Source organism: Lepus europaeus, chromosome 17, assembly GCF_033115175.1.
Source record: "Lepus europaeus isolate LE1 chromosome 17, mLepTim1.pri, whole genome shotgun sequence".
Classification (NCBI taxonomy): Eukaryota; Metazoa; Chordata; class Mammalia; order Lagomorpha; family Leporidae; genus Lepus; species Lepus europaeus.
In genome coordinates this window covers 84,596,847-84,668,935 of record NC_084843.1, presented here as the reverse complement: position 1 = coordinate 84,668,935, position 72,089 = coordinate 84,596,847, and the positions used below count along the sequence as shown (strand labels likewise).

Below are 72,089 nucleotides of genomic sequence, written 5' to 3'. Positions count from 1 at the left end.
GATTAACAGAATGTTGCAATAAACATGGCTCCATTGCTATAACGATATTATAGCAAGAGAGTCCACTGATCCCTGTAGGGAGGGCCTGAGGCTGGCCCCGCTTCCAGTTTTCCCGAACTCTGTTTTTTAGTGAATTACCTTTTTTATCAGTTTTGGGGTGACATTAATTGGCCCAATGCCTTTCCCTTTAGCACTGGGGGAAAATCCCAGGAGGAGCCTTATTTTGATTTTTGACTTTTGGACAATTTTTGTACATGTCCCTGCAGAGCGGCAGGTCCTGAATGTCCTGTTTTTAAGTGAATCCATTTTGTTAATCCCTTATCAAAGGGACTGTTACAGAACACCTCAGCCATAGTAGCCAATCGATCCATGTTTACATTGTACTTATGTTTAGCAGAATTTATAGTACTGTGGGCATCACTAGGCAATCTTCACAAAGCACCGGAAAAGGATCCATACTGAGAATCAGACATTATCAGTAATCATTACAGGCATGTTTAACATTCAGCTTGACTATGTATTCCCCTGGGATGAAACAGCAGCAGCAGAGGCTTGCTCCAGCTCCCTCTTAAAGCCCCCAAGGACAAGGGTGGCTCATTGCTAAGATTTTAGGCAAGCAGTGCGTCCCATCTCGGATCTTGGCCAGAGAGCCAAGACACGAAGCATGCCCACCTGTTTATCAGAAACATTCCTTTATCCTCCTCCCCGGGAACTGGCCAGGCTCCCAAGGAGCAGGAGAAGGTCATCCGGCAGCAAAGTTACTTGTCTACCAGAGCTGAACCTAGATGCAAGCCTCTCCATCCCAAAAATCTGTCCTTACATTTGGCCCTAAGGTTGCATTGAGAGGTGGACATAATTAACACATTATAAGAATGCAATACAAATTTTTTATACAAGTATACATTTAGCAAACACAATAATATTTAAGGCATTTTAAGGATAAATTGAAACATATCTGAGGGGGAATTAGCTTCTTGGGCACCCATGTCAGGGACATAAAAAAACAGTACCATTTCAATACAACAACTCAAGCTGCTGCAGATAGCCTAAGAACTGGCTAGACAATCTCATGGCATGGAGATCTGAGGCATTGTTACTTGTTAAACAGACATGTTGAGGCACACACAGTCCAATTAACAAATGCACTAACATTTTGCATTACTCTGAAATTAGTGATTCGGGTTTCATTAAATATTTGTAACATCTCTTTTTGATAAGACAACAAATTTTTTAGCGGATGGAACACGGTGGGTAACCATTTAGCCATAATGATAGTAGCCTCTTACTATCTGTAATTGTTACATTCTTGTAGGTTTGTGCAATCTTAACTATTTGCAGCATATTTTGATTTACAATTTTTTGTAAAGCAAACCAAGCATAATCTGTTCAAGCATTCCTATTAATAATAGGGTAGAGTTAACACATAATACAAAAATAGAATGGGTAGTCCAGACACTTTGTTACCACAATTTCTCATTTTACATAGTAATATTAATTTTACAACAGGTAACATTTACTTTAAGTAAAATATTTAAATACAGGGTGAGGGCTGTCCAGTGTACACTGATTTATATTTTTTTTACTCCCAGTGTTTCTTATTTACAACACCCTCTTCAGCAAACCAAGGACAAATTTTTTTAACAGCACTGATAAATTGCTCTACGGTTTGTTTCTTTAACCCTATCCTCTACATCTGCAATAAAGTTTTTCCAGCCTTTGTCACGGCTTGTTTTGTTTCTTTAAATGCACATTTAAATCTTTTTTTGAGTACATTTTAATGTTGCTCATCCACAACTCCTTCTGCGAACCAAGGACTGACTATTCCTATGGCATCAATGAACTGTTCTATGGCTCACCTTTTTTAACCCTATTTCCTGCATCTGTAATGGAGTCTTTATAGCCTTTATTAGGGGAGGGTCTTGGGTCAGGTCTTCCCACACGGTAATATAGGGAACCTGGTCAGGGTGTCCGTGGGGTCCTGGTTGAAAGACTCATGCCTTGACCTGTGGGATAATATCAGCATTAAAGGTCCTGTCCCTCAGCCAGACCAGCCGACCTCAAAGGTCGACCATTCTGAGGAACAGAAAGTCACCCACTTTTTACTTTTGACGTCGATCGACTAATTGTGTGCGCAGTTTTGAACTTCTTTTCAGTGGCCTAAAGTAAGGCTTAAAGGGGTGGTTAGTTGTTGCCCCATGGGGACGGAGAGAGTAAAACGAACGAGGAGGGGAACAAGAAAACAGACAGACGCATACAACACACAGGACGAGCCGCGGCACCAAATCAGTAGCAAACCGAAAGTACAAGTTCAAATGGGAGCGGCCAGACGGCCAGGCTCTCCCTGGGAAGGAGAGAGGCACTTTCTCTCTCATTTCCCCCAAACCACCGCTGGAGCATCCCCCAGGGTGGGACCAGGGGTCTCAGGGCACGTCTGCCTCCCCCACTGGTCCGATACAAATTCAAGTCCCGTATGGGCACCAAGTGCAGACTTAAACACTGACCAGACGACGAGAAGGACGCAACCAATAAAACAAGTAGCTTACCTCCAACTGGTCACAGAATTGGGTCTGGGGGCATCCAAATCCCGGATGGGCCCCCAATGAAGGACCACAAATCTGGGAATCCAACGCGCTCGGGTGGTCGCCCAAAGACCCAAAACTCCAGCCCAGTAGATGCAAAAGCAAGAGGATATTTATTAATACGTTTGCGCAAACGGGCTCCCCAGTACCTCAGGCAGTCGAGAGAGCGAGAGAGCCCTGAGCAGGGGTTACAGCAGTTTTTAAAGACAATAGCCACCTGATTAACATATGTATGCGGGGCGTTTGGTGGTTGGCTATTTTGAAGGGCAAACTCTTGTTGCAATTTTAGTGAGGGAAGGGGTAAGTTTATACAATGGTCACAGAACCTTATTGCAACTCTTTTCCGGACTCCTGCAAGTGTTATCGCGTGAGACAGTTACACAGAGCAGTTTCACAAGGCAGTTTCCCAAGGTTATTCTGTAGGCAGGTGGAGACACAGTTATCTTAAGGAATGGCTACTGTCAGCAGCCAAACTTTTTAACCCTTGCTAAAATTATTTTAATATTTACTTTTAGCAGGGGTCTTATACATAAAATGTCATCTGTAGAAACGGAAATGTCATGTTTGTTTGCCGCAGTTCCTCTTGCTTTCTCCCTAGAAAATACAAATGTGTAGAGCTGGTGTCTCCATATTGAACCAATTAGTGTTTCTACGTTACAAAATTAAATGTTCCCTGATAAAAAACATTGAAAACAATAAAGTTTGTTGATAATATCTAGGAAACACAAACACAGAAGCTTTCACAATATCAGGGATTGAGTTAAGCAAAACACAACCGGATATTTCTGGTTTCATCCAGTCATTTCCGGACAAAGTGGTGTGGAATTCGTATGCAATGGACCGAGAAAATCACAGTAAAAATGGGTTTCGAGTAAAGCAAAGTCTTTTCGTTAGGCAAGTGCATAAAATGTCATCTATACAAACAGAAATATCATGTTTCTTTGCCACAGTTCCTCTAGCTTTCTCCCTAAAAATACGAATGTGTAGAGCTGGTGTCTCCATGTGGAACCAATTATTGTTTCTACGGATGCAAAATTAAATGTTCCCTATTAAAACATTCAAAACAATAAATTTCGCTGATAATATCCAAAAACACAAACACAGAGGCTTAGCAATATCTGGGATTGAGTTAAGCAAAACACAACCAGATATTTCTGGTTTCATCCAGTCATATTCAGACAAAGTCGTGTGGAATTCATATGCAATGGACCGAGAAAATCACAGTAAAAATGGTTGTGGAGAAAAGCAAAGTCTTTTCGTTAGGCAAGTGCATAAAATGTCATCTATACAAACAGAAATATCATGTTTGATTGCTGCAGTTCCTCTAGCTTTCTCCCTAGAAAATACGAATGTGTAGAGCTGGTGATTCCATATGGAACCAATTAGTGTTTCACAGCACAAAATTAAATGTTCCATGAAAAAAAAACATTCAAAACAATAAAGTCTGTTGATAATATCTGGAAAACACAAACACAGAGGCTGTAGCAATATCTGGGAATGAGTTAGCCAAAACACAACAGGATATTTCTGGTTTCATCCAGTCATATCCGGACAAAGTGGGGTGGAATTCGTATGCAATGGACCGAGAAAGTCAGAGTAAAAATGGTTTTGGAGAAAAGCAAAGTCTTTTCGTTAGGCAAGTGCATAAAATGTCATCTGTACAAACAGAAATATCATGTTTGTTTGCCACAGTTCCTCCAGCTTTCTCCCTAGAAAATACGAATGTGTAGAACTTGTGTCTCCATGTGGAACAAATTAGTGTTTCCAAGCACAAAATTAAATGTTCACTGACAAAAACATTCAAAACAATAAAGTCCATCGATAATATCCAGAAAACACAAGCACAGAGGCTTTCACAATTTTTCAGATTGAGTTAGCCAAAACACAACCGGAGAGTTCTGGTTTCATCCAGTCATATCCGGACAAAGTGGTTTGGAATTCGTATGCAATGGACCCAGAAAATCACAGTAAAAATTGTTTTGGAGAAAAGCAAAGTTTTTTCGTTATACAAGTGGATTAAATGTCATCTATACAAACAGAAATATCACGTTTGTTTGCCGCAGTTCCTCCAGCTTTCTCCCTAGAAAATAGGAATCTTTAGAGCTGGTGTCTCCATGTGGAACCAATAGTGTTTCCAAGCACAAAATTAAATGTTCCCTGATAAAAAACATTCAAAACAATAAAGTCCATCGATAATATCCAGAAAACACAAACACAGGTTTCGCCGACTTTTATCTTATTCCGATAGGGTCATAGTCAAAGTGGAAGTTCTCTCCTCCCTTCGGAGAATGGTACCTCCTTCTTTGATGGCCCTGTTCTTCCCACTGGGATCACACTCAAAGAGATTTTTCAGTTAGGTCTTCTTTCTTTTTTCTTTTCCATGGTGTCTTGGCTTTCCATGCCTACAATACTCTCATGGGCTCTTCAGTCAGATCCGAATGCATTAAGGGCTGATTCTGAAGCTAGAGTACTGTTTAGGACATCTACCATTCTATGAGTCTGCTGTGTATCCCGCTTCCCATGTTGGATCTTTCTCTCCCTTTTTGATTCTATCAGTTAGTATTAGCAGACACTAGTCTTGTTTGTGTGATCCCTTTGACTCTTAGACCTATAAGAGCCATCAACTGTGAACTGAAATTGATCACTTGGACTAGTGAGATGGCATTGGTACATGCCATCTTGAAGGGATTGTGTTGGAATCCCCTGGCACATTTCTAACTCCACCATTTGCAGCAAGTCCGATTGAGCATGTCCCAAATTGTACATCTCCTCCATTTTTCCACTCTTAAATTTAAGAGGGATCACTTTTCAGTTAAAATTTAAACACCTAAGAATAATTGTGTGTTATTTACAGAGTTCAACCACTAGTACTAGAACAACAACAACAACAACAAATACTAAAAAGGATAAAGTATTACATTGTACATCTAGAGTCAGGACAAGAGCTGATCAGGTCATTGTTTCTTATAGTGTCCATTTCACTTCAACAGGTTTCCCCTTTGGTGCTCAGTTGTCACCGATCAGGGAAAACAAATGATATTTGTCTCTTTGGGACTGGCTTAATTCACTCAGCATGATGTTTTCCAGATCCCTCCATCTTGTTGCAAATGACTGGGTTTCGTTGTTTCTTACTGCTGTATAGTATTCTATGGAGTACATGTCCCATAATTTCTTTATCCAGTCTACTGTTGATGGGCATTTGGGTTGGTTCCAGGTCTTAGCTATTGTGAATTGAGCTGCAATAAACATTAATGTGCAGACAGCTTTTTTGTTTGCCAAATTAATTTCCTTTGGGTAAATTCCAAGGAGTGGGATGGCTGGGTTGTATGGTAGGGTTATGTTCAGGTTTCTGAGGAATCTCCAGACTGACTTCCATAGTGGCTTAACTAGTTTGCATTCCCACCAACAGTGGGTTAGTGTCCCTTTTTCCCCACATCCTCTCCAGCATCTATTGTTGGTAGATTTCTGTATGTGAGCCATTCTCACCGGGGTGAGGTGAAACCTCATTGTGGTTTTGATTTGCATTTCTCTGATTGCTAGTGATCTTGAACATTTTTTCATGTGTCTGTTGGCCATTTGGATTTCCTCTTTCGAAAAATGTCTATTGAGGTCCTTGGCCCATCTCTTAAGTGGGTTGTTTGTTCTGTTGTGGATCTTCTTGATTTTTTGTAGATTCTGGTTATCAACCCTTTATCTGTAGTATAGTTTGCAAATAATTTTTCCCATTCTGTCGGGTGCCTCTTCACTTTCCTGACTGTTTCTTTTGAAGTACAGAAACTTCTCAATTTGATGCAATCCCAAATGTTAATTTTGGTTTTGACTGCCTGTGCTCCTGGGGTCTTTTCCAAGAAGTCTTTGCCTGTACCTATATCTTGCAGGGTTTCTCCAATGCTCTCTAATAATTTGATGGTTTTGGGTCTTAGATTTAAGTCTTTAATCCACGTTGAGTGAATTTTTGTGTAAGGTGAAAGATATGGGTCTTGCTTCAAGCTTCTGCACATGGAAATCCAATTTTCCCAGCACCATTTATTGAATAGGCTGTCCTTATTCCAGGGATTAGTTTTGGATCTTTGATCAAATATAAGTTGGCTGTAGATGTTTGGACTGATTTCTGGTGTTTCTATTTTGTTCCATTGGTCTATCCATCTGTTTCTGTACCAGTACCATGCTGTTTTGATAACAACTGCCCTGTATTATGTCCTGAAATCTGGTATTGTGATGCCTCCTGCTTTGTTTTTGTTGTACAAGATTGCTTTGGCTATTCGAGGTCTTCTGTGTCTCCATATGAATTTCAGCATTATTTTTTCCAGATCTGAGAAGAATGTCTTCGGTATCTTGATTGGTATTGCATTGAATGTATAAATTGCTTTTGGGAGAATAGACATTTTGATGATATTGATTCTTCCAGTCCATGAGCATGGAATATTTCTCCATTTCTTGCTATCCTCTTCTATTTCTTTCTGTAAGGTTTTGTAGTTTTCATCGTAGAGATCTTTAACGTCTTTGGTTAAGTTTATTCCAAGGTATTTGATTGTTTTTGTAGCTATTGTGAATGGGATTGATCTTAGAAGTTCTTCCTCAGCCGTGGCATTGCCTGTGTATACAAAGGCTCTTGATTTTTGTGGATTGATTTTATATCCTGCTACTTTGCCAAACTCTTCAATGAGTTCCAGTAGTCTCTTAGTAGTGATCTTTGGGTTCCCTAAATAAAGAATCATATCATCTGCAAAGAGGGATAGTTTGAGTTCTTCCTTCCCGATTTGTATCCCTTTAATTTCTTTTTCTTGCCTAATAGCTCTGGCTAAAACTTCCAGAACTATATTGAAGAGCAGTGGTGAGAGTGGGCATCCCTGTCTGGTACCAGATCTCAGCGGAAATGCTTCCAACTTTTCCACATTCAAAGGATGCTGGCCGTGGGTTTTTCATATATTGCTTTGATTGTTTTGAGGAATGTTCCTTCCATACCCAGTTTGCTTAGAGTTTTCATCATGAAAGGGTGTTGTATTTTATCAAATGCTTTCTCTGCGTCTATTGAGAGAATCATATGGTTTTTCTTCTGCAGTCTGTTAATGTAGTGTATTACGTTGATTGTTTTGTGAATGTTCAACCATCCCTGCATACCAGGGATAAATCCCACTTGGTCTGGGTGGATGATCTTTCTGATGTGTTGTTGCATTCTATTGGCCAGAATTTTATTGAGGATTTTTGCATCTATGTTCATCAGGGTTATTGGTCTGTAATTCTCTTTCAATGCTGCATCTTTTTCCAGCTTAGGAATTAAGGTGATGCTGGCTTCAAAGAAAGAATTTGGGAGGATTCCCTCTTTTTCGATTGTTCTGAATAGTTTGAGAAGAATTGGAGTTAGTTCTTCTCTAAATGTCTGGTAGAACTCAGCAGTGAATCCATCTGGTCCTGGGCTTTTCTTTGTTGGGAGGGCCTTTATTACTGTTTCAATTTCTGTCTCACTTATGGGTCTGTTTAGGTTTTCTATGTCTTCCTGGCTCAATTTAGGTAGGTTCTATGTGTCCAAGAATCTGTCCATTTCTGATAGAATTCCCTGTTTGCTGGCATACAAGTCCTTGTAGTAATTTCTGATGATTCTTTTTATTTCTGTGGTGTCTGTTATGTTTCCTTTTTCATCTCTGATCCTATTGATTTGGGTCTTTTCTCTTCTTTTTGTAGTTAGTTGGGCCAATGGGGTGTCCATTTTGTTTATTTTTTCAAAAAACCAGCTCCTCGTTTGGCTGATTTTTTGTAATTTTTTTTATTCAATCCTGTTGATTTCTTCTTTGATTTTAATTATTTCTCTTCTCCTACTGGGTTTGGGTTTGGTTTGCTGCAGATTTTCTAGATCCTTGAGATGACTTGAAAGCTCATCTATTTGGTGCCTCTCCAATTTCTTGATGTAGGCACCTATTGATATAAACTTTCCTCTTAACACTGCTTTTGTTGTATCCCATAGGTTTTGGTATGTTCTGCTGTTATCCTCATTTACTTCCAGAAAATTTTTGATTTCTCTTTTAATTTCTTCTATGACCCATTGTTCATTCAGGAGCATGTTGTTCAATCTCCATGTGTTTGCACGTGCTCTGGGGATTTCCGAGTTGCTAATTTCCAATTTCATTCCTTTGTGGTCTGAGAAGCTGCATGGTATGATTCTAATTCTTTTGAATTTGCTGAGACTTGCTTTATGGCCTAGTATGTGGTCAATCCTAGAGAAGGTTCCATGGACTGCTGAGAAGAATGTAAAGTCCTTAGATGTACGATGAAATGTTCTGTAGATATCTGTTAGATGCATTTGGGCTATAGTGTCATTTAAATCTACTGTCTCCTTGTTGATCTTCTGTCCTGTTGATCTGTCTATCTCTGAGAGTGGAGTATTGAAGTCCCCCAGTACTATTGTATTGGGGTCTAAGTCTCCCTTTAAGTCCCTTAACAAGTCTTTTAAATAAGCTGGTGCCCTGTGATTAGGTGCATATACATTGATAATTGTTATATCTTCCTGTTGAATGGATCCCTTAATCATTAAATAGTGCCCCTCTTTGTCTCTCCTGACAGTTTTTGTGGTAAAGTTTATGTAGTCCGATATTAAGATGGCTACGCCCGCTCTTTTTTCATTTCTGTTGGCATGGTATATCTTTTTCCAGCCTTTCACTTTCAGTCTACAACCGGATATTTCTGGTTTCATCCAGTCATATCCGGACAAAGTGGTGTGGAATTCATAAGCAATGGACCGAGAAACTCACAATAAAAATGGTTTTGGAGAAAAGCAAAGTCTTTTCATTAGGCAAGTGCATAAAATGTCATCTATACAAACAGAAATATCATGTTTGTTTGCCGCAGTTCCTCTAGCTTTCTCCCTAGAAAATACGAATGTGTACAGCTGGTGTCCCCATGTGGAACCAATTAGTGTTTCTACAGTACAAAATTAAATGTTCCCTGATAAAAACATTCAAAACAATAAAGTCCATCGCTAATATCCAGAAAACACAAACAAAGAGGCTGTAGCAATCTCTGGGATATAGTTATCCAAAACACAACCGGAAATTTATGTTTTCATCCAGTCATATTCGGACAAAGTGGGGTGGAATTCGTATGCAATGGACCAAGAAAATCACAGTAAAAATGGTTTGGGAGAAAAGCAAAGTCTTTTCGTTAGGCAAGTGCATAAAATATCATCTATACAAACAGAAATATCATGTTTGTTTTCCACAGATTCTCTAGCTTTCTCCCTAGAAAATACGAATGCGTAGAGCTGGTGTTTCCATGGGGAACCAATTAGTGTTTCGAAGAAGAAAATTAAATGTTCCCTGATAAAAAACACTCAAAACAATAAAGTCCGTTGACAATATATACAAAACGCAAACACAGAGGCTGTAGCAATATCTGGAATAGAGTTAGCCAAACACAACCGCATATTTCTGGTTTCATCCAGTCATATCCAGACACAGTGGTGTGGAATTCGTATGCAATGGACAGAGAAAATCACAAAGAAAATGGTTTTTGGAAGAAAACAAAGTCTTTTCTTTTCGCAAGTGTATAAAATGTCATCTATACAAACAGAAATATCATGTTTGTTTGCCACAGTTCCTCCAGCATACTCCGTAGAAAATACGAATGCGTAGAGCTGGTGTCTCCAGGTGGAACTGATTAGTGTTTCTATGGTGCAAATTTAAATGTTCCCTGATAAAAACATTCAAATCAATAAAGTCCATCGATAATATCCAGAAAACACAAACACAGAGGCTTTCACAATATTTCGGATTGAGTTAGCCAAAACACAACCGGATATTTTGGTTACATCCAGTCATATTCGGCCAAAGTGGGGTGGAATTCGTATGCAATGGACGGAGAAAATCACAGTAAAAATGGGTTTGGAGAAAAGCAAAGTCTTTTCTTTAGGCAAGTGCATAAAATGCCATCTATACAAACAGATATATCATGTTTGTTTGCCGCAGTTCCTCCAGCTTTCTCCCTAGAAAATACGAATGTGTAGAGCTGGTGTCTCCATGTCCAACCATATTAGTGTTTCCAAGCACAAAATTAAATGTTCCCTGATAAAAAACATTCAAAACAATAAAGTCCGTTGATAATATCCGGAAAACACAAACACAGAGGCTGTAGTAATATCAGGGATTGAGTTAGCCAAAACAAAACCGGATATTTCTGGTTACATGCAGTCATATCTGGAAAAAGTGGGGTGGAATTCGTATGCATTGGACGGAGAAAATCACAATGAAAATGGTTTTTGGAACACAGCAAAGTCTTTTCTATAGGCAAGTGTATAAAATGTCATCGATACAAACAGAAATATCATGTTTGTTTGCCACAGTTCCTCTAGCTTTCTCCCTAGAATATACAAATGTGTAGAGCTGGTGTCTACATGTCAAACCATATTAGTGTTTCCCAGCACAAAATTACATGTTCCCTGATAAAAAACATTCAAAACAAGAAAGTCCATTGATAATATCCGGAAAACACAAACACAGAGCTGAAGCAATATCTGGGATGGAGTTAGCCAAAACACAACCGGATATTTCTGCTTTCATCCAGCCATATCCGGAAAAAGTGGTGTGGAATTCATATGCAATGGACTGAGAAAATCACAGTAAAAATGGGTTTGGAGAAAAGCAAAGTCTTTTCGTTAGGCAAGTGCTTAAAATGTCATCTGTACAGGAATATCATGTTTGTTTGCTGCAGTTCTTCTAGCTTTCTCCCTAGAAAATATGAATGTGTAGAGCTGGTGTCTCCATGTCCAACCATATTAGTGTTTCCAAGCACAAAATTAAATGTTCCCTGATAAAAAACATTCAAAACAATAAAGTCCGTTGATAATGTCCGGAGAACACAAACACACAGCTGAAGCAATATCAGGGATTGAGTTAGCCAAAACACAACCGGATATTTCTGGTTTCATCCAGTCATATCCGGACAAAGTGGGGTGGAATTCGTATGCAATGGACCGAGAAAATCACAGTGAAAATAGTTTTGGAGGAAAGCAAAGTCTTTTCTTTAGGCAAGTGTATAAAATGTCATCCATACAAACAGAAATATCATGTTTGTTTGCCACAGTTCCTCTAGCTTTCTCCCTAGAAAATACGAATGTGTAGAGCTGATGTCTCCCTGTGCAACCATATTAGTGTTTCTAAGGACGAAATTAAATGTTCCCTGATAAAAAATATTCAAAACAATAAAGTCCGTTGATAATATCCAGAGAACACAAACACAGAGGCTGTAGCAATATCTGGGATTCAGTCAGCCAAAACACACCCAGATATTTCTGGTTTCATCCAGTCATATCCGGACAAAGTGGTGTGGAATTCATATGCAATGGACCGAGAAAATCACAGTAAAAATGGTTTCTGAGTAAAGCAAAATCTTTTCATTAGGCAAGTGCATAAAATGTCATGTACACAAACAGAAATATCATGTTTGTTTGCCACAGTTCCTCTAGCTTTCTCCCTAGAAAATACGAGTGTGTAGAGCTGGTGTCTCAATGTCAAACGCTATTAATGTTTCCAAGCAAAAAATTAAATGTTCCCTGATAAAAACACTCAAAACAATAATGTCCGTTGATAATATCCACAAAACACAAACACAGAGGCTGTAGCAATATCTGGGATTGAGTTAGCCAAAACACAACCGGATATTTCTGGTTTCATCGAGTCATATGCAGACAAAGTCGGGTGGAATTCGTATGCAATGGACAGAGAAAATCACAGTAAAAATGGTTTTACAAGAAAAGCAAAGTCTTTTCGTTAGGCAAGTGCATAAAATGTCATCTATACAAACAGAAATATCATGTTTGTTTGCCGCAGTTCCTCTAGATTTCTCCCTAGAATATACGAATGTGTAGAGCTGGTGTCTCCAGGTGGAACCAAATAGTGTTGCTACGGTACAAAATTAAATGTTCCCTGATAAAAATATTCAAAACAATAAAGTCCATCGATAATATCCAGAAAACACAAACACAGAGGTTTTCACAATATTTCGGATTGAGTTAGCCAAAACACAACCGGATATTTCTGGTTACATCCAGTCATATCCGGACAAAGTGGGGTGGAATTCATATGCAAAGGATGGAGAAAATCACAGTAAAAATGGGTTTGGAGAAAAGCAAAGTCTTTTCGTTAGGCAAGTGCTTAAAATGTCATCGATACAAGCAGAAATATCATGTTTGTTTGCCGCAGTTCCTCTAGCTTTCTCCCTAGAAAATACGAATGTGTAGAGCTGGTGTATCCATGTGGAACCAATTAGAGTTTTCAGCTAAAATTAAATGTTCACTGATAAAAAACATTCAAAACAAGAAAGTCCGTTGATAATAACCGGAAAAACCAAAGACAGAGCTGAAGCAATATCTGGGATTGAGTTAGCTAAAACACAACCAGATATTTCTGCTTGCATCCAGCCATACCCGGACAAAGTGGTGTGGAATTCATATGCAATGGACTGAGAAAATCACAGTAAAAATGGTTTCTGAGAAAAGCAAAGTCTTTTCGTTAGGCAAGTGCATAAAATGTCATCGGTAGAAAGAGAAATATCATGTTTGTTTGCCGCAGTTCCTCCAGCTTTCTCCCTAGAAAATACGAATGTGTAGAGCTGATGTCTCCATGTCCAACCATATTAGTGTTTCCAAGCACAAAATTAAAGGTTCCCTGATAAAAAACATTCAAAACAAGAAAGTCCGTTGATAATATCCGGAAAACAGAAACACAGAGCTGAAGCAATATCAGGATTTGAGTTAGCCAAAACACAACCAGATATTTCTGCTTTCATCCAGCCATATCCGGACAAAGTGGTGTGGAATTCGTATGCAATGGACCGAGAAAATCACAGTAAAAATGGTTTCTGAGAAAAGCAAAGTCTTTTCGTTAGGCAAGTGCATAAAATGTCATCTGTAGAAACAGAAATATCATGTTTGTTTGCCACAGTTCCTCTAGCTTTCTACCTAGAAAATACGAATGTGTAGAGCTGGTGTCTCCATGGGGAACCAATTAGTGTTTCGAAGCAGAAAATTACATGTTCCCTGATAAAAAACATTCAAAAAATAAAGTCCGTAGATAATATCCAGAAAACACAAACACACAGCCTGTAGCAATATCTGGGATTGAGTTAGCCAAAACACAACCGGATATTTCTGGTTTCATCCAGTCATAAGCAGACAAAGTGGTGTGGAATTCATATGCAATAAGCAGAGAAAATCACAGTAAAAAAATGGTTTTGGAGAAAAGCAATCTTTTCGTTAGGCAAGTGCATAAAATGTCATCTATACAAACACAAATATCATGTTTCGTTCCGGAGTTCTTCTGGATTTTTCCCTAGAAAATACGAATGTGTAGAGCTGGTATCTCCATTTTGAACCAATTAGTGTTTCTACGGTACAAAATTAAATGTTCCCTGATAAAAACATTCAAATCAATAAAGTCCATCGATAATATCCAGAAAACACAAACACAGAGGCTTTCACAATATTACAGATTGAGTTAGCCAAAACACAACCGGATATTTCTGGTTTCATCCATTTATATCCGGACAAAGTGGGGTGGAATTCATATGCAATGGACAGAGAAAATCACAGTACAAATGGTTTTGGAGAAAAGCAAAGTCTTTTCTTTAGGCAAGTGCATAAAATGTCATCTATACCAACAGAAATATCATGTTTGTTTGCCGCAGTTCCTCTAGCTTTCTCCCTAGAATATACGAATGTGTAGAGCTGGTGTCTCCATGTGCAACCATATTAGTGTTTCTAAGCACAAAATTACATATTCCCTGATAAAAAACATTCAAAACAAGAAAGTCCGTTGATAATATCAGGAAAAAACAAACAGAGCTGAGGCAATATCTGGGATTGAGTTAGCCAAAGCACAACCGGATATTTCTGCTTTCATCCAGCCATATCCAGACAAAGTGGTGTGGAATTCGTATGCAATGGACGGAGAAAATCACAGTAAAAATGGTTTTGGAGAAAAGCAAAGTCTTTTCGTTAGGCAAGTGCATAAAATGTCATCTATACAAACAGAAATATCATGTTTGTTTGCCGCAGTTCCTCTAGCTTTCTCCCTAGAAAATACGAATGTGTAGAGCTGGTGTCTCCAATTCCAACCATATTAGTGTTTCCAAGCACATATTTCTGGTTTCATCCAGTCATATCCAGACAAAGTGGGGGGGAATTCGTATGCAATGGACTGAGAAAATCACAGTACAAATGGTTTTGGAGAAAAGCAAAGTCTTTTCGTTAGGCAAGTGCATAAAATGTCATCTATACAAACAGAAATATCATGTTTCTTTGCCGCAGTTCCTCTAGCTTTCTCCCTAGAAAATACGAATGTGTAGAGCTGGTGTCTCCATGGGGAACCAATTAGTGTTTCGAAGCAGAAAATTACATGTTCCCTGATAAAAAACATTCAAAAAATAAAGTCCGTAGATAATATCCAGAAAACACAAACACACAGCCTGTAGCAATATCTGGGATTGAGTTAGCCAAAACACAACCGGATATTTCTGGTTTCATCCAGTCATATGCAGACAAAGTGGTGTGGAATTCATATGCAATAAGCAGAGAAAATCACAGTAAAAATGGTTTTGGAGAAAAGCAATCTTTTCGTTAGGCAAGTGCATAAAATGTCATCTATACAAACACAAATATCATGTTTCGTTCCGGAGTTCTTCTGGATTCTTCCCTAGAAAATACGAATGTGTAGAGCTGGTATCTCCATTTTGAACCAATTAGTGTTTCTACGGTACAAAATTAAATGTTCCCTGATAAAAACATTCAAATCAATAAAGTCCATCGATAATATCCAGAAAACACAAACACAGAGGCTTTCACAATATTACAGGTTGAGTTAGCCAAAACACAACCGGATATTTCTGGTTTCATCCATTTATATCCGGACAAAGTGGTGTGGAATTCGTATGCAATGGACGGAGAAAATCACAGTAAAAATGGGTTTCGAGAAAAGCAAAGTCTTTTCATTAGGCAAGTGCTTAAAATGTCATCTGTAGAAACAGAAATATCATGTTTGTTTGCCGCAGTTCCTCTAGCTTTCTCCCTAGAAAATACGAATGTGTAGAGCTGGTGTCTCCATGGGGAACCAATTAGTGTTTCGAAGCAGAAAATTACATGTTCCCTGATAAAAAACATTCAAAAAATAAAGTCCGTAGATAATATCCAGAAAACACAAACACACAGCCTGTAGCAATATCTGGGATTGAGTTAGCCAAAACACAACCGGATATTTTTGGTTTTATGCAGTCATACCCGTACAAAGTGGTGAGGAATTCACATGCAATAAGCAGAGAAAATCACAGTAAAAATGGTTTTGGAAAAAGCAAAGTATTTTTGTTAGGCAAGTGCATAAAACGTCATCTATACAAACACAAATATCATGTTTCGTTCCGGAGTTCTTCTGGATTTTTCCCTAGAAAATACGAATGTGTAGAGCTGGTATCTCCATGTTGAACCAATTAGTATTTCTACGGTACAAAATTAAATGTTCCCTGATAAAAAACATTCAAAACAATAAAGTCCATAGATAATATCCAGAAAACACAAACACAGAGGTTTTCACAATATTTCAGATTGAGTTAGCCAAAACACAACCGGATATTTCTGGTTACATCCAGTCATATCCGGACAAAGTGGGGTGGAATTCATATGCAAAGGATGGAGAAAATCACAGTAAAAATGAGTTTGGAGAAAAGCAAAGTCTTTTCGTTAGGCAAGTGCATAAAATGTCATCTATACAAACAGAAATATCATGTTTGTTTGCCGCAGTTCCTCTAGCTTTCTCCCTAGAAAATACGAATGTGTAGAGCTGGTGTCTCCATGGGGAACCAATTAGTGTTTCGAAGCAGAAAATTACATGTTCCCTGATAAAAAACATTCAAAAAATAAAGTCCGTTGATAATATCCAGAAAACACAAACACACAGCCTGTAGCAATATCTGGGATTGAGTTAGCCAAAACACAACCGGATATTTCTGGTTTCATCCAGTCATATGCAGACAAAGTGGTGTGGAATTCATATGCAATAAGCAGAGAAAATCACAGTAAAAATGGTTTTGGAGAAAAGCAATCTTTTCGTTAGGCAAGTGCATAAAATGTCATCTATACAAACACAAATATCATTTTTCGTTCCAGAGTTCTTCCTGATTTTTCCCTAGAAAATACGAATGTGTAGAGCTGGTATCTCCATTTTGAACCAATTAGTGTTTCTACGGTACAAAATTAAATGTTCCCTGATAAAAACATTCAAATCAATAAAGTCCATCGATAATATCCAGAAAACACAAACACAGAGGCTTTCACAATATTACAGGTTGAGTTAGCCAAAACACAACCGGATATTTCTGGTTTCATCCAGCCATATCCGGACAAAGTGGTGTGGAATTCGTATGCAATGGACGGAGAAAATCACAGTAAAAATGGGTTTCGAGAAAAGCAAAGTCTTTTCATTAGGCAAGTGCTTAAAATGTCATCTGTAGAAACAGAAATATCATGTTTGTTTGCCGCAGTTCCTCTAGCTTTCTCCCTAGAAAATACGAATGTGTAGAGCTGGTGTCTCCATGGGGAACCAATTAGTGTTTCGAAGCAGAAAATTACATGTTCCCTGATAAAAAACATTCAAAAAATAAAGTCCGTAGATAATATCCAGAAAACACAAACACACAGCCTGTAGCAATATCTGGGATTGAGTTAGCCAAAACACAACCGGATATTTTTGGTTTTATGCAGTCATACCCGTACAAAGTGGTGAGGAATTCACATGCAATAAGCAGAGAAAATCACAGTAAAAATGGTTTTGGAAAAAGCAAAGTATTTTTGTTAGGCAAGTGCATAAAACGTCATCTATACAAACACAAATATCATGTTTCGTTCCGGAGTTCTTCTGGATTTTTCCCTAGAAAATACGAATGTGTAGAGCTGGTGTCTCCATGTTGAACCAATTACTGTTTCTACGGTACAAAATTAAATGTTCCCTGATAAAAATATTCAAATCAATAAAGTCCATCGATAATATCCAGAAAACACAAACACAGAGGCTTTCACAATATTTCGGATTGAGTTAGCCAAAACACAACCGGATATTTCTGCTTTCATCCAGCCATATCCGGACAAAGTGGTGTGGAATTCATATGCAATGGACTGAGAAAATCATAGTAAAAATGGTTTTGGAGAAAAGCAAAGTCTTTTCATTACGCAAGTGCTTAAAATGTCATCTGTACAAACAGAAATATCATGTTTGTTTGCCGCAGTTCCTCTAGCTTTCTCCCTAGAAAATACGAATGTGTAGAGCTGATGTCTCCATGTCCAACCATATTAGTGTTTCCAAGCACAAAATTAAATGTTCCCTGATAAAAAACAATCAAAACAAGAAAGTCCGTTGATAATATCCGGAAAATACAAAGACAGAGCTGAGGCAATATCTGGGATTGAGTTAGCCAAAACACAACCGGATATTTCTGCTTTCATCCAGCCATATACCGGACAAAGTGGGGGGGAATTCATATGCAATGGACTGAGAAAATCACAGTAAAAATGGGTTTGGAGAAAAGCAAAGTCCTTTCGTTAGGCAAGTGCATAAAATGTCATCGATACAAACAGAAATATCATGTTTGTTTGCCACAGTTCCTCTAGCTTTCTCCCTAGAATAAACGAATGTGTAGAGCTGGTGTCTCCAGGTGGAACCAAATAGTGTTGCTATGGTACAAAATTAAATGTTCCCTGATAAAAATATTCAAAACAATAAAGTCCATCGATAATATCCAGAAAACACAAGCACAGAGGTTTTCACAATATTTTGGATTGAGTTAGCCAAAACACAACCGGATATTTCTGGTTACATCCAGTCATATTCGGCCAAAGTGGGGTGGAATTTGTATGCAACGGACGGAGAAAATCAAGTAAAACTGGGTTTGGAGAAAAGCAAAGTCTTTTCATTAGGCAAGTGCATAAAATGTCATCGATACAAACAGAAATATCATGTTTGTTTGCCGCAGTTCCTCCAGCTTTCTCCCTAGAAAATACGAATGTGTAGAGCTGGTGTCTCCATGTGGAACCAATTAGAGTTTCACAGCACAAAATTAAATGTTCCCTGATAAAAAACATTCAAAACAATAAAGTCCGTTGATAATATCCAGAAAACACAAAAACAGAGCTGAAGCAATATCAGGGATTGAGTTAGCCAAAACACAACTGGATATTTCTGGTTACATCCAGTCATATCCAGACAAAGTGGTGTGGAATTCGTATGCATTGGACTGAGAAAATCACAATGAAAATGGTTTTTGGAAGAAAGCAAAGTCTTTTCTATAGGCAAGTGTATAAAATGTCATCTATACAACCAGAAATATCATGTTTGTTTGCCGCAGTTCCTCTAGCTTTATCCCTAGAAAATACGAATGTATAGAGCTGGTGTCTCCATGTGCAACCATATTAGTGTTTCTAAGCACAAAATTACATGTTCCCTGATAAAAAACATTCAAAACAAGAAAGTCCGTTGATAATATCCGGAAAAAACAAAGACAGAGCTGAGGCAATATCTGGGATTGAGTTAGCCAAAACACAACCAGATATTTCTGCTTTCATCCAGCCACATCCGGACAAAGTGGTGTGGAATTCATATGCAATGGACTGAGAAAATCACAGTAAAAATGGTTTCTGAGAAAAGCAAATTCTTTTCGTTAGGCAAGTGCTTAAAATGTCATCTGTACAAACAGAAATATCATGTTTGTTTGCCGCAGTTCCTCTAGCTTTCTCCCTAGAAAATACGAATGTGTAGAGCTGGTGTCTCCATTTCCAATCATATTAGTGTTTCCCAGCACAAAATTAAATGTTCCCTGATAAAAAACATTCAAAACAAGAAAGTCCGTTGATAATATCCGGAAAACACAAACACAGAGCTGAAGCAATATCAAGGATTGAGTTAGCCAAAACAAAACCGGATATTTCTGGTTTCATACAGCCATATCCGGACAAAGTGGTGTGGAATTCATATGCAATCGACTGAGAAAATCACAGTAAAAATGGTTTTGGAGAAAAGCAAAGTCTTTTCGTTAGGCAAGTGCATAAAATGTCATCTATACAAACAGAAATATCATGTTTGTTTTCCGCAGTTCCTCTAGCTTTCTCCCTAGAAAATACGAATGTGTAGAGCTGATGTCTCCATGTCCAACCATATTAGTGTTTCGAAGCAGAAAATTACATGTTCCCTGATAAAAAACATTCAAAATAATAAAGTCCGTTTATACTATCTGGAAAACACAAACACAGAGGCTGTAGCAATATCTGGGATTCAGTCAGCCAAAACACAACCAGATATTTCTGGTTTCATCCAGTCATATTCGGACAAAGTGGGGTGGAATTCGTATGCAATGGACCGAGAAAATCACAGTAAAAATGGTTTCTGAGAAAAGCAAAATCTTTTCATTAGGCAAGTGCATAAAATGTCATCTATATAAACAGAAATATCATGTTTGTTTGCCGCAGTTCCTCTAGCTTTCTCCCTAGAAAATACAAATGTGTAGAGCTGGTGTCTCCATGTGGAACCAATTAGAGTTTCCCAGCACAAAATTAAATGTTCCCTAAAAAAACATTCAAAATAATAATGTCCGTTGATAATATCCGGAAAACACAAACACAGAGGCTGTAGCAATATCTGGGATTGAGTTCGCCAAAACACAACCGGATATTTCTGCTTTCATCCAGCCATATCCAGACAAAGTGGTGTGGAATTCATATGCAATGGACTGAGAAAATCACAGTAAAAATGGTTTTGGAGAAAAGCAAAGTCTTTTCGTTAGGCAAGTGCATAAAATGTCATCTATACAAACACAAATATCATGTTTGTTTTCCGCAGTTCCTCTAGATTTCTCCCTACAAAATACAAATGTGTAGAGCTGGTGTCTCCGTGTGGAGTCAACTAGTGTTTCCCAGTACAAAATTAAATGTTCCCTGATAAAAAATATTCAAAACAATAAAGTCCATTGATAATATCCAGAATACACAAACACAGAGCCTGTAGCAATATCTGGGTTTGAGTTAGCCAAAGCACAACCGGAGAGTTCTGGTTTCAACCAGTCCTATCCAGACAAAGTGGTGTAGAATTCGTTTGCAATGGACTGAGAAAATCACAGTAAAAATGGTTTTGGAGAAAAGCAAAGTCTTTTCGTTAGGCACTTGCATAAACTTTCATCTATACAAACAGAAATATCATGTTTGTTGCCGCAGTTCCTCTAGCTACCTCCCTAGAAAATACGAATGTGTAGAGCTGGTGTCTCCATGTGGAACCAATTAGAGTTTCCCAGCACAAAATTAAATGTTCCCTAAAAAAACATTCAAAATAATAATGTCCATTGATAATATCCGGAAAACACAAACACAGAGGCTGTAGCAATATCTGGGATTGAGTTAGCCAAAACAAAACCGGATATTTCTGGTTTCATCCAGCCATATCCAGACAAAGTGGTGTGGAATTCATATGCAATGGTCTGAGAAAATCACAGTAAAAATGGTTTTGGAGAAAAGCAAAGTCTTTTCGTTAGGCAAGTGCATAAAATGTCATCTATACAAACAGAAATATCATGTTTGTTTTCTGCAGTTCCTCTAGCTTTCTCCCTAGAAAATACAAATGTGTAGAGCTGGTGTCTCCATGTGGAGTCAACTAGTGTTTCTCAGTACAAAATTAAATGTTCCCTGATAAAAAACATTCAAAACAATAAAGTCCATTGATAATATCCAGAATACACAAACACAGAGCCTGTAGCGATATCTGGGTTTGAGTTAGCCAAAGCACAACCGGAGAGTTCTGGTTTCATCCAGTCATATCCGGACAAAGTGGGGGTGGAATTCATATGCAATGAACAGAGAAAATCACAGTACAAATGGTTTTGGAGAAAAGCAAAGTCTTTTCATTAGACAAGTGCATAATATGTCATCTATACAAACAGAAATATCATGTTTGTTTGCCGCAGTTCCTCCAGCTTTCTCCCTAGAAAATACGAATGTGTAGAGCTGGTGTCTCCATGTGGAACCAATTAGTGTTTCCAAGCACAAAATTAAATGTTCCCTGATAAAAAACATTCAAAACAGTAAAGTCCATTGATAATATCCAGAAAACACAAACACAGGGGTTGTAGCAATATCTGGGATTGAGTTAGCCAAAACACAAGCGGATAGTTGTGGTTTCATCCAGTCAGAAAAGAGAGAGGGATCTTCCATCCACTGGTTCATTCTTCAAATGGCCATAATGGCCAGAGCTGCACTGATTCGAGGCTAGGAGCCATAAGCTTCTTCTAGTTGTCCCACATAGGTGCAGGGGTGCAAGAGGTTGGGCCATCTTTTACTGCTTTTCCAGGCCATAGTAGAGAGCTATGTCAGAAGTGGTGCAGCAGGCACCTATATGGAATGCTGTCACTGCAGTTGGCAACTGGCCCGAAGATTTAATAATGTTTAACACTTTGCAACATGCAGTTCATATGTAGATTTAATACATTCATGTTGCATCACACTTTTTTTAATGATTTATTTTATTTATTTGAAGGAGTTACAGAGAGAGGTAGATACAGAGAGAGAGGTCTTCCATCCACTGGTTCACTCTCCAGATAGCCACGATGGTCAGAGTTGCACCAATCAGAAGCCAGGAGCCAGAAGCCCCTTCTGGGTCTCCCATGCAGGTGCAGGGTCCCAAGGACTTTGTTACAAGCACGTACTGTCATGCAGCTCGACAGTAGCAAGTGCAACGTACAACTTGTCAGTCATGGGGAAGAAAGGAACACACTGACACAAGATTGATTTTCCTATGAATGATTTTTATTGTTTACACACCAGGGACACACCAGGGGTTTATTATATTATTCCACTGCTTAGTTATTAGGATCAATATACTCATCTATATCAATATGCTTATCAATTTTGCCATTTAACATTCTTAATATAACTGCTTAACATAACTACTTTGCCTGCTAACCTAACTTAACATAACTACTTAACACACTTATCAATATCACTAATGTCACTATCAATAATATCAATAATATCACTTAGCATAACGTATAGCTGACTTAACACACTTGCTGAATTACTTAGCTTAATGTAACTACTTATCTTAATATATACCTAACTTAACAATATCACTTATTGGCCAGAAAATCAATATTCTTATATCACAAGTCACAACAAACACTATTAAAGTAATCTCAAGTACTATCACAATGATCAACACAAGCACAGCAAACGATTCAATACATAACATTGGTTTGCTACATATCTAGGCTTGCATCACTGTCATGAATGTGTTTATCCTGTGGGGAGAGTCCAGTGTCCAGAGTTCAACATCCCAGCAGGGATGGACCTCTGATCAGTCACAGGCAGCAGGCCTGGAGTCCTTGGAGGAACAGTGAGGTGTGAGGCGATGGGTAGGCGATGAGATGGTGAGGTGGTGAGGTGAGGCAATTACTCGGGTAATGTGGTGACAGCTCTGCTACTCATGCATGACAAGGAGGCAATGAGGCAATGAGGTGGTGGCTTTGCTGGTCAGGCAGGGTGGCATGGCAGCAATGCAGTAGCTCCACTGGCCTCTTGGTCCTGTCATCACTTTGTGCCATGTAGCAAGAGAGCTAGAAGGCTGGCTCTTCAGCTCCAAGTGTGAGGAGATCCAGAGGTTCACACATACTGAGCCCCCCCCCACACACACACACACAGTGGGGTATTACAGCTCAGGGACAGCTCTGCAGATTGGCTTGTGCCACTACCTGCTCCATGCAGAGTAGTGGGCTGCCTTTTCAGCTCCAAGTCCATGCTTATAAATTAGCTTTTAAATGGTCAGTGATTGAGGTAGTAATCTTAAATCTCCACACACAAGTCCTCCTTTGTAAGGAGGATTCTATGGTTGAACATGACCAAAGTCCCCTGCCTCAGTTTTCTCACCTTCAAGTACACCCATAAGGTGGGAATAGATTCATGCATCTTCCATTTACATGATTCTGTTCATTCAGCCATTCATTATCATGTGCCCTCTGATGTGGCTCTATGGAGGTCTGGTGGCATGAGAGGTTTATGCTAAGAAGACAAGACCAGAAAAAAGCCTTCCTATGAAAGAGGGAATCTCAGGGTTAAAATGATTGTGGCTTCAAATGTGGGGAGCTCCCACAGTCCCCTCAGCCAAAGCCAGAGATGATTTTCTCTTTCTTGGTTATGCCTCTCTGCAAAGACATGGGCACTAGGATAGAAGTTGGGAGATCCCAGCCTTGTCCAGGTTAATGATTGGTTTGATAGCCTCCCAGTTAAGATCCATGTTCTGATCCCAGCTTCAGTTATCAAACTTCTACCTACTATTTTTCTATTTTCATTTCATACAATGGTATCATTTCTGGGCTCTGCTACCTCTGAGATCTGACCCTTTTTTAAAATTAATTTATTTATTTGAAAATCAGAGTTACAGAGAGATAGAAGGAGAGGCAGAGAGAGAAAGAGGTCTTCCATATGCTGGTTCACTCCCCAATTGGCTGCAATGGCTGGAGCTGCACTGCTCAGAACCCAGGAGCCTGGAGATTCTCCAGGTCTTCCCATGGGAGTGCAGGAGCCCAAGGACTTGTGCCATCTCCTTTCCCAGGCCATAGCAAAGAGATGAATCAGAAGTGGAGCTGCTGGGAATTGAACCGGTGTCCATATGGGATGCTGGCACTGCAGAGGGTGGCTTTACCCTTTACACCACAATGCCAGCCTGAGATCTGACCTTAACCTGGTGGTTCCTGCCTGATGGGCATGGCATCCACAAATGATGTAGGTGATTGTATTGTGCATCTACAACTTTTATCACATTGTTTTTAATTATCTATATCCTTGTCATTCGTCCACCAGGACTGAAATTGCCTTTAGGGTAATCATGGTATTCACATTATTCATGTTGCATCAATTATACCCAGGAGAGTACCAGGCATAATGCAGATAAGTCATTCCTGTCTCCTTTCATCCTCTGCTCCTCATTCCCACAGTGCTAGGGGCTCTTGCTCTTCTTCTCCTCCTCCACCCCTCCCTCTGCACAGCTACCACCACCATGAGACTCACACATCATGCTCCTCTACTCCCTCTGACCCCATATGCTCTCCAGTTCCAGTGAATCCTAACAGAATGACACATCAAGTGGAGGTTTAGTTGTGCTCATGAAGCGAAGCTACAGTGCTCCACTATCACTAAGTGAATTGCAGATGTTGGACTTGAAAGTTCTGATTGTTGTGCTCAGTTCTTATGGTCCTATGCCAATTGAGGACATGGCAGAAATTAAAGAGATGCCTGCCTGCATATTACATTCAGTTAGGAGCCACAGAGTTTTGCAGCATTGTTGTTAGAGACCTTTCCATTTATTCACTGCTCAAATCTATTGCTTTCTTTTCTGCTTTGTGTCCATCCACTTGTATCAGAGTAGCCAAGACAAAGTGAGTTTTTAATGACTCATGATGGTGAGCCAGTGGCTAGACATCTTACTTGGACTTTATAATGTGTATTTTGGTTATTCCAAAAAAATTGTATTTTTAAAGATTTGTTCATTTATTTGAAATAGTTACACAGAGAGAGAAGGAGAGGGAAAGGTCCTCCATTCATTGGTTCATTCCCAATTGGCTGCAATGGTCGGAGCTGTGTCAATCTGAAGTCAGGAGCCTGGAGCTCCCATGTGGGTGCAGGGGCCCAAGGCTTTGGACCATCTTCTGCTTTCCCAGGCCATAGCAGAGAGCTGTAGCAGAAGTGGAGCAGCCGGAACATGAACTGATGCCCATATGTGATGCTGGCACTGCAGGTGGCACCTTTACCCAGTACGCCATAGTGTCACCTCCCCCCCACCCAGGAAAATTTTTTCACTTCTTTCCTGCTTAAGTGTGCTTTAGTTACCTAAGGTTGGTGAATATATAAATTGTGAATTAGTGAGGTATTCCAAATTTAGCTTTGAATTATATGATTTTGTGAGTTTTTTAATTTAACTTTTTTATAAATATTGACCATTACTACACTTTTTAAAAAATATCTATTTATTTACTTATTTGAAAATCAGAGTTACACAGAGAGAGGAGAGGCAGAGAGAGAGAGGTCTTCCATCTGAGGTTCACTCCCCAATTGGCCACAATGGCTGGAGCTGTGCTGATCTGAAGCCAGGAGCCAGGAGCCTCCCATGGGTCTCCCATGTGGGTGCAGGGGCCCAAGGACTTGGGCCATCTTCTACTGCTTTCCCAGGCCATAGCAGAGAGATGGATCAGAAGAGGAGCAGCCGGGACTAGAACTGGCACCCAAATGGGATGCCGGCGCTTCAGGCCAGGGCATTAACCTGCTGCACCACAGTGCCGGCCCTGAAGGTATCCTTTTATTACTGATGAGCGTTAATGTACTGAGAACACCTTGTCTATTAAATAATAAAGTCCAAATGAAGATTTACACGAGTTCCCTCCTGCCTCTTCTACTATTGAAATCCTGTTGTTTCTGCCTTTTAGATCTCCCTGTAATCTGTTGCCTCTTCTTCATGCTCACTGCCACCATACCTTGGCTCAGATCCTACTAAATTACCTTTGATATACTTTTTAATTGACCTCTCTGCTTTTTATTTTTCTTACCTTTGTGTCAAAAGCCTTTTAGTTCACCCCAGCCTTTTCCTGATTGCTCAGGATTTCTTATTCCAATATCTAGGAAAATCATATGGCTGGTTCTTTCAACATACCACACACAAGAATGCTCAGTAAATGCTTACTAAATAATGAATGGAATGCCTTACAAAGAAAGGGTGAACATTTAACCTGCTTGATCCTAGATGGTTTCTGTTTATACATTTCAACCCTGTGTCATTATTAATATGTCTCTTTTATTATCAAATTTGTCTCTGAGCAACAAATTATACATTCATCTAATTGTGGCGGTTATCAAATAGATATCTATTTCATTGTCTCTTCAACTAGGTAGTTCTCAGGGATCAGAAATTGTATTTGTTTAATTTTTATAGCCTCATTTATTCATTCAACTAAAAGAATGACTCTATCAAGATGCTGAGCTTTCATGTCAAAGCAAACATGTTTCTTGCCCTCCTGAATTTTCAATCTGGCAAGAAAAAGCAGTCTACACAAAGAATATTGCCTGATATAATAAACATTAGTGTGAAATGAATGAATACATTTAAGCATTCCTAATCCAGCAATTCTAATCCCATGAATTATAATTGACAGAAGTAATCACAAACAGAACTCCATGTCATCCTGCTTACATTTACATCTCTACTTAAAATCTTAAAAATCAAACACCACATATATACCTAAGAATGCATAATATTTATATGCTATCTTGATATTAAACATGAGACAAATAACCATGCATCAATAGCAACTTTGAATCTCCTTTCTTTTTAGATAAGTTGTAATCCTACATGTTTCTCTACATTGAAGATTAGCATTGTAGATACTCTTCCTTTCCCTCACTTTTTATTTTAGAGATGAGAAACCTGGGGTTTTAGAAACTGAGCCCCAAGATAAAAGAAATATTTCCTTCTTTAAAGAAGATTTTTTTTTTATTTGAAAGGTGGAGTTACAGAGAGGCAGAGGCAGAGAGAGAAAGAAGTCTTCCATCCACTAGTTCACTCCCAAAATGGTTGCAATGGCCACAGTTAAACTGATCCAAAGCCAGGAGCCAGGAAATTCTTCTGGGTCTCCAATGTGGATGGAGGGTCCCAGTCATTTGGGCCATCTTCTGCTTTCCCAGGCTAGAGCAGAAAGCTGGATTGAAAGTGGAGCAGCAGGGACTTGAACCAGCACTCGTATGGAATGCCAGTGCTGAAGGCAGAGGCTTAGCCCACTATGCTACAGTACTGGTCCTGAAAGATTTCTTAAATCAGTATTTCACTTTGATTGGCCTTTAACCTAGACTTTTTAACCATATTTCCATGGGCAAATTCAATTCTAAACTCTTTTCACCTCAGCTTTCTCTTTGTAAATTGATAATACTGTCTCCAGAATTAATCTAAGGTATAATTGATACAAAGTAAGGCAAGGCACTTACTCCGTTAATCTAGCCCCTAGAAGATACTTGGCAATGTTAATTCTGTATCCAGTTCTCCTGTTTTTTTGTACTTGTTGAATTAGAGGTGGGGTAAAATGATTTGAAAAGAACAATAAACATCAACAAGACACAAATAAAAATTGTATTCTCAAATCTAGATGTTAAACTATGCCGTCTACACCTGTGCTAAGTTACATTGAAATCATTGTCATTCATTACTTGAGAGAAGCTGTCCAGGAATACAGCAGCAGTAGGATTTTTCTGAGGGAAACAGCGTGTGTGAGGGAACTGGGATTTGGGACTCAGCAGCAGTGGCTGTCACTTCTTAAGATTTTGTTCAAGAAAGGAAGAACAGCAACTGACCCTTGAGATTTGGGGTGGGAAGGAAGGGAAGGAGGGATGTAAACAATAGCAAATGCCCTCTGGTTCTCAGCCTGTCTCCACCCACCCCACACTGAAGCCCTAGGAGAGGGCCAGTAAGACTATCTAGGAATGTCCTGGCCTGGACTCCATTTCCCAGAGTCACCCGGTGCTCTAACGCTTTGCGTGCTCTGAACGCCTGTGCGTGTGAATGTGGGAGAACTGCGCATGTGCGTGCCTTTCCACGTGGCCCGGGGCTGGGAACAGAGGGAGTTCATTTACTCACCAGAGTGTTCCCTGAGAGGCCGTGCTGCTCCTTCTCCCACATTCACTGGGGCGTCTTGCTCTGCAAGTGCAGTTTCAGGCGGTTCGGAAGCACACGCCCCAGACCTGCCGCCCGCTGCTTCTGTGCCTCTGCATCTGCCCCCCCGGGTCCCAAGTTCCAGCGACTTCTCCTGTCCCACACTCCGCTTTGCTCCCAGTGTGTCCTGAAGAAAGGGGACGTGCTCCCGAGATTTTCCACGGTAAGTATGGAGAACAGGAAGGGGCGACTATGCGTGTGTGGGAGAGGGGTGGGTGCGATGGCGGGTGGTGGCTCCCAGACATTGATCACTTGCTTCTCAGTGATCCTGGGAGCTTCTCCGGCAGAGTCAAGGCTAGGCCCAGGTGTGTGTCTCCCACCGCCGCTTCCCAGTCTCCCAACGCTCGGCCAGTCCTACGGGCTGCCTCGCTCAAATTCCTTAAAGTACACTGGACGAGGAACGGCACCAGCAGGGCAGTTGAGGGCACAGCAGAAAGGAGTTCCATTCTCTATATTTAAATGATCCCAGTTCTCACTTTGGGTGGGTCAGAGAATGCCTTCCGGCTGGGCCTCCAGCTATATCCCATGGTGGTTCCAGCTGGGCGGGGCTTGGTGGCCTTCTGCCGGAGCCTGAGGCAGTTAAGAGGTGGGGATGGAGGATCAGAGTAGGATCTGGCTCATGGCCCCCATGCTGGACCCCACGGACACATTTGACAGCTGGGGCGCTATGTGTTTGGATGTATTTCCCAGCGGCAACGTGAAGCTTGTGCAGTAGCTTTGTGGCTTGATTTCTCCTCCGTGTTTAATTAACAGACTCTTTCGATCTGGAGCTTGAGGCCATGGAAACATAGCTGATTTATTTTCCTGCTTTTTGATTTCTGTCTTCAACCCTTCTTTCTTCTCACTATTATTATCTGCTGCTAATCCCATTGCAAAGTGAGAAGTGAACTGAAATTAATGCAAGTCTACCCTGTGAGTTAATAATGAGCTACTTTAATATGGATTTTCATAAAGTGGAGAGCTGTGAAAACATAAATACAGAAAAGTAAATTTTTCTCTTCCCTCACTCAGCACTCTGCTAAACTGATTATCTTACAGTCCACACTGTTTTAATTAAGAGGGCCAGTTACCTTTTTTTTTTTTTAAGATTTTATTTATTTATTTGAAAGGCAGAGTTACAGAGAGGCAAAGACACAGAGAAAGAGAGGTCTCCCATCTGCTGGTTCACTCCCCAGGTGGTCACAATGGCCAGAACTGCATGGATCTGAAGTCAGGAGCCAGGAGCTTCTTCCAGGTCACCCACACAGGTACAGGGGACCGAGCACTTGGACTATCTTCCACTGCTTTCCCAGGCCATAGCAGAGAGCTGGATCAGAAGTGGAGCAGCCAGGTCTCAAACTGGCTCCCATATGGTTTTGTTCCCATATGGCCGCAGCACCAGCTTCAAGTTACTTTTCTTATTCTGGATTCTGTGTTTAACCCCATGACATTGTCAACATGGGAGGATATTAGTGATAGATTTTCCATAATTACTGTGGTCTGTGGAAGCCTTGTACAAGGTGTTAATGTGGGGAGGGGTAAGAAAGAAAGAAAATATGCCCCCCCCACAGAGATGCCCACACAGTGGGGTAAAAGATGTGGCTTTGGGCTGGCACTGTGGCATAGTAGGTTAATCCTCTGCCTGCGGAGCCAGCATCCCATATGAGCACTGGTTCAAGTCCGATCTGCTCCTCTTCTGATCCAGTTCTCTGCTATGGCCTGGGAAGGCAGTAGAAGATGACCCAAGTGCTTGAGACTCTGCACCCATGTGGGAGACCCAGAAGAAGCTCCTGGGTTCTGGCTTAAGAGCAGTGTAGCTCTTCTGGCCATTTTGGCTATCTGGGGAGTGAACCAGCAGAAGGGAGACCTTTCTCTCTGTCTATCGCTCCCACTTACTGTAGCTCTACCTCTCAAATAAATAAATAAAACATCTTTTAAAAAAAAGAGAGATGTGGCCTTGAAAACTATTGCTATAGACTAATATATGCAGTATAATGAAGTTTTCAACTGGATTAACTGAGTGATTCATAGGTTCTGTTAGAGTCCTGTTGTCAACAGATTACTAATCTGTGAAACTCATTTAGCATAGTAAAGTGACCTAGGAAGTAAAAATAGAAAGGGAATCCTGGATAGAGGTTGCTAGGGTAACAGCATTCTTCCTGTCAAACCCAGTGTGTTTTTGACCTTTTCTCCCATGTACTCTCTATCACAGTGCTTGTGAGTGGACAAGCAGTTGTGTGTTTCAGCTGAAAAGAGTTGCTTCACACCCAGAAAACAACTATAAGACCACTTTCTCAGCAACTATGTTGTGTGTACATTAATATGAACTTGAAAACAGCCAAGAACAGACTTTCTAGACTACTCATGCTGACTATCCTTGGCACTGCTCTGCTATAAGTTTCTGGCAAGTTCTTAAAAATTTTTAGGAGACACATGTTTCATATGAGACATAATCTGGTAATGTAGCAGTGATGCCTTTAAGAAAAGGTGCCATGTGAGGAAGCAGTCTGCTGGTGTCCATTCATCTTCCCATTAATAACTCTCATTGATGTCTAGCACAGGATGGCAGAAGGCAATCCTCCTGAATTGCATCAAGCCAGGAGGATTCCTCTACAGTTTATCTGAGCTTTCTTTGTATGAAAGAATAACCAAAATACTACCTTGTATAGGGTTTTTTTATTATTATTATTCATAATATTTACTTGAAAGGCAGATTTACAGAGAAATGGAGAGACAGAGAGAGGTCTTCCATCCATTGGTTCACTCCTCAAATGGCCACAAATGCTTGGGCTGGACCAGGTGAACCCAGGAGCTAGGAGCATCTTCTGGTTCTCATATTTGATTGCAGGGGCTCAAACACTTGGGCCATCATCTTCTGTTTTCTCAGGTGAATTAGCATGGAACTAGATTGGAAATGGAGCAGCCAGGTCTTGAACCAGTGCCCATGTGTGGTGATGGCCCTACAAGGGGCTGCTTAACTTACTACACCAGCCCCATGTGTATTTTCTCAAAGTGGGGGGAGGGGTTAAATTTTTTCTATTATGACTCTCAATATAAAGATAATTTGTAGTAGATGATGATTTTGGTTATATTTTGAGTTTCATTAAATTTCTGTATTTTTGAAGTTGAGTACTAGTAGTTATGTTATCTTGCTTTGATTAACAAACTCCCATCCCTCATTTAAAATGCTGTTTAAGATAGATTTATTTTGGGGACTGGCACTGTGGTGTGGCAGGTGAGGCCACCACCTGCAGTGCTGGCGTCCCATATGGGTGCTGGTTTGAGATCCAGCTTTCTGCTCAGGCCTGGGAAAGCAATGGAAAACGGTCCAGGTTCTTGGGTTCTGCACCTGCATGGGAGACCTGACAGAGGCTTCTGGCTGCTGTCTTTGGATAAATCCAGCTCTGGCCATTGCAGCCATTTGGGGAGTGAATCAGTGCATGAAAGACTTCTCTCTGTGCCTCTGCCTCTCTGTAACTCTGCCTTTTAAATAAATAAATAAATTTTTACATGCTACGCCACGACACTGGCCCCAAGACCTAACGGGTTTTCTGGGTGCTTATCCTGGGGTTCACTTTGAATATTAAGTACGGTTATTCTGTGTGACTGCATATTCCATTTTCCTTCTTATGGAAAAGCTTTTCTCATGTTTCAAGTGTCTGGTTGGGCTACATCTGCCCATAGTGGAAACTAAACCTCCATTTGGCACTTGGAGAAAGAGAGTGCTGAGTCCTGCAATCTTCTGAATGAATTTAATCAGAAAATGTGTTTTGAAACATTTGGTCTGTGGGTAGATAGGGCAGTTTTCCTGGATCTTGGTGAGAAATAATGAACTGATGGTGTGTTTCTACCCCACATTATATTCTAAGATTTATCGCATTTTATTTTCTTAAGAAAACTATATTTGAAATTTGCTCTCGCCTTCTGAAATTTTTATGCTTCTGTCCTTATAACCATGGACATGAGTAGCTGTTTTCTTTCTCTTTATGATACTAGAAGAACAATGGGACATTACAGCTCTCTCCCTTGGCAGCACATCTTCCTCAGTACTTCTCTTTGAATTAGACCCTGGGTTAACTTGGCTGCACAAAAGGCACACATCTAAACCCAGTGTACCTTTTGAATAAAAGTCATCATAAAATCAATATGCCTGGTAAACCTCTCATCTCTTGCTTTGAAATGTGTTGTGAATGTGTCTTTTATGTCAGTGTCTGTAAGCCAGAGACTTCCCACTTAAGGCAGAAGGCTGCTGAGAGACAGCACAACTCTAGCCTTGCTCTGTTACTTTACTGTGGCTACTCTCTCACTCTTTCCCTTTCTTTGTTTTAAGATTGAAAAATTTTATTTTAAAGCAGAGTTACAGAGAAAGAGGCAGAGACAGAAGGATGGGGATCTTGCGTCTGCTGGTTCACTCAAGAGACTGCAATGAATAATGCTGGCCCAGCCTGGAAGTCCAACCCAGTGTCCCATGTTGGTGCAAGGACCCAAGTACTTGTGCCATCTGTTTCTTCTTCCCCAGTTGCATTAGCAGGGAGCTAGATTAGAAGTGGAGCAAATGGGACTTGAACTACTGCCCATATGGGAAGCTGGCATTGCAGATGGTGGCTTTCCCCATTGTGACACTATGCCAGCCTCATGAGTGCCAGTTTGAGTCAAGTCCCTGACTGTGTTCTCAGTCCCTGAGAAAAGTAGCAGAGGATGACTCAAGTGTTCGGGCCATTGTAACCCATGTGGGAGACCCAGATGAAGTGCCTGTCTCTTGATTTCTATGTGGTTCCGCCCTGGTCATTGCAGCCATCTCAGATGGAAGATTTCTTTTTTAGCATTTATTTATTTATTTGCAAGGTAGATATAGATAAAGGCAGAGAATGAGAAAGAGATTTTCCATATGCTGGTGTACTTCCTAGATGGCTGCAATGGCCAGGACTGGGCCAGAACTGGGCCAGGCCCAAGTCAGGCACCAAGAGCTTCATCTAGGTCTCCCACATGGGTGGCAGGGACCCAGGTATTGGACCATCTTCTTTTCCAAGGCCACTAGCAGAGAACTGGATCAGAAGTGGAGCAGCCAGGACATGAACTGTTGCCTATATGGGATACCAGCATTACAGGCAGCAGCTTTTAGCTGATCCACAATGCCACCCCATCTGACTCTCCTCTCCATAACTCTGGTTTTTTAAAGATTTATTTTATTTATTTGACAGAGTTACTGACATAGGTAGAGACAGATAGAGAGGTCTTCAATCCACTGGTTCACTCCCCAAATGGCCACAATGGCCAGATCTGAGCTGATTTGAAGCCAGGAGCCAGTAACTTCTTCCAGGTCTCCCACATGGATATAGGGGACCAAGGACTTGGGCTATACTGTGCCACTTTCCAAAGCACATTAGCAGGCAGCTGGATTGGAAGTGGAGCAGCCAAGACCTGAACCAGTGACCATAAGGGATGCAGGCCAGGGCCTCAACCAACTGTGCCACAGCACCGTTCCCCAAAACTGACTTTCAAATAAATAAATCTTTTTTAAAGGATGGACACACATATTGGATCCCAGCATTTTATTTGGTGGTGGCTTAATCCACTGTGCCAAAGCCAGCCCCACCCTTTATCCTTCTGGTGACTTGTGTGTCAAGATCTTGGTGATACCTGGTGAACAAATGTTGATATTTTTTTTAGACTCTTCTGTTTTGGTTCTTGTTTGTTAAGTTATTTTGGCTGTCACTTTTGGGTAGCAAGCTGTAATGTCATCAGTGGCAAAAACTGCCATGTGTTAGGCTGGCACTGATTCTACCTTTCCATTTCTTCAAATAGAAGTGGAAAATTAAATCCTCTCAAAACTAACATGCTACAAAGTAACAGCTGGAAATCAAGCTTCCTTTCTTCTCACCTAACAGACCCAGTTGGTCTCTGTGTTTCTCATTTTAGCCCAAACCTATATCAGATTCCTAGAGCAGAAGGAAGCTTATTTTTTAAGGCAGAATTCATAGATGTGGTTATCCATTCACCTCTGAGAATTAAAGCCATAAATCTGCTTTTTGTCTGGTTTTCAGTGTGGTGGTGCCATCTCAACAGGAAGACAGATTTCTCACATAAGAATACACCTAGGTGGAGAAAATGGAATTCTGGCCTGGACATTTTTGAGAACGTGATCAGCTGAGTGGGGGAATTCTTAGCTATGTCCATTCATAGCCTTTCCTTTTGTGTTCAGTGTATTCCTCCCTTACATAGTGCTCTGTGCTCTCCTTCTGTTGCACACACACAAGGCATGTCTGTGATTGAGGCTGTTTGTGTACCTCTGCAGTATCTGGAGTTGCCTTTGTCTCCATCTCTAACCAGAAACTCAGATGCAGAGTGAGGAGGGGACTGCCACCCTTCCACACAGGGTTTTGGCCCCTTGCTCCTTTACTTTTCTTCAGTGCAGAGTTGTACTGGGTAGTATTATTTCTTTTGGATTTGAGTGCTTGGATAGCAAAATAAATAAATATTTTTTTCTTATAGAACATATTGAGGAGGCACTACATAAAGTCAGCAGCAACGTTCTTGGCTCTTGTTACATGTCAAGATGAGTCAGAATATTTACGGACATTTGTTAAATTTTTTAAAAAATTAAAAATATTTATTTATTTGAAAGGCAGAGTTACAAAGAGAGAGACAAATCATTTATCCACTGGTTCACACTCCTAATGGCCACAACAGCTGGGGTTGGACTGGATTAAAGTCAGGAGCCAGTACCTTCTTCCACATTTCCCATGTAGGAGCAGGAGCACAAGCCAGCATCCTTTGTAGCTTTGCTAGGCACATGAAGGAGCTGGATCAGAAGTAGAGGACATGGGACATGAACTCATGCACAATATGGAATACCAGCATCACAGGCAATGGCTTACTGTCTGTTTTATTTTTATTTTTATTTGAAAGGCAGAGTAGAGAGAGGCAGAGGCATAGAGAGAGAGAGAGGGAGAAAGGTTTTCCATCTTCTGGTTTACTCCCCAGATGGCTGGAGCTACCCCAAACTGAAGCCAAGAGCTAGGAGCCTCTTCCAGTTATCCCACATGGGTGCAGGGGCCCAAGGACTTGGGCCATCTTCTACTGCTTCCCCAGACCTTAGAAGAGAGCTGGATCAGAAATGGAGCAGCTACAAGACTGCTTCCAAAGGGAGAGAGCTGCAGAGACAGAGAAGGCAGTGATATTGAAAGGGTATGAGGAACAAGGGAAGATGGAAAGGCCAGAAGAAATCTGAAAAGTATTCCAAAGGTTAAAGTAATAGAACACAGATCATTTGTGCAGATTGCCAAAATTAACCATTTCTATTTTAGGGTTTTCTTTTTTTAAAAAAAATACTGTGGCTTTGTACTTTAATCCTCTGCTTGTGGCACTGGCAGCCCATATGGACACCGGTTCTAGTCCCAGCTGCTCCTCTTCTGATCCAGCTCTCAACTATGACTATGACCTGGGAAAACAGTAGAAGATGGCTCAAGTGCTTAGGCCCAGGTACCCAAGGGGAAACAGAAAAGAAGCTCCTGGCTTCTGGCTTCAGATCAGAGCAGCTTCATCTGTTATAGCCATTTGGGGAGTGAACCAGCAGATGAAAGAACTTCCTCTCATCTCTTCCTCCCACTGTCTATAATTCTACCTCTCAAATAAATAAATAAAATCTTAAAAAATTAGATGTAGAGAAGAACTGTAATTAAATGCAATAGTACACTCTTAAATATGCAGTTAACATTAAATTTTTGTTGAGAAAGGGATGAGCTTGGCTTTATGTGTGTCTTGCTTAGAGCAGAATTTTTATGACTGAATTTGAGATAAGTAAATATCAATTTTATAATTGAAACATTGACCATTTTTACTGCTGCAGCCTCCCCCTCACACTCTGTGTCCCTAAGCAGATAGTCCACATGAGGGTACAACAGAAAGAGAGGCCTGTATATCTGGAGTAATGCAAATATGCCTTTTGCTTAAACCAGGAGATTGATCAACTGGAGTTCTTTGTGATTCAGTTTGCATTTTTCTGTAGAGTGAAATATTGTGATTTGGGTTAAGTATCTTGTCTTCTAGTAGATGATTCCAATTGGCTTTCTTATCCATCTACTTCACATCACAGGTGATTCCCAAGACAACTATTGGGCTCTATGGGGGGGGTGGGTGGGGGGGGGAGTAGCCTCTTCAGAGTTGATGTATTTCTCCTGCAAAATTGGAGAAATGTTTTGTAAGAAGCAGTTCATGGAGGATGTATACTTCCTAGAATTGAGACTGAAGTGATTCTCTTTAATTGCCCCTCCCTGAGCTAGTTCCTGAGGCTCATTGATCAGGGAAAGAATGCTAATATTTATAGGCCAATTATGAATGATCCATGTTTGTCTTACACATGAGACGTCTACAGATCTGTTTCTCAAGGCCTTTAAGATAAAGTAAAGAAATTTTACAACAAAAGAAAAGGTTGGCTTTGTCTGTTGCCTTGATCTAGGATCTGTGCATTTATTACCCCCTTAGTACTCTGACTCCTATTGTGTGCATCTCCTGATGGTTCTTTTTTGGCCATTCCTGTGTCCAGATTCCTTAATGGGTGACAATCTTTGGCCAGACTTCCAATCTGATAACTCTGCCCAAATTGGAGTTGACTAGTTTGTGTTCCCACTTCAGGATTAAGGTGGTCCAAAACTGCCAATGACCAATGACTGGGCTGCTTTTATGCTTGCTCAAGAGATAAAACTCTGGGCACAGGTTCCAAGTGGCTTTGCTTGATCCTCTTTCCTAGATCTCCCTGGTGACCAGGCTGATTCTCAGGTAGGCAGGGAACTTGTTGGCTCACAGAAGTCTCCAGAATTCTGTTTTGAACTCATCTGCAAAATATTTGAAAGTTTTCTCTTGGATCTCAAAAGTCCTGAGTAGGGAGTTTTATTTTGTATTGAGCTGTGTCTTTATAAAGACAGGTGTCACTGAAGACTGTGTGTCCTCAGAATTAACTGAACTCACGCAGGCCTGGATGGAGTTCCGGGATCCTGGCTTCAGGCTGAACATTGCCTGCTGTTGTGAGCATTTGGGGATGGACCAGAAAATGGAAGAAATCTCTCTCCCTCTCCATCTCCCCCTGCCTTACAAATAAAATGAAAAACAGATAAAAATTGGGAAAAAAAGTGTTTTTCCTTGTGTTCTAAGCAAAAAGTAAGTACTGTTGTTATAGGTAGAGCTCATCTGTACACTTCATAAATACTCATAAATCTCAGGTTAAAGGCTTGTTGATCACGGCTGGCTGGGCTGCCTACTCAGCTCCCATTCTGTAATGCATCCCCTTCCATCATCTGCAGTTCACTTTGGGTGCTCATAAAACATCAAACTGCCCCCTGACTTTGCAGCCCTGTGTTCTTTATACATAGCTTGGCCATAATCTTATTTTCTTTAGCAGCATGCTAATTTTTATGAGTACTTCATAGGCAAAGAGACAATGGAGTCATTGATTTTCTCTGGGCTTTTGCCCTAAGTGTTTTTTTTTTTTATGAAGTGGATTCTGGGTACTGTATAGAACTTTGCTGGATTAGAATTTGGGGTGCAGAGGTTGATGTTAGAGAAATAGGGCTATCACTGTCACTTCACTGCCACTTCCACTCTGCAACCCATGCCTGCCTTTGGATTCTGTTTTTACAGAGTGTTGGAATGAGGCAGTAGTGATGCAATAAAGGAATGAACTTTCAATTTTTAAGTATTTTTATTTTTATTGATACAAAGAGAACAGATTGCAAAAGAATGTAATTCCATGAGAACATAACCATACTTCTCTATTTCCCCTCCTTTCTTCCTTTCTCTTTTTAAGGATTTAAGAAATTAGATTTTTCCTTTACCTAACTTCACCCCTTCACCTCCAGCCTTCCTGTCCATTTGTTCGTACTTTACAATGTAGTACTTTGAGCTTTTCCCCCCTTCTTTCATGCATGTTTTGCCTGCTCCCCCCTCATAGCCAAAAAAGGAAAAATGAATAAAAATCATGAGATATTGATTCAAAGACAGGAATCCTATCCAGAAATACAGAAAAAAAGTTACCTGCTTTTTCTTTTTATTAAAGATTTATTTATTGATTAACATTTCTGGAAGCAACAGCTGGTCATTCTTTGAGGTCTGTCCTTAGAATGTAAGGGGAGCAGGATGCCAGCACCACAGGTGGAAGATTAACCTACTGTGCCATGACACCAGCTCCAAGTATATAAAAAATTTAGAACAGAAAATCTACCAACATCACGGAGTTTATCTCCCTTTCAAAACTTTTAATAACTTTTGGGATGGAAAATGCTAATTTGAGGTGCTGTAATTAAATTCACACACACAAAAAAAAATGTTTTAGGATGTTTTACTTCATTATTTAAGTTAGATAATATTAGGAAATTCTAAATTATTTTGTGGATAAATTGTAATTTCTTTTCACAAGTGCATTTGAGTAGAAACACAAGCTTTTATAACCAATTATTTATGTTCAAAACATATTCTCATGTATGTTTTGTATTAAAAATAACAAAGTTTATATACATCATGTTCAATACAAGCCTATACTTTTTTTTAAGTTTTATCTAAAAAGAATCTTTTTTAAATATTTATTTTATTTATTTGAAAGACAGAGTTATAGAGAGAGGTAGAAACAGAGAGAGAGAGGTCTTCCATCTGCTGGTTCACTCCCCAGATAGCTACAATAGCCGGAGCTGCACCGAACCGAAGCCAGGAGCCCAGAGCTTCTCCCAGGTCTCCCATGTGGGTGCAGGGGCCCAAGAACTTGTGCCATCTTCTACTGCTTTCCCAGGCCATAGCATAAAACTGGATCAAAGAGGAGCAGCCGGGACTAGAACCAGTGCCAATTTGGGATGCTGGTGCTTCATGCCAGGGCTTTAACCTGGTGTGCCACAGTACCAGTCCCAAGAATCTTTGTATTTTTTTTTTAACAAAGCAAATTCAGATGACATAGTAAGTCCATAATTTCCCACAAAATTCATAAACTTAACATCTTAAATATCTTAAGTCTTACAAGTCTTCTGAATCACAGTTGTGCACTCTATGAACCTCCACAGCAGCTGAGAAGAATCTTAACATAAAAGCACCAAGTCTTCAGGCATCTCTACAGGTCTCTATTTTTCATTCTCTAAGACATGCAGTCAGGCTGCTGATGCAGCAAATACCAATTCTCCCTAAGCTTAATGGATAAGGAAAAGCATTTGGGAAACCAACACTATAAACATTATTAAGTCTGAAAGCATGTCTATCTCTTTACTGAATGACTTTTCCTTCTGTCCACTTTAAACTTTAATGAATAAAAATTGAGTTTTGAACATAATTTTTTTAGTTTAATCTAACACTTTAGGCATTTGTATTTATTTTTTAAGTCTTAATGAAAACAAAAATGTAATCTCTAATCTAAACTTCTGGAATCTTTTATTAGATTTAGAATTTTACAGCAAAGTAATATGATCTGTTTGTCCAAACATTATGGCTTTTAAGAAATTCTCTTCATGTGTGTAAATTAATAAAGCTTGTTTCCAATATATGCTTCCTGCATTTTCATTGCTGAAGCAGTGTTAAAAGGGTGTTTTTAGGATCTTGCCAACATCAGTCCTATGTACCCATAAATTATTGGAGCCATTAAATGGACAATAAAAACTGGTTGTGGGAGGCGGGGCTGTGGCTCGCTTGGTTGATCCTCTGCCTGCGGTACTGACCTCCTATAAGGGCACCAGGTTCTAGTCCCAGTTGCTCCTCTTCCAGTCCAGCTCTCTGCTGTGGCCTGGGAAGGCAGTGGAGGATGGCCCAAGTGCTGCATCCACATGGGAGACCAGGAGGAAGCACCTGGCTCCTGGCTTTGGATTGGTGCAGCATTGGCCATAGCGGCCATTTGGGGGATGAAAAAATGGAGGGAAGACCTTTCTCTCTGTCTCTCTCACTGTCTAACTCTGCCTGTCAAAAAATTTTAAAAAAAAAGATTGCCTTGGCATTTCATGCCAATTTTAACATCATTTTTTCCTAACTCTGAGAAGAATGTTGTTGTTATTTTTATTGAGATCATATTGAATCTGTAAATTGGTTTTGGAGGCTGGCACTGTGGAATAGTAGGTTGAGCCTCTGCCTGTGGCATTGGCATCTCATATGGATGCCACTTTGGGTCCCAGCTCTTCCTCTGATTCAGCTCTCTGCTCATGGCCTGGGAAGGCAGTGGAAGATGGCCCAAATGCTTGAGCCCCTGTATCCACCTGGAAGATTAGGAGGAAGCTCCAAGCTCCTAGGTGCAGATCAGCCCAGCTCCAGCCATTACAGCCATTTGGGGAATTAACCAGCAGATAGAAGACATCTCTTTCTGCCTCTCAAATAAATAAATTATTGTAAAAATAAAATTAAATTAAAAGCAATTTCTTTGGTGACATTAGTTCTTCCAATTTATGAACATGGAAAATTTTTCTTTTTGTGTGTTTTCTCCTATTGTTTTAATATTTTGTAATTTTTCTTGTAGAGCGCTTTCACATCCTTGACTAAATTTATTCCAAGGTAATAACAATGTTATGGCTATCATGAATGGCACTGATCTGATAAGTTCTTTTTCAGCTGTGACATTTTTGTATATAAAATTCTTATTGATTTTTGTGTGTTGATTTTATATCTTACAACTTTACCAAACTCTCTTATAAGTTTCAATAATCTCTTGGTGGAGTCTTTTGGTTTCCCAATATTTAGGGTCATGTCACCTGCAAGCAGGGCAGATGTTTTCCTTTGATTTCTTTTTCTTGCATTATTTCCATTGCTAAAACTTTTAGAAGTGTATTTTTATTTTATTTTATTTTACTTTTATTTATTTATTTTTTTTGACAGGCAGGGTGGACAGTGAGAGAGAGAGACAGGGAGAAAGTTCTTCCTTTACCGTTGGTTCACCCTCCAATGGCCGCTATGGCTGGCGCACTGCACTGATCCAAAGCCAGGAGCCAGGTGCTTCTCCTGGTCTCCCCTGTGGGTGCAGGGCCCAAACACTTGGGCCATCCTCCACTGCCCCCCCACCCCCAGGCCACAGCAGAGAGCTGGACTGGAAGAGGGGCAACCAGGACAGAAGAATCTGATGCCCCAACCAGGACTAGAACCCGGTGTGCCAGCGCCGCAGGTGGAGGATTAGCCTATTGAGCCACAGTGCAGGCCTAGAAGTATTGAACAGCAGTGCTGATGGTGAGCAACTTTGCTTTCAGATCTTAGTGGAAATGCTATATTTCTTTCTTTCTTTTTTTTTTTTTTTTTTACAGGCAGAGTGGACAGTGAGAGAGAGACAGAGAGAAAGGTCTTCCTTGGCCGTTGGTTCACCCTCCAATGGCCGCCGCGGTAGGCACGCTGTGGCCGGCGCACCGCGCTGATCCAATGGCAGGAGCCAGGTGCTTATCCTGGTCTCCCATGGGGTGCAGGGCCCAAGCACGTGGGCCATCCTCCACTGCACTCCCTGGCCACAGCAGAGAGCTGGCCTGGAAGAGGGGCAACCGGGACAGGATCAGTGCCCCAACTGGGACTAGAACCCAGTGTGCCGGCGCCGCAAGGCGGAGGATTAGCCTAGTGAGCCGTGGCACCGGCACTATATTTCTTTAAAATGTATTCACCAAACCAGAAGTTAATGAGGAATTGGGATATTATGTGAGTACTTCATGTGGTTAGGCAAGTTTTGATATACCCCTTCTGTATCCTAAGAGGTTGATTTTCCAGCAGATTTCTTCCTAATGGGGGTGTGCACTGTTTTATGGGGAAGGTAGCTTCATCTGCCCATGATGTCAACAGGGAAAGATGATGGAAAGTCTCCTTTGTTTTCCTTCTTAGTATATGCCATTGCAACCACTCCCACCATCTTTACAGAATTTCTGGCCATGAGGCTGTCCTCCTGTTGCTCAAGAACTGTGTGATTGGTTTCTATGTGAATGTTATTGTGGAGGTAAAAGGAACTTTGGAGAGCAAGACAGGTTCCTGTCTCTTGGTAGCTTAGGTGCAGTTGTAGATCAGAGGTGTTAGAATCTCTTATTCAGGTACACCCTATAGACCTTGGCTGGTTCAGGAAAGGATACCAGTGGTAGATCCTCAGTTCCAAAGCCATAGAAGGGATGAATAATGTTGGATTTTCAAGGAATTTTTTTTTTTTTTTTTTGTCAGAAGATGATGTGTCTGACAGAAGACCAGGTATACAGAAAGGGGTTCTAAAATTTCTGTAGACAACTGGTTTCATACAAGATGGCTGTGGGATGGAGATGGGTGTTCAGACCATTTGAGCTGAATTGTATATGAGCTGAATGTAGGTTGCACCTCTGTTACTGTTTACTCATCTTTAAGATGAGTGTAGCAGCAATACTAGTGAAATGTCCTCACTGTGAGATGTGTGCAGGCTGACTTACACTGTGTTGCAATAGTTTCTGGGAACATGGAAATTTGGGTACTGGAGGACAGTCCCATTTCCTTTGGAAGTGAGTAGTTGTTATGGTATTTGAAGAAGGGAACTCCACAAATAGGAATCATTTCTAACAGAATATAACTTAATGCTCTCTGACACAGCAACTTAAAGCTCAGAGCAGAGACAAGAGTCATTGAAATGTAAAGATCCTAGTTGCATGCTTCAAGCAGTTATGGATCATACTGACCAGAGTGAACAGTGGCCTTAAGTGTACAGCCTGGGGTAGAGGGATAACCTCTCCTATCTGAGAGTCACCATCTGCATTACTTCCTACCATGTGCCCATTACTTCATTCTACTTCCAGGATCTTTAGAAATGGAGGTCTGTGAAACCTAGTCTGTCATATACTTGGTACCTGGGCTATGCTGTTGCTCCCTGTATTCTAATAGTCCTTCCTGGTAGCTCAAGGAGGTTTTGCCAGGATCTCTTAAAAAAGATGAAACAAATTGTATTTCAGGAGAAAAGTGGCTTGAGTAGTGTCACATGATTTGTAAATGCCCAGCACCCTAACTTCTTTCTAATGTTCTCTATCTTGCCACACTTAATTAAAAAACACATTTATTTTTCAGATCCATTTCAGAAACTGTCACCAGTTCAAATAGTACTGCTTGAGAAATCTCCCCTGAGCATGTCTTCCCTTTTGCTCCTAATGCTATGTATGGATTGTGTGTCTTCAAAAAGTATATCATATGGCTGGCGCTGTGGTGCAATGGGGTTAATGCCATGATCTGAAGCGCTGGCATCCCATATAGGTGCCAGTTCAAGACTCACCTGCTCCACTTTTTTTTTTTTTTTTTTTTTTTGACAGGCAGAGTGGAAAGTGAAAGAGAGAGACAAAGAGAAAGGTCTTCCTTTTGCCATTGGTTCACCCTCCAATGGCCACCACGGCTGGTGCACTGCAGCCAGCACACTGCGCTGATCTGATGGCAGGAGCCAGGTGCTTATCCTGGTCTCCCATGGGGTGCAGGGCCCAAGCACTTGGGCCATCCTGCACTGCACTCCTGGGCCACAGCAGAGAGCTGGCCTGGAAGAGGGGCAACCGAGACAGAATCCGGTGCCCTGACCGGGACTACAACCCGGTATGCCAGCTCTGCAAGGTGGAGGATTAGCCTATTGAGCCATGGCACTGGGCTGCTCCACTTCTGATCCAGCTCTCACTATGGCCTGGGAAAGCAGTAGAAGATGGCTCAAGTCCTTGGGCCCCTGCGCCCATGTGGGTAACCCAGAAAAATCTCCTGGCTCCTGGCTTTGGATCAGCACAGCTCCAGCCATTGCAACTAACTGGGGAGTGAACCATTGGATAGAAGACTTTCTCTCTTTCTCTCTCTGCCTCTCCTCTCTCTGTGAAACTTTGACTTTCAAATAAGTAAATAAATCTTTCAAAAAAAAGCATATCAAAAATTTTCTCCCTTTCAGTAATTTCTTTTTGAACAATATACAGTATACATGCAGCTACAGGAAATTACTGTGAACTTTTACCCCATTTTCTGAAATAGTAACATTATACTAAATCAGGTTCATGTGATAACAAGTTCCTTAAAATATAAACCAAAAGAACACAATGACCATATATAAGCAGAAATGTGAAGAATAACTTATGATCTCCAGATAATTTATTTATATGAATCCCAGGACTTATTTTTTGGTGTCAGCAGCTTTCCTAAGGTCTAATTGATAGGCAAAGATTGTGTTTATAAGAGCTTTTTACTAAGATTTTTAAAAATTTATTAGAAAATGTTATATATAAGGAAAGACAGGGAGATCTTCCATCTGCTTTTCTTAGGCCATTAGCAGGAAGCTAAATCAAAAGCAGAACAGCCAAAACATGAACCATTACTCATATGGGGTGCTTGCATTGCAGGTGGCAGGTTTACTTGCTATGTGACAATGCTGGCCCTGTTTTATGGGAACTTCTAAATGAAATTTTGAAGTTGTATGCATTGTAATTTGCATGTAATTCAACTTTCTGCCATACTTAATGGTATGTATCAGCATTTGATGTAGGACAAATCAGAAAACACAGTGGCTTAACCAATAGCCATTTGATTTGCAGTTCTGACTCTGTGTTATGGGCTGCACTCAGCTGGGCAGTTCCTATGATCAGTCCAAGAGCAGAAATGAGAGTTTAGTCATTTGGGGAACTGATTGAGGCTTCACTTAAGTGTCTGGGGTTTGTGGTGAATCTTGGCTACATACTATCTCTTCAACAGGCAGGCCCCAAGATTTTTCAGAATATAACTGTCATAAAAAGAAAATCTGAGAAGGCGAATACTTTACAAATTGTCTATTTCTGGGGCTGGTGCTGTGGCATAGCAGGTAAAGCCACAGCCTGCAGTGTCGGCATCCCATATGGTGCCGGTTCAAGTCCCGGCTGCTCCACTTCTGATCTAGCTCTCTCCTATGGCCTAGAAAAGCAGTGGCAGATGGCCCAAGTCCTTGGGTCCCTGTACCCATGTGGGAGACCCAGAAGATGCAAAATCAAGGGCCAAGAGCTTCTTCTGTGTCACCCATGCAGGTGCAGGGGCCCAAGGACTTGGACCATCTTCCACTGCTTTCCCAGGCCATAGCAGAGAGCTAGATTGTACATTGAGCAGCTGGGACTCAAACCAGCTTCCATATGGAATGCTAGCACTGCAGGTGGCAGCTTTACCCAATATGCCACCATGCTGGCCCCCAGAGTTCTCTTTGAACTCCTTCCATTCACCTTCTGGGTCCTCCACATGTTTCTAAGAGGAGAGAAAATTAATATATCACCTGTAAGTATTTTTTTTTTAATTATTCCCCAGCTTGTTGTCCATTCTAATTTTAGGAGATTAACATTTTATTTATTTTTTTTAGATTTATTCATTTATTTGAAAGTCAGAGTTATAGTGAGGCAGATGAGAGGAGAGAGAGAGAGAGTCTTCCAATGGCTGATTCACTCCCCAATTTGCCACAATGACTGGAGCTGTGCTGATCCAAAGCCAGAAGTGAGGAGCTTCCACATGGGTGCAGGGTCTCAAGGACTTAAGCCATCTTCTACTGCTTTTCCAGGCCATAGCAGAGAGCTGGATTGGAAGCAGAGCAGCTGGGACTTGAATCGACACCAATATGGGATGCCAGCACTGCAGGTGGTGGCTTTACCCACTATACACCACAATGCCAGCCCCAATATACCAGTTAATTAAAATGGAAAAATAAACATACAATTTGTTCTCAAGGAATATACAGAAATAAATGATGAATTTGGCATGATTATGAGACATTACTATTATCTATAATAATGCAATTTGGTCTCTTGTCTTTCTGTTGCCATAGCAAAATATATATTTGTTACATGTATTGAGTTGAAACTAAGAGCACAATATGCTACATTTTTGGGGTCATGATGTATGAAACAGTCTACACATAGATGATGTACTGAGCAGTGTTTTAGTGCTACCTATCAAGTAAACACTTAGCATTCTGCAAGGAGAAGAGTTACCTAGTGCTAAAACACAAATCAGTTAAGTTTGTTTTTGAATTGTTAGAGTAATGGAGTCCTTAATACTTTGGAGAAGCTGAATTGGATTCAGGAATAGGATAAGAGATGTGTGGAGAAAAGAATCTACTGGAGGCTCATTTATTTTTTCAGATTTATTTATTTATTTGAAAGGCAGACTTACAGTGATTGGGAGAGACAGGGAGACAGAAAGATATCTTCCATCTACTGTTTCATTCCCCAAATGCCCACAATGGCTGGGACTGGGCCAGGCCAAAGCCAGGAGCATGGAACTCCATCTAGGTATCCAACATTGGTGAAGAGTCCAAATATTCAGGCCATCTTTCACTGCTCTTTCAGTCACATTGACAGGGAGCTGGATTGGAATTGGAGCAGCCAGGAGTCAAATCCTCTGTTTACATGGGATGCCAGCAGTTATAGTGAAGGCTGAGCCTGCTGCAACACAATTCTGGTGACACTTGCAGGTTCTTAAACAAATCTCTAAGCATTTTTCTCAGTGAGTCACAAGTGCAGATGGTACTGCAGACATTCCCAGGTTCTCTTTTTGGGCAAATAATTCCATTACTTTCACTTTAATTATGTATAATGTTATTTCAAATGTTTATCAGTAGAATAATCATAGACAAGAGCAAAAGCTAATTTCTATTCTTTGTCTTGCCTGTATCTTCTCTCTTACTTAAAATATTTATTAGCTTCATAGCAAAAGAAGTTGATGGACTGAGAGATAGAGAGCTTCCATACACATTAATTCACTCCCTAAATAACCATAGTAAGCAGAGGTGGGGCAGGACTGAAGACATGATTGAGGAATGGAATCTAGGCCTCCTTCATTGGTATCACTGCTTCCCCAGGTCTGCATTATCTGGGAGCTAAAAACTAGAGCTGGCACTGAAAATTCAACATAGGCACTCTGAGTGGCATCATAAACACTAAGCTAAATGCCTGCCCTGTTTTTTAATATATTTTTTCCTTTGACATATTAGAAGTGATGTGCATAGTGTTTTCCTGGAAATTCTTTTCTGTTCATTCCCATCATAGTTTCACTGATGGTTTTTTGCCTTTTTTCCTCAATGCTTCTACATACTTCTCCTTAACATTGCCCATTCAAGAGTCAATATTGCCCCTCTTTTAGCCTGCTGTGCATTTCCCCTTGACAGATGTGGCCTTTATGATTTGAACCTCTTGTTTTCCTCAAACTTGGGCATTTTTCACAGCCTGTAGATCTTTTTTTTTTTCTTTTTTCTTTTTTCTTTTTCTTTTTTTATTTTTGACAGGCAGAGTGGACAGTGAGAAAGAGACAGAGAGAAAGGTCTTCCTTTGCCATTGGTCCACCCTCCAATGGCCACCATGGCTGCCACACTGTGGCTGGTGCACCACGCTGATCCGAAGGCAGGAGCCAGGTGCTTCTCCTGGTCTCCCATGGGGTGCAGGGCCCAAGTACTTGGGCCATCCTCCACTGCACTCCCTGGCCACAGCAGAGAGCTGGCCTAGAGGAGAGGCAACTGGGACAGAATCTGGCACCCCAACCAGGACTAGAACCTGGTGTGCCAGCACCGCTAGGCAGAGGATTAGCCTGTTGAGCCACAGCACCAGCCAGCCTATAGATCATAGATTTGACTCAGTTGAATTCTTTGTGTGGCTTTCTAAACACTCAACAAATCTAATGTGAAACCACATCCTTCCTTTTTTCCTTCATATTTGTACACAACTGTCAGTGTTTGTTTTGTGACAGTTAATATGCTGACTGGAAGTATAATGTTACAGGCGATGATAGCATTTGAAGACCTGGCTGTGTACTTTACCTGGGAGGAATGGCAGAAAATGAACAATGCTCAGAAAACCCTATACAGAGATGTAATGCTGGAGATCTACAGCAGCCTGTTCTCCTTGGGTGAGTGACACCAATCACATGCCCAGGGATAACATTTTCTTGCTATTGGACAAATAAGGGAACACTTTATAAAGTTTAATGATGGGCAGGTATAGAATTTTAGCCCATGAATAATCTGAATATCTACCATCTAACAAAAGATTCAAATTGGAACATTTGTTGCATAGCTCCTGGAGCAAGCTGCTGTCCTTTAAATAACCCAAGATAGTAATTTCACAAAGTCTTACATTGTTTCCATTAATAGGGCCCTGCATTACCAAACCTGACTTGATCTTCAAGTTGGAGCAAGGAGCAGAGCCATGGGTGGTGGAAGAATGCCTGAATCAGAGCCTTTCAGGTCAGTCTGTACATAAGCGACAGGGATGCCAAGACAGAAAGTGTGCAGATGTTGACTGGTGTTCTTTCCATGATTTTTTCTCAAGCCTTACCCCTGATGACAGCTGATTTTGTGCATCAGACACAGGCATTCTAGAGTATTTAGAGATACCAGGATCTTTCTAACTCATTTTTTCTTGGTAAAGATGTTCTTTGCGTTAAAAAATTTCCAATCATTTTCTGATTATATTAAGGCTTTTTACCTAGGTTTGAAACATTCCCCAAATTCTAACTTGTCCTTCTCTACACTTTCATACCTTTTCCTTCATGCACTTATTAGTTCCTTCAGTGCTTGTTAATTAGACAATGTACAGAAACTTATTTCTTTTTTTTTTTAAGATTAATGTGTTTTCTGGTTTTCTTTTTTTTGACAGGCAGAGTGGACAGCAAGAGAGAGACAGAGAAAAGGTCTTCCTTTGCCATTGGTTCACCCTCCAATGGCCACCATGGCTGGCGCACTGTGGCTGGTGCACCACACTGATCCGAAGGCAGGAGCCAGGTGCTTCTCCTGGTCTCCCATGCAGGTGCAGAGCCTAAGCACTTGGGCCATCCTCCACTGCACTCCTGGGCCACAGCAGAGAGCTGGCCTGGAAGAGGGGCAACCGGGACAGAATCCGGCACCCCAACCGGGACTAGAACCTGGTGTGCCGGCGCCACTAGGCAGAGGATTAGCCTGTTGAGCCACAGCGCTGGCCTGTTTTCTGTTTTTTTTAAAGATTTATTTATTTGAAAGTCAGAGAAAGAGAAGAAGCAGAGACAGAGAGAGAGAGCAAGCAAAAGAGGTCTTCCATCCACTGCTTTACTCCCCAATTGGCTGCAACAGCTGGAGCTGTGCCAATCCGAAGCCAGGAGTCAAGAGCTTCTTCTGGGCCTCCCACATTTTCCCAGGTCATAGCAGAGAACTAGATTGGAAGTGGAGCAGCTGGGACTCAAACCAGCACCATATGTGATGCCAGCACTGCAGGTGGTGGCTTTACCCTCTATACCACAGCACCGGCCCCCAGAAACTTATTTCTAACACATTGCTCAGATTGAATTCCCACTCATGATTTTGCCCAGGTACAGAACTTGCTATTTTAAGCATCTCAGGACTGAATCAATAAATGTGAATTCTCTTTCTTAGTCTCTTTCTCTCTTTTTTTTTTTTTCCTCTGTGCCTCTCAAATAAATAAGAAAATGATACTTTGTTGGTTACATTTGAGGATTGAACCAGTAGCTGGCAAACCTCTATTTCATTCTCTCTTTGTCTCTCATTCTGTGTCTCTGACTCTCAAGTAACTAAATACGTACATGCTAATGATGGTCATGAGTAAGCCTCTGTGCATGACATCAGAAATCGTGAAGCTGAGAATGGCACTGTACTGAGACATCAGAAATTATGAAGCTAGGAATGACACTATGGTACAGTGTGTTAAAGTTCAAGCCTACAGCAAAGCATCCTATATGGGTGCTAGTTCAAGTCCCAGCTGGTCCTCTTCTAATCCAGCTCTCTGCTAATGCACTTGAGACAGGAGCAGAGGATGGCCTAAGTCATTGGCCCCCTGCACCCATGTGGGAGACATGAAAAAAACTCCTGGCTCCTGGCTTCATCTTGGCCCAGCCTTGGTTGTTGTGTCCATCTGGGGAGTGAACCAGCAAATAGAAGACTTCTCTCTTTTTCTACCTCTCTCTATAACTCTAGCTTTCAAATAAATAAGATAAATCTTTTTTAAAAATCATAAAACTAAGCATGAACTTGTATAAAAACATGAAAATAAGTGATCCTCAACTCACCAAGAAAGTAATGAGATCCTGAGGCCCAAGATCAAGTAGCCTCATGGGTTTATGTTGAGTGGCTCAGATTTCTTTAACGGTGGAGTTTAAAGTATGACTTCTCTCTCTTATTTTTTAGTATCATTGAAAAACCAGCAAACAAAAAGATGAGAAAGGCATAGAAAATTAAGCTTTCTGTGAAAATAAGAAGCAACTTCTAGTCCCAGTTGGGGTGCTGGATTCTGTCCTGGTTGCACCTCTTCCAGTCCATCTCTCTGCTGTGGCCCCAGGAAGGCAGTGGAGGATGGCCCAAGCTCTTGGACCCCTGCACCCACATGGGAGACCAGGAGGAAGCACCTGGCTACTGGCTTCCACTGGCCGTAGAGGCCATTTGGGGGGTGAACCAACAGAAGGAAGACCTTTCTCTCTGTCTCTCTCTCTCACTGTCTAAACTCTGCCTGTCAAAAAAAAAAGAAAAAAGAAAAATAAGAGGCAACTGAACAAAAGCCTGCAGAAATTCAAATTGTAACACAGGAATGTTTATAGAAAGAATTGAGAGGAGATAACTAGCATTGATGATTTTAGAATGAGCTAGAAAACACTTTTCAAAGATGAGCACATCCTAGTTTTCAGAAACAAATTCTTTAAACTGATTGAGTATGTATAACTAAGGTGGTATATTGGGACTTTTCTGTACCTGTTGTACTTCTGAGAAGCTGAAGGTGTCAGGATTTAGCAATTTGGGGAAGCTGTCATAGAGTAGAGACAAAGTAGTTTTTCATTTGAAAAATCCCACAAATGATGTTTTCCTAGGAAGACTGAACATGATAAAATCATAGATTCAAATCCTATTCCTCAAGTGTGGTCCTGCTTAAAGTACAGATGCATTTTACTCTTCTCCACCTGCAAGTAAATGATCCAGTGAAACTTTCTTATGTTTATGGTTGAAATATCAGAGAAGGACAAAACACACAATTTTTATAAAAATAAACTGGAGAAAAAGGACAGGGAAAAATCTGGTTGCTAGATAGTGGGTGAATATTTTATTAAATATTTGTCCATTCTTTAAAATCTTTTATAGTTATTTCATCTTTGTGAAAGGCAGAGTGATAGAGGAGAAAGAGAAAGAGGTCCCCTGTTAGCTCACTCCTCAGGTGCCTACAACACTTAGGTCTAACTAGTCTGAAGCTGAAACTCTAGAATTCCATCTAGTCTTCCCTGGTGTATCACAGGTCCCCTGGTGTATCACAGGCACATGAGCCATTATTTGCTGCCTTCCAATTTACATAGGCAGAGAGCTGTACTGAAAACAGAGTAGCCAGGGCTCAAACTGACACTGTTTGAAGATTCAGGTATCCCACACATCTTAGCACAGAAATCATTCTGCCATGTTGAAGTTGATTTCTTCTGAAAGGAGGAGCGTGGTGGAGACAAGAGTCACGGAGTCACCACACAGACCCCAGGAGTCGAGTGAAAGCAGGCCAGAGGCAAGCAGCCTACAGACTCATTTATTTTAGTTGCTACAGCTGCTTATATAGCCAAGGCAGCCAATCTGGTCAGGGGGCGGTCTATGCCCTAACCAATCACAGCCTATTGCCAGGCAGTTTCCAAAGCCATCCAATCACAGCCTGTTGTCAGTAAGTTTCTGTTGTCAGTGGCCATCTTGGCATGACCTTCTCACCTTCTCATTCCACCACATTGCCATACTTGAAAAATTCTGATAGTAAACAAACAGGATCATGTTTGAACATTGGGAAACCTTATGGTACAATTTAATATATTACTGTATTAAGGAGAAAAACTGTATAACAGTCATAAATATCTCATACTGATTTTGTCAAAATCTTATACCACTTGGATAATAAGTAACTTCATTCCTTTTTTATGAGTATGCCAGGAGAAACAGTTACATGTGATTCAGTGACATGATTGCTTTTTTCTCATTTCAGTTGGCATGAAAAGGTATGACCTGACTAGGATCAACCAGGAAAGTTGGGACAAAAATCTGAATCAGGATTTTATGAAAAATAACAAGACATCAGCCCCCAAGAGAGTTGATAACACTAAGGTACCTGGAAATTCTCTCCAGTTCTGTGAGCCTCTCGGCCAGCATGACAAGACTCACATCATGAAGCAGCCATTTGGACCCATTGGACAAGCAAAAGTCTTCACAAGGAAGATGTTCTGTAAATCTGAGAGAGTTCATACGGCAGAAAACTCTAATAAGGCAGCTGTCACTTTTGGAAAAGCAACTCAAATAGAAAAAGCTATCCATGAAAATTCTAGCCTCAATATGCATCAACAAACCCACACAAGAGAGAAATTTTATGAATACGTTAGGTATATTGAACCTGTCATTCACCAATCACATCTTGCAATAAATCAGAGACCATATATAAAGGGAAAACTCTACACATGTAAACTTTGTGGAAAATCACTAAGCTCTAATTCACCTTATGAATGTAATGACTGTGGAAAAGCCTTTGAACAAAAGCCAAAGTTCATAATGCATGAGAGAATTCACACAGGGGAGAAACCTCATGAATGTAATGACTGTGGAAAAGCCTTTAGACAAAAGTCAACCCTCTTCATGCATCAGAGAATTCACACAGGCGAGAAACCTCATAAATGTAACGACTGTGGAAAAGCCTTTGGACGAAAGTCAAACCTTGTAATGCACCAGAGAATTCACACAGGGGAGAAACCTCATGAATGTAATGACTGTGGAAAAGCCTTTAGACAAAAGTCAACACTCATCATGCATCAGAGAATTCACACAGGCGAGAAACCTCATAAATGTAACAACTGTGGAAAAGACTTTGGACGAAAGTCAAACCTTGTAATGCACCAGAGAATTCACACAGGGGAGAAACCTCATAAGTGTAATAACTGTGGAAAAGCCTTTACACAAAAGTCACACCTCATAAACCATCAGCAAATTCACACAGGGTAGAAACCTCATGAATGTAATGATTGTTGAAAAGCCCTTGGCCATGAGTCAGCCCTCCTCATACATCAGTGAATTCACACAGGGGAGAAACCTATGTGAGAAACATAAATGTAATGACTGTGGAAAAGCCTTTGGACAAAAGTCACACCTCCTATCACACCAGAGAATTCACACAGGGCAGAAACCTCATGAATGTAATGACTGGAAAAGCATATGGCCATAAGTCAACCCTCATTGTGCATCACAGAATTCACCCAGGGGAGAAACCTTATGAATGTAATGACTGTGGAAAAGCTTTGGCCATAAGTTCCAACTCAGAATTCACCACAAAATACACACAGGGAAATAAGCTTATGAATGTAATGACTGTGGAAAAGTCTTGCTATAAATTTTACCTCATGTCAAAACAGAATTCACACATGGCACAGCTCCAGCCATTGCGGCCAATTGAGGAGTGTACCATCAGATGGAAGACCTCTCTCTCTGCCTCTCCTCTCTCTCTAACTCTTACTTTCAAATAAATAGTAAATTTAAAAAAAAGCTACTTCTTCCTGAGTCACAATATGCCCTGAACCCTGTATGATGCTAGATTGGAACTGAGTAGATCTGGTGGTAACAGAATGGCTTTACTCAGTCAGGAAGAGAATGATCATCTTCTTTTGAAGATTCTACTCCTGGTGATGTTTGGGTTTTCAGAAGAAAGTTAGTCTCTTGGACTCTGGACTGCAAATTATGTCTGATAAGAGGATCACAAAGTGAGTAAGGGGTTTGATATTGTGAGTTTAATCTGGGCCCAAATGAGAAGTGCTAATTCCAAATATCATTATCTTGCTCTTTATCAAGAACCCCTATAACTTTCACATGAAAAACAGCAAGGCTGAGAATTCAACTCTCATAATTCCACAACCTGATCAATTTTGTGGTTTTTTTTTTTTTTAAAGTAATTTCAATCCTGTGACTATAAGAAATGGGAGACTTTTCCAGGATTTTCATGAAAATATTATGTTCTTCAGACTGTGACTTGAGTGGAGTTAAGAGAGTGAACTTATCAGTGTTTTTTGGTAAGTGCTCAAGAGGCCAATAAATCCACCCCATACAACAGTCCTTATGAAAGATCATTACTGCCACAATGATCAAATACCATAAATATTTGGTTCCTGATGCAAGTGTTTTACTTGCCACTATCTACATCACTATCAACCAGAACCTGGTTCATTGTGATGTTGCTGCAGGTCATGGACTTCTAGTACCCAATCCACCATCATGGACTCCACACTATAGTTAAGTCTAAAGGATTAGTAAAAGAATAGAATAGATCTTTGCAGCACAGATTTAAGGTATGATTAAAAGTCAGGGCCAAGGGCACTGTGGTGCAGTGGGTTAACGCCCTGGCCTGAAGCACAGGCATCCCATATGGGTGCTGGTTCAAGACCTGACTGCTCCACTTCCTGCGCAGCTCTCTGCTATGGCCCGGGAAAGCAGCAAAAGATGGCCCAGGTCCTAGTGCCCCTACACCCATGTGGGAGACCCAGAATAAGCTCCTGGCTTCAGATCGGCACAGCTGCAACCATTACAGCCATCTTGGGGGGTGAACCATTGGATGGAAAACCTCTCTCTCTCTCTCTCTCTCTCTCTCTCTCTCTGCCTCTCCTCTTTCTGTGTAACTTTGACTTTCAAATAAATAAATCTTTAAAAAAAAGCGCCAAACTAATTTCTACACTCCCTCTTTACAGGACTGTTTTCTGGAATGAATTCTGTTATGATCAGTATCTAATAAAGAGACATAACAAATATAATTTCGATACAGAAATTTTAATATCAAAATTATCTGTAACACGACTATAGTTATAAAAAATTGGCTGCTAAGAAATGCAGGTCATGTAAATGTCACTGGTATGGTATCTAGAAAGAAAAATTATTCCTAATGGCTGGGATAGAGTACCCCAGAGTCAAGGCTAAGGTTCATATCTGTTGGATAGGGTATAGCTGTGACTCATTGAATGTCAGAAAAATTGTTATGATGAAGGCCTAGGACTAACACATGGCAAGTAAGGCATGGAGGGTATAGAACATGAAAAGACACTCATTCTCATGTGTCAACTCTACCATTACTGTGTGAATGAATGTCTTAGGTTTTACATCTAAGTCTGGCATTATCTTTATATTCTCTTTGTTAAAATATTTGTTTTATTTGTTTGAAAGATGGTTTACAGAGAGAGGTAGATAACAGAGAAAGAGAGGTCTTCCATCAACTGGTTCACTCCTCAAATGACTGCAATGACCAGAGCTGGGCCCATCTGAGGCCAGGAATCAAGAGCTGCTTCCTGGTCTCCCACATGGATGCTGGGGTCCAAGGACTTATGCAATCTTCTGCTGCTTTCTTGGTCCATAAGCAAAGAGCGGGGGTTGAAGTGGAGCACCTGGGACTTGAACCAGCACTCATAAGGGATGTCAGAACTGCAGGCCAGGGCTTTAACCCATTGAGCCACAGTGTGGGCTCCTTTATTTTCTCCTTTATATTCACTGCCATCCATGTGGGAGAACCAGAAATAGTTCCAGGCCCCTGACTTCAGCCTGACTCAGTATAGGATTTTGTGGTCATTTGGAGGGTGAACCAGGAAATTGAAACAGAGTACTGGGGCTGGCACCTTGGCTCACTTGGTTAATCCTCCACCTGCAGTGCTGAGATCCCATATGGCCACCGGGTTCTAGTCCCACTTGCTCCTCTTCCAGAACAGCTCTCTGCTGTGGCCCAAGAGGGCAGTGGAGGATGGCCCAAGTGCTTGGGCCCCTACACCCACATGGGAGACCAGGAGGAAACACCTGGCTCCTGGCTTCGGATTGGCTCAGCGCCAACCATAGCAGCCATTTGGGGAGTGAACCAATGAAAGGAAGACCTTTCTGTCTCACTGTCTATCTGTCAAATAAAAATAAAAAAGAAACAGTACTTTATACTTTGTGTTTCTATGTGGGTGCAAACTTGAAATCTTTACTTAGTATATACTAAATTGAAATATGATAATTGAAAATGAATCTTGATGTGAATAGGATGGGAGAGGGAGCAGGAGATGGGATGGTTGCAAGTGGGAGGGAGGTTATGGGAGGAAAAAGCCACTATAATCCCAAAGTTATACTTTGGAAATTTATATTTATTAAATAAAAGTTAAATTGAAACACACACTCTCTTTCTCTTTCACTCTGCTTTTCAAATGAATAAAATAAATTTTTAAAAAAGATAATACTGTAATGACTACATCCTTTGCAAATTTTGCTTTGTCTTTGAATTATCACCTAGGTATATTAGTAAACTGGTTTATGCCAAACCAGATGTAATGTAATTTATTGATAGGCACTATCATTGTGATCTCATTAACTCAATTCTTTCAATTGCTATAGCAACTTTATTGTACATAGCTCCCTAAAACCATGTACAAGTGGGATCATTAATATTTTATAGGCACATGTTTATTTTACATTTCCTTTATTTTATGTTATTCAACTTTAATCATTGCCTTGAAATCTATTTAGATTTATTATTTAGATTGAGACATTGTATCATCTTTTACATTATTCTAGTAACAACCATAATATTTTTTCATTTACTTCTTCACCATTACCATTCTTCTTTTTTTGTTGTTGTTGTTTTCAAGAATTTATAAAATCTCCAAAACTGAGCAATAAGAAAGCATTCCAATTTAAAAGTGGCCAAAGACAAAATTCAGAAAAAGTTTCTTCTAAAACCCATATCAAAAGGAATGTAGGGAGTCTGCGCCAGGAACTGGGGACAGCAAACTTGTTATAAATCACAACATCACATATACTTTTTGTTTTCATGTTGCTAGGGTGCTTTCATTTTAGCTTTAAGAACTCCTTTTGTCATTTCTTGTAAGGTTTGTCACTGTACTGTTTAACCATTTAATAGAATGGAATCTGAAGGTGCTAGGGTGATAAATCCATGCAGAACAAATCTAAAATAAAGGATTAGGGTAGTGATACTGCTGGAAATCTCATGCAAAGGAGACAGATTGAGTCAGGGCAAGTATATCCAGAGGTCTAGGGAAAGAAAAGAGGGTAGAGAGCTGGAATGGATATTGGAAAAAGATTGATAGTGCACCCAGTAGCAATAGTTAGATCAGAAATTTTGCAGTGTTTGCTTGAGTAGAGACCAAAATTCACATATGGTATGACTCATGATTTGAGATCATGTGAAGAATTTAAAATTCCATAATAACACGGGATAATTAGTGTTTATAGCCCAATGGTTTTTATATTCTTATCTATTGAATTGAGGTATTTCTAGTCATAGTTTTTTGACATGGACAAGAACCCTCGTCTATTTCTTTTGGGATACACTACATTCTGTGTTAGTTGGGTTGTGGCTTTTTTTTTTTTTTTTTTAAACAAACAGGGGTTTTGGGATAAGAATGCCTAGAGATTGTGGGGATGATTGGGAGTTTCATGATTTCTTTCTTCTCAGATTTGCCACCTTAGTGCTTGGACTATGTGTGAATGAAAACTTAGAGAAAGAGTTGACAGCTGAGCTATTGACAATGCAATCCCAGGTGAGTGGTAAATTCCTATCTCTATTGTATTTTCATCTCTGTTGGCATTCTGTGGCCCAGTTTCTCCTATTGACATAGATGTTCCAGATGTACTCAGTAGCTATTCAAGGATCTGAGCTCCAATTAAATTTCCCCAGGACTCTGGGTGGTCACATTGTCAAGAAATGATATGCTAACATTACACTGAGATGTTCCAGCTCCTGTGAAGGCTGTGTATTCTCAGAAGAGAGGAGAGGTTTTCTTTTTTCTTGTCCCATCCCATGGGATGTCAACTAGGGCCAAGCACCTAGAAGGAGGAATGAAAGGGACAGGAGACACAAGGAAGGCAGCAAGACAAGAGTTCTAATCAAGCTGCAAAGTTTATTTTTTATACAGGGTTTATATACTTCTTAGGGGAAGCAGTACAGGGTGGGAAAGAGGAGCTGTTTTAGGATCTGTTCAGGGTTGAAGTTTGAAGAAGGAACTGGGTCTGTTCTTGGGTATATGGCACCACTATAATATCAGGGTCTTTTCCAAAATATTGGTGGGAAAGGGAACAAGCCTTGATAATTATGGAAGCAACCTGAGACAAATACACTATAATTACTTTGGATGAGGAAATGGGGAAGTGGACCCAGAAAAGAGGTTGACCTTTTTTATTGGGCATGAGGGATCTTTGCCAAAAAGCTCCAGTGGGTGTATATGGAGTGGTCAAAACTATAAAAAATAAGGGGAGAACATAAGAAATTTGTGAAACAGACTGTTGGTTAATGGCTTGCACTACTTTCGCATCAGGGATAAGCTCACGGGGGATGGAGGGGTCCAGATCTCCATGCAGAATGTCATTGAGGGGTAAAAGGACATTATTAAGTATTTTCAAATAGGGCCTGAGCCATTGACTATCTCCTAGAAGTTTTTGGAAATCATTAAGGGTATGGAGGCAGTCAAAACGAAACTGAATATGAGGTACAAAAACCAATTCCTGTTGTAATTTTAAGCCTAAATAAGTAAAGGGGTCTTGTATTTGGAACTTATCAGGGGCAATTTGTAAGCCAAGGGTAGAAAAGACTTTAAAAAGTGCTGTAAAGCAATTTTGTAGGTCTGACTTGTTTTGAGCTGCCAGTAAAATATCATCCATATAATGTAGAATATAAATGTGTGGCCAGCGTAAACAAGTTGGGTCCACTGCCTGCACCACAAACTTTTGGCAAAGGGTTGGACTATTGGCCATCCCCTGGGGCAAAACTTTCCAATGAAATCTTTGCATCGGTCCCTGGAAATTAACATGGAGGAGACTGAAGGCAAAATAAAGACGATCATCAGGGTGTAGAGGAATAGTGAAAAAGCAGTCTTTGAGATCTATAATTATTTTTTAATAACCATTTGGGATGGCCATGGGGGTTGGGATGTGCCCATAGGTGCCATGACCTTATTAATGGTGTGCAAATCCTGTAAAAGACACCATTTACCAGATTTCTTCTTTATGACAAAAATAGGAGTATTCCAGGGAGAGTTGGAAGGCTCTATATGTCCAGCCGTGAGCTGCTCCTGTGCAAGCGCTGTAGCGGCATTTAGGTTTTCTTGAGTAAGCAGCCACTGATCCACCCAAACAAGAGTTTGAGTATTCCATGTGATTTTATCTGCATGGGGTACAGGAAGGCCAGTGGTCGTTACTAAACATCTGAATATCTGAGCCCATGTCTATCTGTTTTAGAGGGGGCTGTAATAGGTTGAGTTATGCCCTGTCTCATTTTTCCAAGTCCTGTGCCAGGCACATAATCCATGTGCAGCATTTGTTGTGTGACTATAGTATTAGGGCTGCACAGAATAACTTCCATTTGGGAGAGAATGTCACGTCCCCACAGGTTAACAGGGAGGCCTGGTAATACAAAAGGAGTCACAGTGCCCTTATTGCCTTCCTTATCTTTCCAATGTAATACCCTTGAGCTGACTTGGGGGTTATTAGACTGGCCTATACCTCACAAATCGGTGAGAGATGTGGTCAGTGGCCAATGGGCAGGCCAATGATCTTGAGATATCACTGTGGCATCAGCCCCTGTGTCCAAAATGCCCTTGAAATCCTTTCCTTCCATAGTAAGGGTTAACACAGGCCTATTTTTTGTAATTGGCTGGACCCAATAAGCATCCGAGGAGCCCAAAGGGGAAGTGCCCCAGGGCCTGGAAGAAATTGAGGATGTATTGGCTGATGCCGCAGCTCAATAGGCTAATCCTCCGCCTTGCGGTGCCGGCACACCGGGTTCTAGTCCCGGTCAGGGCGCCGGATTCTGTCCCGGTTGTCCTCTTCCAGGCCAGCTCTCTGCTGTGGCCCGGGAGTGCAGTGGAGGATGGCCCAAGTGCTTGGGCCCTGCACCCACATGGGAGACTAGGAGAAGCACCTGGCTCCTGCCTTTGGATCAGCGCGGTGCACCAGCTGCAGTGCGCCAGCCATGGTGGCCATTGGAGGGTGAACCAATGGCAAAGAAAGACCTTTCTCTCTGTCTCTCTCTCTCTCACTGTCCACTCTTCCTGTCAAAAATTAAAAAAAAAAAAAAGAAATTGAGGATGTATTTCCAGTAATCAAAGGCAGAAAAACCAGTTGTGCTAGACAGGTGCCCTGTGGAACAACAGCTACTCCATTAGCAGCAACTGCCAGAATTTTTATCTCCCCTGTAAAGTCACCATCAATAATACTGGGAAAAACTTCAGTGACTTTGAGAATGGTTGATACTCGGCCGAGAATAAAGGCACAGGTACCCGAAGGCAAGGGGCCCTGCACCCTGTAGGGATAATTTGTGGGCCCTGGGTAGAATCTAATATTGTATCAGAGGCAGCACAGAGGTCCAATCCTGCACTGCCTGGGGTTGCTCATTGGAGGGAGGCAATTGTTGGGCCTGAGGCTGGGAGGGGACAAACCGTACTGCCCCAGGGTTTGTCCTTTGAGATAACTGGGCCAGGGGCTGGCCCCTCTGGGGGTTTCCCGGTATGCAAGGAGGGAGGGGTTGTTCTGAAGAATTAGTTTTTGATCTGCATTCATTTGCCCAGTGATAACCCTTATGACATCCAGGGCATAGGGTGGAGGGGAGTGGCCTGCCTGGGGGAGATGGAGCCACACCTTGGGCCATGGGCCTGTTTGATAAGGCAGTTGGACATTCAAAATGTCCATGCTGTTTACAAGTGTAGCAGGTAGAGGTTCCCTTGGAGGGAACTTGGGTCAATTTAAGTGCAGCCCCAATTGCCAAGCTTATGGCTTGGGCCAATCCCACACCAGCACAGAGCCTTACATATTCGGAAAGATCACCCTTATGTTTATGAGGCCAAAGAATATCTTCACAAGCTGAATTGGCATTTTCAAAGGCAAGGTGTGTAACAAATGCACTTCCATTTTCCCCTGGGCCAAGTAGTCTTTTGGCCACAAACATTAAGGCGTGAGATTAAAATCACTGTAGGTTTCATTGGGTCCCTGTTGGATCTTAGCCAAGGAGGTGGTAACTGGCACCTTTTGAGGAAGTTTTCTCCAAGCCCTAATCCGGCAGTTTGAATTTGCACCAGAAGTCCAGAAGGGAATTGGGCTTGTGAATTGTTAGAATCATACGGGGCGTCTCCCAAAAGTTTTTTGAGGGTCCATTTTTCAGATGAAGTTTTAGCAGAATTTTTTTGGGCTATTTCTTTGCAAATTTGAACATAGTCAGCCCTCCACAGGACATAGTCAGCTCTGCTGAGAGCAGCTCTGGCGAGAAGGTCCCAGTCATTAGGTGTAAACCATTGGGCACTCTGGTTCTCCAGTAAGGCCTGAGTGTATGGAGCAGTGGGACCATATTGGGTGCAAGCAGTTTTAAGTTTTTCAATAAATCTGAGACTAAGTTTTTTGTAAGGCTGTTGTTGCCCATTACCAGGTCCTTGATCAGGGCTCTGTTCTTCATCCCCCAATCCAGGTTCCTCACTGTCTTCCCCAGAGTGGTGAGACATATCCTCCTCAGCTTCATTTTCCCCATCAACGGCAGGCTCAGAGCGATCTCTGGCTTGGCTCCTTGCACCATCTTCTCTCTGCAGCATTGACCGATTGATGCTGATGTCTCGGGTGGGCAGTTCCGAGCCGGTCACACAATCACTTGGATCCAAGTTTTCCTCTTTGAGGGCGGCATTCCTCCAATCTTATAGGCACTCGAGCCTCACGTTGGGCACCAGTTGTCCTGTCCCACAGGACATCAACTAGGGCCAAGCACCTAGAAGGAGGAATGAAAGGGACAGGAGACACAAGGAAGGCAGCAAGACAACAGTTCTAATCCCACCATTACCATTCTTCTGTGTGCTATATACCTGTAATGTTAGGCATATTATTTGAATAAATGCATATATATTTCTGTGTGTTTATTAATATTCATACCATATTAATCATTTTTACCTATGGTAATTAAACTGCAATGTGAGGGGCTGGTGCCTTGGCTCACTGGAGCCAGCACCATGGCTCACTTGGTTAATATTCTGCCTGCAGCACCAGCATCCCATATGGGCACCGAGTTCTAGTCCCAGGTGCTTGGGCGCCTGCACACACGGGAGACTGGGAGGAAGCTCCTGGCTCCTGGCTTCAGATAGGCATAGTTCCAGCTGTAGTGGCCATTTGGGGGGTGAACCAATGGAAGGAAGATCTTTCTCTCTGTCTCTCTCACTATCTCTATCTGTCAAATAAATAAATAATTTAAAAAAACTGCTATGTGAATCATGAAATTGGTGTCCCTTATTTATTTTCTTTTTGATTCTGAATTTATCACTGTTATCTGTGTATATCATTAATAATCTTTTCATGGGTAAACAGTGACCATCCTGATATGTGTTTTTTTGTGAGGACATCAATACCCTGAATATTCTTATAGAATACCATTTAATTTCTTTTTGTATTTTGTTTTAAACTACATATAGCAAATATATATATATATATGCAACTGAATTTTTGCCTTTAAACTCTGGATCATATTTTGCATTATTGCATGCTCATCTTATTCAAAGAAGTCTGAGTAACTCTGAGGTACATATATTTTTTAAAATCATATTGATGTTGAAATTTTCATTACATGAGGTTGAAACTCTGATAATACTGCTTTACAACTTTTCTACAAAGAGCTTGAGCTTGTGTAGACTTAAGATACTTCAATATTTCTGAATTCTATTGTAATAGACGATTTAAGAATATTTTTCAAAAATATGCTCTGTATCTGCCTGGAACTCTGTTATCAATACTTCTAAGTTATTCCTTTCTATGCTAAATAATAACATAATATATAACATTTAAACCAGTTTTATCTTGTTTTGTCTTGGCATTGATTATTACCACTTGTGTACATTTTCAACAGTGTATACCAAATCTAGTATGAGGAACCTGGGCACATTCTGGTTTAATTTTTTTTTGAAAGTAAACAAGATTTCTTTAGGTTGTAAACCTCCTGCCAGAGTGGCAAAGAGGGGTGTTCCAAGAGAGGAAAACCCAAAGGACCGGTGATGATGGAGTTTTTAAGTACAGTCTTGGGGACCAAACTGTCAATGAGGAGGTGGTTTCACATTCATCAAGATTTCTGTATTTATTTTTCCTGTCAAAGAACACTTTAAATATAGCAGAGGAGTTTGCAGCAACAGGCTGCACAGTTCTTGCATTGCATTTCCTCCCTTCATTCAATGCATCAGGTAATGACTAGAAAGGCAGCAACACCCAACAATATTCCCACCACCAACTTTCTTCCTCCCATGTGCCTGCTTCACACCACCACTCAGTAAGCTGTCCATGCCCTGCTTGCACTCATCTGTGAAGCTTACTGGATCCAGGCCCAGCAGTCATAGTGAGCATGCTGCTCTACATCCTTTAGCCCTGGTGGCAGGGCCCAAGAGGCAGAGTCTCACAGTGGCTTTATAGGAGATGTGAGTGATCCAATGAAATGGGTGGTCGAGGCAGGTGCTAACTCCACAAAGATGGTCATGAGCAGCACATGACGATGGCCAAAGAGAAGCATAACAAGACTGTCCCCTGCATGGCAATATTGCCAAGACCTCAAAGAAGGTATCTACATGACCCTAGTTATTGGTGCTCTTGTTTGTGTTGTTTGTGGCTCTGCAATTTTCCAGATTATTCAGGTATAAGGATGAGCATATGAAGTGACTGACCTTAAGATGTTTCCATTCTCTGTGGATTTAACTTGAACTCATCCCTGATGTTTGATACCCTCATTAAAAGCAATTCAGTAAAGCATCCTCTCTCTTCTAATGACTTTCATACTGTCCTTCCTGTGCCATTCCAAGGTTTCTAATCTATACCACAGTGACTAGAAAAGGCACTGCATGAGTAAAGCAATAAATTTGATTGTTCAGTTACACTAATACACTCTACTAAGTACAGAGTAAGTTTTTTATGTGGCTATTAAAAATAATATGCCATATGGATAGTTAGATTAAATCTGGATAGACAGGACCTAGATTTAGGTAACACTGATGTGTAAATACAATCAGTGTAATTTAAAATTTGAACTTTTCTAGTTTTTATACAGCTAGCCACTTTATTACTCTCTTGAATTAAAATCACACTCCTTAAATGGTCATGTAAATATCTTGTAGTATGGTGCTTTTCAGTGGTACAACTACAAGTCAGCCTAGATTTGTCACAACTGCTAAAATCTAAGACTTTTTAATAGCTTCTAAATGCGTAATATAAAGGGAGATGCATATAGCCAAAACACCTATTTTTAACTATTGTTTCTATTACACAACCTTGAATTTTTTCATGAATGAGTATGGCAATCTAATTTTCATAAAAACAATTTTGTTAAACATTTTGTAACTTGATCACTGAAGTTTCCCTACCATGGTGGAGCAAGATCAGGGAAGGTTTTTTATGTCACAATAACTTCAGCAGAATTATTTTAGCATTTCAAAATAACTTACTATGTGAAGCATAACTTTAGAGAAAAATGCAACTAAAAATGGCAGCCTAATCAGGATATCTTCTTCAATCCAATGTGCTAAAGACATTTTAGCATGTTAATAGCACATTTAATACCAAAAAATACACACCAACTAAAGTTACACTTAGTTTGTCAATGCCTTTTCTAGATCTGTAACTGAAATGCTCTTTGATTTCCAGATACATCAAACTAAGACAGCATCTTCAATTAAATTGATTTGTTGATCAGGACCAGTCTTTTGTCTTCCCATTGTTGTATAATCATAGGTTATAATTATAGGTTATGATAAAATTTTATCTTTACTAATGGCAAGAGTGAGAGTGATAAGGCACCTTGTTTGGATTGTTAGTACTATTGAAACTGAAAGTATTGACTATTTATGTACTTAGCCATAACTTGGTGACAAAAGTGTGAGCAGTGTCTATGTATCAATGAACTTAATGAAAGCTACTTATGTTTGCTTTGTTAATTGCCTCAGAATACCTTTTAAAATAATTTTAAGAGGAACAGATGGCAAATCTGCTACTTGGTCTGTACACAGTGCAACCCTCATAATATATCTTCAAATATGAAGGCGAGGGAGGAGAAGACTGGAGTGGTTAAGGATGTACAATGTTAACCACTCTGGAGTAGTAATCAGCTGATGTTGGATCAGCAGATTTTTAACTGAATTGTAACCAGCCTTTCTCACCTAGTAAACAATCCCTGTACTTGTTTTCTCTTTGAAACAAGTCGTGGCTATCTAATTCTATTTTATTTTACCTTGAAAATGAAAGTTATTTTTCTATATTCATAGCAGGTGCCTTTACTTTGAGTCAAATCATTCCACTTCAGGATTTCCCTTGGTTTACTCTAGATAACTGTTTTTTTTTTTTGTTTTCTTAATGTACATCGATTTGATTAATTTTGCTGTTAAATTGCTATAGCTATAGCTATAACCAGCAATCATTTCACGTGTAAAACCCAATAGAATGTATAATTTTAATAATGTATTTTTATTAATATAAAGAGAACAGATTTCATGTAGTTCAAAAATAAAACTGGCCAGCGCCATGGCTCAATAGGCTAATCCTCTGCCTGTGGCATGGGCACCCTGGCTTCTAGTCCCGGTTGGGGTGCCGGGTTCTGTCCCAGTTGATCCTCTTCCAGTCCAGCTCTCTGCTGTGGCCTGGGAGTGCAGTGGAGGATGGCCCAGGTCCTTGGGCCCTGCACCCACATGGGAGACCAGGAGGAAGCACCTGGCTCCTGGCTTTGGATCAGCGCTGTGTGCCAGCTGCAGCGTGCCAGCCACAGCAGCCATTGGTGCTGTTGGTTCACCACCAACAGAAAAAGGAAGACCTTTATCTCTGTCTCTCTCTCTCACTGTCCATTCTGCCTGTCAAAAAAAAAAATAGAATTCTAAGAATATAATTATGCTTCCCTCCTTCCTTTTCCTTCCTTTCTTTTTCAGGTTTTGTGATAACATATTTATTTACTTCATAGTCACAGGCTTAATGCACCACCTAGTAAAGAGTTCAACAAGAAAAAGTAGAAAGACTACTGTTCATAAAATATAGACAAAGAATTATAAACAATCAAATCCCAATATGTCAGCCTCACTCACATACAATGAATTTTTTTTTTTTACAGACAGAGTGGACAGTGAGAGAGAGACAGAGAGAAACGTCTTCCTTTTTCCATTGGTTCACCCCCCAAATGGCCACTATGGCTTGCGCACTGTGGCCGGTGCACCATGCTGATCCAAAGCTGGGAGCCAGATGCTTCTCCTGGTCTCCCATGTGGGTGCAGGGCCTAAGCACTTGGGCCATCCTCTACTGCCCTCCTGGGCCACAGCAGAGAGCTGAACTGGAAGAGGAGCAACTGGGACAGAATCCAGTGCCCCGACCAGGACTAGAACCCAGGGTGCCAGTGCCACAAGTGGAGGATTAGCCTACTGAGCAGCGGCACCAGCCATACAATGAATTTGTTTCATAATCTGTATATTAGCCACTATACCTCTGAGAAAACATATTTGTCATTCTTCAATGAGTAGTTATCAACTCCCAGTATAGTTTTCTGGAATCTTCTAGGCCTTGGTGCCATTATACTCATTGACAGACAATTTATATTTACTTTTCTGAATACCAAGGGAACTAAAAATTAAATGATCTTAAATCTTAGATTCTTGAAATTTTCCAAAGTACAGTTCTCTTTGGCCATATTTTTCCTTTAAGTTTAAAAGTTTACTGAATAATACATTCTGTTATACTTACTTTAAAATTTCACTGAGTAGCATAAATATTTCTAGGTTAAATTCCTGCAAATTTTGTATTTTTGTAAGTGAAATTTTGGAAATATTTTTCAATAATATCCATTAAATCTACTTGGAATTTTTTTAACTTCCTCACCAGTTTTAATTTCTTTCTTTTTTTTTTTTAACAGGCAGAGTTAGTGAGAGAGAGACAGAGATAAAGGTCTTCCTTCCATTGGTTCACCCCCCAAATGGCTGCCATGGGTGGTGCACTGCACCAATCCGAAGCCAGGAGCCAGGTGCTTCCTCCTGGTCTCCCATGTGGGTGCAGGGCCCAAGGACTTGGGCCATCCTCCACTGCACTCCTGGGCCAAAGCAGAGAGCTGGACTGGAAGAGGATCAACTGGGAGTAATCTGTGGACTGTATGGAAAGAACAGTTACCTTGGCCATTTTGTCAAAAGTGAAATTTTGTATACTTTCATTGCATTAACTTGAATTTGTTATGCTTTAAATTATGATGATTTCTCTGTATTCTTAAGAGTTCATTTAATTGATATGTTCATTCACATTCTGTACATGTGTTTGTTACTTTGTTAATGCTCCTAATAAATGACTCAGTTCTATTCACAGGAAATCCAAAAAAAAATTATCATGCTATGTGCATCACAGTCTCAATTCTTGCTTCATATTACATTGTATCATTTTTCACCTACATTTATCATCTGTCTTCCTTGAAAAGTGAACATCAACTTGCCATTTGTTATTGTGAGTCAATATTTCAAATAAAATTCCATACATCATCTTAGAACTTTCATGTGTGCATTTCCTGAAATCCACATTGAAATATTGGATCCTTTCACTTTTCCAACAACACATGTGCTTTAGAACATTTCATGGTTTTAATGGTACACATAATTCAATGTTGACCTTGAAAATTTCTGCATGCTAGATTGAGACACTTTTATCTTTGCTTTAGAATTACTATGCTAAGCCGGCGCCGTGGCTCACTAGGCTAATCCTCCACCTTGCAGCGCTGGCATACCGGTTCTAGTCCCGGTCGGGGTGCCAGATTCTGTCCCAGTTGCCCCTCTTCCAGGCCAGCTCTCTGCTGTGGCCCAGGAGTGCAGTGGAGGATGGCCCAAGTGCTTGGCCCTGCACCCCATGGGAGACCAGAGAAGCACCTGGCTCCTGCCATCGGATCAGCGCGGTGCGCCGGCCACAGTGCGCCTACTGCAGCAGCCATTGGAGGGTAAACCAACGGCAAAAGGAAGACCTTTCTCTCTGTCTCTCTCTCTCTCACTGTCCACTCTGCCTGTCAAAAAAAAAAAGAAAAAAAAAGGAATTACTATGCTAAATAAGAACTGGTTTGGATTAATATTCTTGCAATTATATAGTTTTTTCATAAATATAATTTTAGAAATATTTTTCAAAATTTCCACCATGTCTGCATAGAATTCTACAAATCCAAACAAATTGCTAATTTCTACTCACAGGAATCAAAATGTAATGAATCATGTCATATGTGAATAATTTATTTAAAATTTACACTTCAGTTGATTATAATCACCTGTTTACATAATGAATAACATACTTTATTCCATTTATATTATTGAATTTATAACCATTAGTTTTTTCCATTAATAGTATGTCAATATTGGAACATGTTACCTATGGAAAACATTGCTGTCTTTGTAATGTAATCAACTTTACAGAAATTCTGCCAGCTTTTTACAATGCACATGTACAACATTGCGTAGAAACACTTAGCATCAGCGTTATCATTCTCCTTTGCAAATCATATATTTTGTTATATTTCATGGATTCTTTGGGAACTTTACATTTATATTTGATTTTGGAAATTTTCTAAAGTCATTTCTTTAGATCAATGTTATATTTCAAAAATATTCTGGTTATATACTGAAAATATTGTTGATTTAAGTTCTGTCAAATTTATTTTATTTCATAACTATATATGTAAGGGTTTCTATTCCACAAAATTCCTGTATACTGTTTGTCAGTAATATTGCTTCTACAAAATTATTCCCTTCTATTCAATATTAATATACATGCCAATTGTAGCCCTGAAAGCATTTGCTGTTCCTAGTCAGCATTCTCTTTTGGAAGTCATAAAGTGGCTCACATTTCTCTAAGTTGTCTAACTCCTTCCATGTACATGCTTTTGCAAAATTGTGTCACTACAGTGAGCTCTTTCAGATGTTCAAGTCCATGTATTCCTTCATGTTTTGGGGTTTTTTTAGTTCTTAAATTTAGGAATTAAGTGGTGCTGGCTTTGTAGAAAGAATTTGGGAGGATTCCCTCTCTTTCAACTGGTTTGAATAGTTTGAGAACAATTGGAGTTAGTTCTTCTTTAAATGTCTGGTAGAAGTCAGCAGTTAATCCATCTGGTCCTAGGCTTTTCATTTTTGGGAGGGTCTTCATTACTGTTTGAATTTCTGTCTTGGTTTTTGGTCTATTTAGTTTTCTATATCTTCATGGCTCAATTTAGGTAGGTTGTATGTGTCCAGGAATATATCAATTTCTGCTAGATTTCCCAGTTTGTTGGCATAAAACTCTTTTGTAGTAATTTCTGATTACTCTTTTTATTTCTGTGGTGTCTGTTGTTACATTTCCTTTTTCATCTCTAATTTTATTAATTTAGGTCTTCTCTCTCCTTTTTTGGTTAGTTGGGCCAATGGTGTGTCAATTTTGTTTATTTTTTCAAAAAAACAGCTCTTTGTTTTGCTGATCTTTTGTAATTTTCTTTGGATTCAATTCTGTTAATTTCTTCTCTAATTTTAATTATTTCCTTTCTATTACTGTTTTTTTTTTTTTGGTTTGGTTTGCTGTAGTTTTTCCAGATTTTTGAGATGCATTGATAGCTCATTTATTTGGTGCCTTTCCAATTTCTTGATGTAGGCACCTATTGCTATAAACCTTCCTCTTAACACTGCTTTTGCTGTATCTCATAAGTTTTGATATGTTGTGTTGTTATCTTCCTTTGCTTCCAGAAAGATTTTTATTTCTCTTTTGATTTCTTCTATGACCCACTGTTCATTCAGGAGCATGTGTTCAGTCTCCATGTGTTTGCATATGCTCTAGAGATTCCTGAGTTGCCATCCAATTATTAGGGCATCTGTATATGATTATGACTCTGTTTCTGCCAAATTACTAATTTATACACCATATAATCAAAATTAAATGCCTTCCATACAGTACATATTTATTTTGTGCTAGAATTTACTACTGTCACCTGAAAGTATAATGCATAACCTGATTTGTGGTAGTTCTAACACAGGAAAATGATGGGTGCCATGGTTCAGTTTATAATTGTGTGGTCATCAACTCACTCTAAATGCTGGAATTTGTCCTAGCAACTGTAATGCGTATAGGATTTGAGCACATTGGAGTGCCAGCACTATCATAGTCATCAGCATAGGATACATTTTTAATGTTTCTGGGTGCTCCTGGAACTATAAATAATTTTCTGATTGTGGAAATTTTCCAAACTACATGTCTGTATCATACTGTAATTTTTCCGGTTAATTCTGGATTCTTTTTTCACCAAATACTCACCCACATATTTGTTTTTAATTAGGCTCACATTAAAATAAACATTGTTACTAAGGCCAAAGTGAAGTTTTACCTTCCATGTGCATCAGATTTCTATTTTTTGTTTTGTCTTTCATTTTATTAATTTCATCTGAGTGTATCAATATCCACATGGAAACCAATCTTAGCACTGTCAAGTTATGATGATTCTTTTGGGCACTTACATTTTCATGTCATGAATGCTCTAAATAATGTTCAAGTTGTCTTGGCAACCTCCATCTTTATGGTCTATCAAATAATTTTTTTCTTTTATTTCTCAAGTTTAATGCACATTTAATATATGTTGGTTGACTCAATTCTCTTGTATAGATTGCCATGCTATTATTACTCCTATATTATTGCTGTCACTTCCAGTAATAAGAATATAGGTTGGCCAGTGCCGTGGCTCACTAGGCTAATCCTCTGCCTGCAGCGCCAGCATCCTGGGTTCTAGTCCCAGTTGGGGCACCAGATTCTGTCCCGGTTTCTCCTCTTCCAGTCCAGCTCTCTGCTGTGGCCCGGGAAGGCAGTGGAGGATGGCCCAAGTCCTCCCTGCACTCACATGGGAGACTGGGAGGAAGCACCTAGTTCCTGGCTTCATATTGGCACAGCACACCAGCCATAGTGGCCATTTTGGGGGGTGAACCAACAGAAAAAAGGAAGACCTTTCTCTCTGTCTCTCACTGTCAAACTCTGCCTTTCAAAAAAAAAAAGATTTAAAAAAGAAAAAAAAAAGAATATAGGTTATATAATAACATGCACATTTCTTTTAATTTTTATATTTTATTTCTGATACATACACATGCTGTAGTGTATACCAATCCTAGTACAGAGAACTGTAGCCTTTCCTGGTTAAGTTCTTCATTGTAATTTTGTCAATTTGATAAAAATTCTTTATGTTTACTTTCAATATCCCTTGATTTAAATTGCTTGAATTTAAAAATTTCCTGATAGTAAAATAATTTACTGGGTTATTGTTCACCAAGTTCCTTTATGTCTACTGATCACTCTATTTATTATCCTAATTCTAATTATAATTATAAAAATTCAATTGATATAATAAAATTTGTATTATATTTATTGTCTTAATTCACTAACATGACCTGTTTATATGGTCAATATCCAATTATTGGGCCAGTTGCATGGTGCAGTGGGTTAATGCCCTGGCCTGATGCACCAGCATCCTATATGGGTGCCAGTTTAAGACCTGGCACTGTTCCACTTCTGATTCAGCTCTCTGCTATGGCCTGGGAAAGCAGTGGAAGATGGCCCAAGTCCTTGTGTGGGAGACTGGGAAAAAGCTCCTAGCTCCTGGCTTTGGATCGACACAGCTCCAGCCATTGTGGCCAATTGGAGAGTGAACCATAGGATGGAAGACCTCTCTCTCTCTCTCTTTCTCTCTCTGCTTCTCCTCTCTGTGTAACTCTGACTTTCAAATAAATAAATCTTTTTAAAAATGCAATTATAATCCAATCTTACTAAACTTAGTCCATCATTTTTTATCAAAACATTTTATATAAGGAATACAGACTTCATGAATTTCATAAGTACAGCTTTAAGAATATGGTAATTCTTCCCATGGAGCCTTACCTCCTACTC

At 40.4% G+C, this 72,089-nt stretch overlaps 1 protein-coding gene across 1 annotated transcript; it reads left to right on the top strand.

Annotated features, from left to right (window-relative positions):
* The first annotated feature begins 28,225 nt into the window (after positions 1 to 28,225).
* Positions 28,226 to 56,312, top strand: LOC133776100 (zinc finger protein 717-like). The gene is made up of 4 exons (XM_062214804.1): positions 28,226 to 28,493; positions 47,983 to 48,109; positions 48,354 to 48,446; positions 52,186 to 56,312. The coding sequence occupies exons 2-4, from the start codon at positions 47,986 to 47,988 to the stop codon at positions 53,187 to 53,189; spliced, it is 1,221 nt and encodes a 406-aa protein (XP_062070788.1). The 5' UTR covers positions 28,226 to 28,493; positions 47,983 to 47,985; the 3' UTR covers positions 53,190 to 56,312.
* Positions 56,313 to 72,089: the final 15,777 nt, after the last annotated feature.

What these genes read in the sequence shown, in the direction of transcription:
- LOC133776100 (XM_062214804.1), top strand. Translation starts at nt 47,986, where the DNA reads ATGATAGCATTTGAAGACCTGGCTGTGTACTTTACCTGGGAGGAATGG. An exon ending in CAGCAGCCTGTTCTCCTTGG is followed by an intron (nt 48,110 to 48,353) that starts GTGAGTGACACC and finishes TTCCATTAATAG; the next exon opens with GGCCCTGCATTACCAAACCT. An exon ending in CCTGAATCAGAGCCTTTCAG is followed by an intron (nt 48,447 to 52,185) that starts GTCAGTCTGTAC and finishes TTCTCATTTCAG; the next exon opens with TTGGCATGAAAAGGTATGAC.